Source organism: Hevea brasiliensis, chromosome 16 (assembly GCF_030052815.1).
Source record: "Hevea brasiliensis isolate MT/VB/25A 57/8 chromosome 16, ASM3005281v1, whole genome shotgun sequence".
Classification (NCBI taxonomy): Eukaryota; Viridiplantae; Streptophyta; class Magnoliopsida; order Malpighiales; family Euphorbiaceae; genus Hevea; species Hevea brasiliensis.
The window spans coordinates 13,212,751-13,284,839 of record NC_079508.1 but is presented as its reverse complement, the minus strand read 5'-3'; the positions used below and the strand labels follow the sequence as shown (position 1 = coordinate 13,284,839).

The 72,089-nt window shown below is 34.2% G+C and overlaps 1 protein-coding gene across 3 annotated transcripts; it reads left to right on the top strand.

Annotated features, from left to right (window-relative positions):
- Positions 1 to 51,069: 51,069 nt before the first annotated feature.
- On the top strand, positions 51,070 to 60,839 carry LOC110635017 (sorting nexin 2B). Of its 3 annotated transcripts, none has more exons than XM_021784199.2 (5): positions 51,071 to 52,439; positions 52,564 to 52,773; positions 53,065 to 53,325; positions 56,118 to 56,204; positions 56,425 to 56,712. In XM_021784199.2, exons 1-5 carry the CDS (start codon positions 51,369 to 51,371, stop codon positions 56,479 to 56,481), a joined length of 1,686 nt encoding a protein of 561 aa, XP_021639891.2. In that variant the 5' UTR covers positions 51,071 to 51,368; the 3' UTR covers positions 56,482 to 56,712. The 3 variants fall into 3 exon arrangements, with proteins under 3 accessions (XP_021639892.2, XP_021639891.2, XP_021639890.2); XM_021784198.2 differs by lacking the exon at positions 56,425 to 56,712 and adding an exon at positions 60,580 to 60,839 and having other exon boundaries at positions 51,072 to 52,439; XM_021784200.2 differs by lacking the exons at positions 56,118 to 56,204; positions 56,425 to 56,712 and adding an exon at positions 60,580 to 60,839 and having other exon boundaries at positions 51,070 to 52,439.
- The last annotated feature ends 11,250 nt before the right edge of the window (positions 60,840 to 72,089 follow it).

Sequence of the window (72,089 nt, the reverse complement as noted above, 5' to 3'; positions counted from 1 at the left end):
ATTCTTTCCGCATATCAGATTATAAATCGTAAATTTTTATAACTCTGATCCCATTTTATACCTAATAGAACTCTTGAAATATATATATCCTAATCATCTCTTATATATATATATAACAATAAATGAAAGATAATGAAAATACCTGTTGAGAGGATTTGGTAGAAAAAAAAGGTGATAAACAGGCTTTGATAGCAAAGTTTAGCAGAAAGAGATGATTAGGATATATATATTTCAAGAGTTCTATTAGGTATAAAATGGGATCAGAGTTATTATTGAATTAAATTATTCAAATTATAGATATGTATTTAATTTTAAAAATAATATATATATATATATATATATATATATATATATATATATGTATATGTATGTATGTATATCTATATATAAATAAGTAGGCCATCTAATAAAATATTCTTTTTTTATAAATATATTAAAATATTGTTAGTTAATTAAAATAAATAAATAAAATATTGGGTTTCCATAACATCCTTCCTTTCAATCTTTGGATCTCTTTGATATTCTTTGGAGGTTACATCTCCATAAATGCTCTAATTTTCTCAGGGTTAGCTTCTATTCCTTTTTTTGAAATTAGATATCCCAAAAATTTTCTAGCCTTTACCCCAAAAGTGCACTTTTCCAGGTTGAGTTTCATTCCAACCTTGTCTAAGATGTCAAATGCCTATACAATGTCCATTGCATAGTCTTCTAACCTTTTGCTCTTTATGATCATATCATCCATATACACTTTTACTGTCTTGCCTATCAGATATTTGAAAATTTTGCTTACAAGCCACTAGTAAGTGGCACCTGCATTTTTCAAACTAAACGGTATTACATTGTAACAATAAACTCCAAAATCAATTATAAATACTATTTTTTTTCTCATCTTTTGGGTCCATCTTGATTTGGTGATATCCAAAATAAATGGCATCGACTTAAGAGCAAACTAAGTGTTCCATCGTGGAGTCAACTAACTTGTCAATTGTGGGTAAAGGATAATAATCTTTCAGGTATGCTTTATTGAGATTATTAAAATCAATGCACATTTTCCACTTACGTTAGATTTTTTCACCAAGACCACATTTGCTAACCATGTCGGATACTTAACCTCTCTTTTGAGTCCTGCTTTTTATAACTTTTGGATCTCCTTTGCGATGATCTGCTACCTATGAATGGCAATTTTTCTTTTTCTTTTTCCTATTAAACTGGTTTGATGTTCGAATAATGTTAAGGCTGTGAACCATGAAGGCTGGGTCCATACCTATAACCTCTTCCAAACTCCATGCAGAAGGGTTCAATCTCTCGGTTAGCATTTTAACTAAAATTTCCTTATTCGATCCTTAGAGTGCGGTGCCGATCTTGACTTTCTTTTTAGAGCTGAGCATGATCACTTTTATTTGATCTGCTGGCTCTAGAGAGACACTGCTTTCTAACTTTCATAAGAGATCGATCAACAAAGTAACCTTGCCTATTGCCTTGGTGGATTGGTTGTAACATTCCTGAGCTAATTAATGGCTTCCTCTCATCACAATAATTCCTCTTAGAGCTAGGAGTTTCAAGCATAAACAATCCATGTTAATTAAAATGTTATTACCATTCAAGATCGATCGTCCCAAGATCATGTTGTATCATAATGGGATATCCACTACAATAAACTCAACATAAATGGATCGCTTGAACACTTCATCACCAAGGACCATTGTCAGGTTTGTGGTTCCAGCCACTGGTACAGTTTTATTTTCGAGGTCGACCAGAGGAAACATTACCTTAGTGAGATCAGCTCTCTTTAATTCAAGCTTTTCATTGACCTCCAAGGTGATCAAGTTTACTAACCTCCAAATGCTTTTGCTACTCCTTTACTCTTTTTTTTGTGACAATCGGGGCCTCCCACTATAACATTGATGATGCTAACTGGTTCCTCTAGATTGATTTTTTCTTGATTTATGTTCCTTGAGCTTTCCCCTCTCTTTTTTATTCAATTGTCCTTAGTGAATTTCTTCAGGTTCCCATCGTCAATCAACACCTTGGAGGTAGGATGGCTATTAAGATGAGCTATGATATACAAAGGATGCAGGTGCCTAATCATTCTTTTAGATGGTTTATCAATTACGACCTTCTTTGGTTCCCCTAGCTTGGTACATTGTATTATGATTCCACTACAAACTTCAGGTTCTAAGGGATCTATTGGTTTCTTATAATCTTTTTCAAGTACTTCTACGACCACTTTATGGAAAGTAATAGGTAGCAATAAACAAGTAACGTCACAATCAACATGTAGTTTGTTACCTCTTTTTCCTTGGCCTGCTACCTCTTCTGAACTTTCTACTGATTTTGAGTCCTCTATTGATTTTCTGTTAAATTTTCTTTTTGGCAGAGATTTTTCTTTTCCAATTTCTTCTTGTCTCTTTTCCTTAGCCCTCTACTTATAAAGCCTTCATTTTTGTGTACGGCTTAATGGCTATGGAAATTTAGGATGTTGCACCACTTGTCATTTTCTACTTACTTGTACTAGTGGTGATGCTATGAACCTAAGCTGAATCATTTAGATTTTTATGGCAGGTGTAGCAGGTGCGACAAGCACAGGTTTTTTTTTTTTTTTACTTTTTGAGGAAAGCAGTCTAGTTAGTGACCAGCTTTCCTGTTAACTTCCTTGGTACTCTTGTATTTATTGGAACTTTGGTACCTATCACCTAGGTAGCTATCACACAGGTACCTGCCACATTTACACTTCTTGGATGGTGATTTAAATTGTAGACATTGCCTAACTGAGCTCTTAGCAACCCTTGGAAGAGTTCTATAGGCTGAATATATGTGGGGGAACCTCTAGATTTCCTAATTACCTCAATTTGAATCTGCACTCTTCCTAATTCATTAATAACACCCATAAGGTCTAAAGTGGTTGTATTAACAGAAGCCATAGGAGGAATTAGGTCTTTGTTAATTAGCATTGCTTCTTTCTTCTCAGGGAGCTTTAAGACACCCTTGTTGATGTAATCCTGGATCACTCCCTTAAAAGCCTAGTAGCTATTAGTTTTGTGGTTCCAGGAATCATGGTACTTACAATAATCTCTCCCTTCATCTCTTCCTTGGTTGGAAGCTTGTGATTAACATGGATATTAATGAACTTTACCTTTAACAAAAAGTTAAACATCTCCTTTGTTTTGCTAGTGTCAAAGGCATATTGAAGGGGTATGCTTGAAGTGGACTATGTCTTCCTCGGCGGAGTTATCTTGCTTGGGACACCTAAAGTAGGATATAAACATGTACCAGTAGTTACTACGTCAGATATAGCAAGTTCATGGTTATTTACCTCTTGGTAGTTGTGGGACCCTCAAATCTGGTTTAGCATCATCTTCCCATAGCACTACCACGATGCTTAAATATTAATGCCATAAAGGTGGAGGAAAGGAGTCGTCACCCGAGTAATAACTGAGACAAATTTATAAGAAGGGATATGAGTAACAACATACCCCTTACAGAGGTCCACTACCCTTTTTTTACCATTAGCCCTATGGTATAAGTTTGGGATAGTGGGTACAAGAGAGGGAAGGTGTTAGGCACCCTCTTTACTTGAACTTATCTTAGAACAAGGGCCAGCCTCTACTAATGATTCCTAAAGTCTGTCTTATTGTTTCTTTTATTTAATTTCTTATTCATACATTTATGCAAGTCTAAAGTTACATAGATAATTAATTCAAATAAATCAACCATATACATGCACAAGTAATTCCTAACATGCCAAGTTGCTAATTTAGTAATGTTATCATTTCACCACCTTGCACTATATGCATGTTTAACTAAACTAATTATGAACAAATCCATTTTCACACATACTACAAGTAAAAGGAATTAAATAACCTAAGTCTAACATACATATTATCTTTTATTAAGTTGAGTTACCCTATGTGTGCTGTTAGTAATATGTCTTAGAGTATAACTTGTAATTTGTACTTATAAATATTAATTCCCAGTTAATAGCCAATATCTTTTCTCTTAATTTAAATGGTTTACATTTAATTGAAAATATCCATTAGTAGCTTGTTGGATGTTCCATTTTTAAGATGTTAAGAATATGAGTGATAAAACAATCTGGCACAAGTGTTATAAATTATTATTCATAGCTGAGGATACTCCATTGAGTATGATTTAGTCGTATAGACTATCACATCTATTTGTTTCCATGGATTAGTATGAGATACTAATGAAAATGGAATGGTGAGTCTCATGTCATATAATATTATGATGTTAGGACAAACACAGTGGGCACTTATAAGATAAGTAGGCCAAACTAGTGACACAAAGATGATATATACATGAAGTTTACTCTTATCAATACATTGTCATCTAGATCATAATAGTGTATATAGTCTTTTGACCTGAAACAACATGGTTATCTTGTATATATATAGTTTGAGTTTGATACTACTTATATACTAGTACCAGGTATGGGTATATGGTCATGTGTTGACTCTAACTAATTATATATAGAGATAGATGTTTAGTCAAGATGGAATTTATTGTCCTAAGTAAATAGGGATAAAATCCTATGCCCATTTAAATTATTCTTAATAAATAAAGTTTCTGGACAGGACAGATAAACTAAGTTAAAAAGGAATTTCTGATGGAAAAGTCTTATTAATTAAGAATTAAAATTAAAATGAGGATATATAATTCCAAGCAATTAGGGTTTGACATTAACCGTGACCCTAGCTAGAAGTGGGGTATGCAACGGAGAGATTTCAGTGCATCTTATGTATGATCAAGGTTCAAAGTTAAGGGATGAATTAATTCATCACTAGTTAGGTAGTTATGGTACACTATGCTAGGTTTAACCATGATTTATGAGAACTAAGAGTAAAAAGAAAATTTTACTAAGTATGAAAAGAGTTCCAATAATATTAAAAAGTTAATATTATTCTCATTGCCAGTTAGTAATGAATCTAAGAAGTCACACATATAAGAACAAATAATCAAGGCACAATGGATTTGATTGATTAATTAAATAGTTTAATTGATTAATTAAATTAATGAATTTAGTTTACAATTAGATTATAAAGTTCCTAGCATGGCTCAAAAATAAATTCAACCTATTGGGTTTATTAGAAGAATATAAGCTTATTTAGAGTGTTTAAATATAAGCTTGATTAATTAATTAAAAGAGTTTAATTAATTAATAAGGTAGGAGAATTTATTTGCCTAATATGGCTTAAGAAGCCATGAGAGAAAATGGATAAATGGCTTGTTAGAGATTTTTATACACTTTAGGGATTTGAAAATCCCTAAAGTGGTTTTTATTTGATTAAATCCCTAAAATATTCAAACTTGACATATGACACCATAAGATGTTGAAAACTCATCTAATTAAATGAATTAGATGATAACACTTGTAAAGTTAACAATAATTAGTGAAAGATGATCTCATCTTCATTAAATGTTGGAGATTATATAACACTTTAGGGATATGGGAATCCCTAAAACATATAAAGCCAACATCTTCTTTATTTTAAGATAACTTTTGAAGAACACTTCTTTTCTTCTTCATTTCTTTCAGGCTAAACTATCTCTAACCTTTCTTTTTGTGCTTAACTCAAGAGATATTAGAAGTTTTACTTTTGAATTAAATTTAAAGAAATTATTCCTCTAATCACCCATAATGATTAAAACCATAGAAACCAAGAATCCTTCACTTGTGCAATTGTTAGCGAAACAAAGAGAAAGCACATAAAAGGGTTTTGGTTGAAAGGTTGAAGCTTTGATTCATTTGTTTATGTGAATGGACAAGAGGACAGATATTTAGAGGTCTTAACTTCCGGATTTAGTGTTGGATTTGATTTTATGCATATTCGAGTAAAATCCCTAAAACTTTAGTTTTATAATTATAGTTTTAGTTTCCTAATGGCAAATAGGCTGATAGCAACAGAGTTACAAAAGTTGTAACCAAAATATTTGATATTTTGTAATAGATAAATGAAGTTGCATGTGATGTTATAACCTAGAAAATAAAATTTTAAATTTGTTATTTTTACACCCTTGATGGTATTTTACTTTCATGTACATTATCCAATTCAACTATGCCTGTAGGGAATCTAAACATTCATTATCTCTAGTTAAATATACTTAAGGATATCTATCATCTTAAATCAGATTTTAACTTACCAAGTTAACCTAAATTCAAATAATCTTAATTTCTAAATAATTTACATGCCATGATGATATTCAAAGGTAAAAATTAAATTAAAGAAAAAGAAGAAATAAAAATAAACCTAAATCTAAAAGAAAGGGGAGGAGAATTGAAATTAGTCTTTAAACCAAATTAAAAGGCTCTTTTGATAAAAATAAATTTGTGCTATTACAGGGCTTTTAGCCTTTTACCCCATGTAAAGGCCTTGAACTCTGATGTAGCCCATTTGTTCTAATTTTCGGCTTATACCTTCATGCTCCACTCCATTTTTTTCTTTTGATCATGTTTGATCTCATTTTGCTTGCTTTGGTTCCTTTTAAAATACCTTTAGATCTATGCATACCTTATTTAATACTTATTGCTCAAAAGAATAAAAGATTAAAGTGAAAAGAACAATGCTAAAATTTAAGACTCAAAACTAATGAAATTTATTTGAAATCTTATACGTAAATTTTAGTACTTCGATCATGATTCATCTAATTCGATCTTCTAATGTACTCAAAAGACAAGTATCAAACTCATGCACAATAAAATAAACAAAGATACTATGAAATTAAAATAAAAGAAATTAAATATAACAAAATTTTAGGAACAAAAAAAATAGGAATCACAATATATAGGCTACCACTTTGTGTTCATATCTAAAATTATCCAAAATAGGAAAATAAATCAATAAAAAAATGCATAGGTTAATATACAATGAAACAATAAAAATAGAAGATTATACTACCAAAAAAACTGATTGGGCCAATAAAATAAACCAAATGAAAGTAACATGTCATATATAGTACACATGCGAAACTAACATATCAGTCAAATTAAATTTATATACATAAAAAAAAACTAAGGCTATTTCAAATTTAAAAGACATAGAATTGAGGTTGATATCCTAACCTTAGTTAATTTTTAGATTTAGGTTCATTCTAGGTGCCTAATTGATCAAAATCACATCTCCATTGATCCTGGACATATTTCCATTATTCTAAAATCTGCTGATTGCTTTAAGATTCCTCATTATCCATTGATATTTCATTATAGGGATTCTCACTACTTTTAGAAATCATGTATTCTAAGGGTCAAAAAATAGATGTCTACCATACTAAGTTCCAATAAATGTTCTCTTTAAGAGTGATTCTTGGATAAGTAGCTACTCGTACTCAACCACCTTAGCAGCAAGTTCGTAGAAGTCCTTAAACTCTATCTTGTGGAGCTTCTACCTCAGTTTGATATCCAGCCCCCTTTGAGCCATCTTCAATACTCGGTCTCTGGTAAGAACACCTTGTGCCTATTTCTCATCTTCTTGAACCAAGTAATAAAAGTATCAGCTGATTCTCCACCCCTTTGTGTCATTCTCAACAGTTTAACAACACATATTTCTAGTCAGGTTTGAAGAACTGAGTATGAAATAGCATCTTCAACTCCTGGCAAGAGTACATAAAATTTCTAGGAAGGGTAGAGTACCAATTAAAGGCAGTATTAATGAGAGAGTTTGGAAATAGCCTCAGCTTGTAACTAGCAAAGTTCTCATAGTTCACCAGTTCACTACACTAACTTATGAACCTTGCTATATGTTCCAGAGTCGACTGTCAGTCTTCTTTTGAAAAAACACTGACGTCAGGAATGTGGTAAGCTCTTGGGCATGAGTTCTCCTTGTCAACTATGTCTGGATATTATTTATAGAATTATGGTCAGCCAATTTGTCTAAGGCCATGTCACACCTTACCCCTTCGAAGATGTGACATAATCCCGTAGTATACCTAATAAATTACCAAATTTCGTCTACCGATAATCTATTAAATATATTATAAGGGATTTTGGCAAAACAATTTTACTTTAGAGTTTGGCATGGTGATAAAAATTTAATTTAAGTGTTTTCAATTCAAGTATGTGTCATAAAATTTATTTAGAAATAATTAGACATTTTTAAAATTTTACAAAAAATCCACGTGGTGACGACTAAAATTAGGTATAAGCAGTTCTTCAAACCTGTTGAAAAACAATTTACAAAAATATATCATACCCAATTGGAACTCAATCAACTCAAATTATCTCATTTCATTCTCAGCAAATCTCATCATAAAGAAAATAATTCATTGTTTACAAGACTTAGAAAGAAATTTAAATATTTGCATTCATTGAGGTAACAAAATTAATATTACAAAAATTTACATCTAAATAAAATCTCAAATAATATTACAATAACTATAATCTCAAAATTTTATTACTGAGCTTTTTATACAACTGCTCAATATTTTTACAAACTTACATATAGCTACAAAATACATCAAAAAGAAATTATCAAGGGTATATCTATAATATACCCGCAGCTAATCAAACCACAATCCCTACACGACTTTACTTCACAACTTCAAGAAATCTCACTCAGCTGCTCTATCTTTTCTTTCACCTACGACAGCATTCAAAGCTATCATTGAGCGGTAAACTCAGTGGTGCACAATTAATAATTTAAAACTCAATATAAAATATGCTTTATCAAATCATATCAAGGAATTTGAAATATTCAAATTTTTCTATAATTCATAAAACTAATGCCAACATTTTTAGTCATACAAAATCTTTATTTCAATCCAACATTTTTAGTCATACAAAATCTTTATTTCAATAACATTTTATCGAACATTCATATTCACCATAAACTATAACAACAATACAATATTTCTAAATCAATGTTTAACTCATTTAATTATGTTTTATTTCAAACAATCATAAAACATACGTTTTTAACCACATTTTCAATAAAAGTCACACAGTTCAAAGTATGACACACCACGATAAAGTCTATACGTCCCAATAACCAAAGGATAAAGGGGAATACCAAGGCTAGCTAGCATGTATGAGTACTTATTCAATACATCCTCAACTGGTAACACACTTCTCCAGCCAGAGAGGAAAAACTCAACCCCACGAATGGAGAAGATCATAACCAATACATCTCACTAGGCAAGCTAATGAGGAATACAAATTATGTTGCCATGCTAATTATGGTTTCAAAACAATTTCAAACAATTTTCATTCAAAAAGTTGTATTGTAAATCAAGTAAATACATTTCATAATTCATAATCTTCAAAACAATGCATTAAATTCTTAAGTGCACAAAAGTAATCATATTTAAATCATACAAAGTCAATTCAACAATTTAAAATTCACAATTACAAAGGAAAAAGCATAATTCATTCAAATCAATTCCAAATTTAAAACATAGAAAAAGAATAGTTGTACACAAACTTTTTTTTTTTTTTACTTTTCTTTTCTTGGCTTAATCCTTCCCTTCCTTGGAAGTTTCTTTGGCCACTGAAATCACAAAATTACTAAGCTTCAATACTTATTCTAATTATCTTCAATAGCTAATCAACTAAATACCTAATGCATTCTTAAGTAGATTTTGAAATTCCAATGTATTTTAGGTCCAGGATAGTTTTGGACCCTGACATTGCAACTCTATTTTAACCTAGTTCTAGTCATAATTAAGGAAGTGTTCTCCATGAAAATTGTTTCACTATGTCTTAGTTTTATTTTTCAATTTGAATTACTCAATTTGGAGTTCTGGATCTCAAGTTATGGCTAAATTATTGAACACTATTCTAGGTGCCATATCCTGAGATTCTAAGTTTTCTAGATTTGTATCCTAATTTTGTATCCAATATCCGGGCATCTTAAGCTCATAATTGGCCTTGGTCTCTGAAACAATGTTTTAGGCCTCTATCTTATGTTTCCAAATCATTTTGAATTACTTCAATTGGAGTTATGTAAAGGAAGTTAAGGCCTAATAACCATTCGGAGGTCACAAGGCCAAATAGATAAGGAGTAGGAATTTCATATTTAGGATTCTTAAATTATCCCAACAATTCCCCTATCTTGCCCTAAGAACTGGGTTCTGGTCAAAACATGAAACTTTTAGTTCTTTGTCATATGACAATTTTGGCTTTAGAATTGTCTAATTTGCATTTTTGTAACCCAAGTTATGACAATTTTGCCAAAATTGGTTAGATAGGTAACTGTCCAGAATTTCCACGTTAGTTCAGAATCAGGGCATATTTGCTGGACCAACTTTTTCTAGTAATTTGATTAACTTAGGGTCATACTTTGGCCCTATAGTCTTCGTGATAACTATTCTTCTATGTCTTAGGTTTCCACTGGTTCAAGAATCACCTAATTTGGAGTTTTCTAGAGTGAGTTATGCCTAATTTACTAAGTACTGTTCATTTGGTCATTTTTTGTCAGGTCCAGAATTGCAATTCGGATTCAAGGCTCATTTAGGGTAACTTATGGTTAGTTTCTGGACAGACTTTCTTCATGAAAGTTGGAGCATTATGTGTTAGGTTTCATCCCCAATTGGCCTCACATGTATTGGAGCTATGTAACTCAACTTATACCCATTCAAACCTACTGGACTCAAAGGTCCAGAATTCTAGCAACTCAACACACTATAAGTCCATCAATTCCTTTCATCAATTCAACATAAATTCTCAACTAAAACATACCAAATGACCATAATTAGGCCTTATAAACATCAATTGCATCATATATCACAATAGCTCTAATTTCCCATAAACCCTAATTTTTCCATCTTTCAAACTTATGCAAAGTCATGCAAGCTCAATACCTAACTCATGAATACCACTTCATTTAAGCTCAAATTCATGCTCAATTTATTTAAAACATATCAAAACCCTAAGGTTCCTAAGCTGGCCGAAATTCTTACATTAAGATGCATGCATAATTTTTATGATTTCTAAAGTTAAATTTTCATATCCAAGCTTATTTCCATGCATACATAGCCAAGTTAGCTTAAAAGAAAGCTTACCTCTAATGGAGTGCTTCCAACTCTTCTAATCTTCCACTTTTTCCCAATTTCTTACTTCTCAATCTTCTAATTTAGTGTTGATTCTAAGTTTTCTACTAATTTTGCGTGAGATTTATGGATGAAAGTAGGGTTTCCAAGCTTGAACTTCACTTTAAAATGGAGGAAATGGTGAGAGAGGGAAGATAGGTGAGCCGGCCACTCTTGGTGTAACACCCCTATTTGCATAGCCTGATACATTTTACTGTTCCAGTGACCGGTGTCGGTCCGAACAATTAAGAGGATTAGAGTCATGTCTAAGACACCTAGATAAGCCCTGAACGCAAATAGTTAGTAATTACCAGATAATTAACTATAAATAAGAAAAATAGAACATAAAAAGTTAAATGAGCCGGGAGTCACAGCGATGGGTGATCTTCCCGGGAAGTGACTGCAAGATCAGCCTTAACTCAAATTTTAAACCGAAAAATGTAATGCCATGGTCCTTAGGACTATTACGAACACAGTGGAAAAGAGAAAATCACAGAAAAGAATTGTTAAGCAAGTCAAATAATTAGGTCAGGGATCTAGAAGAAATATTGAATAACTTGCAAATCGGATTGAACCAACGAGGGGCAATTTGGTTAATTTACCCCTAGAGCTGACTCCTGACCTAACTGTTCAATAAAATCAGAGAAAAAAAAATTTCAGAATCAGGAATTAAATTAAAGAAACAAGGAAAAATAATTGAAAAAGAAAAAAAAAACTTTATTTACATCATGCTTACATCATTATTGTGACATCATAAATGTCATTTTGATTTTTCCCTACATAATTGAACAAGTCAAATCTTATTCAAATAAAACATAAATACATAAAACAATTAAAATGAAAATCATTTCCTTTCTTCTCCCATCAAGTTCAGCCGCACTCCCCTTTGCCATCTCCATTGATGAACCACCATGAAAGCTTGAATCCAAGCTTGATTCCAACCACTTAACCCTACTTTAACCCCAAATTAATCCATAAAAACTTGTTGGCTTCACTTGAGGAGACATTCTGTAACACCCTTCCTGTAGCAACTTCGTACATTCTACTGTTCCGGTGACCCATGTCGGTCTGGACAGCTAGAACGTCTGAAAAAATATTTAAACTAAAGTGAGGAACCATAATTAACTCAAATATTAACAAGAAAAATTTAAGAAAAATTTTAGAAATAAAATATAACCAAGTTAAACAAACCGGTGCCCTAGTGATGGGTAACCCAGTAGAAAGTTGCAGTCCTCGCAACTAGGAGCCCTAGACCAGGGGGAAAATTCATAAAATAATTTTTAGGACTCCAGAGAAGAGTCATTGAGGGTTTTATGGCATTAGAATGCCAAGAAAATGCTTAGAAAAATTTTTCAATCGGTATAGACAATTTTAGTCCGTTAAGCCAAACGGAGGGCATTTTGGTCATTTCGCCTTTAGAGGTGATTTTTAGCCGACTTTTCCAATTAATTAAATAATTATTATGACACAAAGTGCGAATAAATATTACTAAAAATTAAATTGAAAATGAGTAAAGAAAAAAATAAGAGAAAATGAGATAAAAAGCTAATTATGACATCACCATGATGTTATTAAACAGTTACCACTAATTATAATTAATCAAGCCCATTTAAAATAAATAAAATGAGATAAGAATAAATAAAAAAGGATCATCAGCTGCTCCAAACCAATCCAGCCATCTCCCTCTTCTTCCATAGCCATTTCCTCCATGAAAGCTCACCTAAGCTCCCAACCTCACCAAATCTCACTTGAAACCCTTATCTAGCTTCACAAAAAATTTACTTAGCAACTTGAACATCCTCTAGGCAGCCAAAAGAGGAAGGAAAGAGCAAGTTTAGTTGGCTTGAAATTCTGCTCCAACAAGGTTAGTGTCCAACTCTTACTCCTTTTGCTTTAATTCATGTTCAATGGCATGAATTGTGTAGGAAATATAAGGAAATAAAGCAAACAAGTGTGTGTATGCAACTTACAATTTTTGGCAGCTAGGGTTAGCTACGTTTTGATGATTTTGCTTAGTAAAAAAATGGTTAAGGGAAGCCTTTGGTAGTGGATGGGGTATTGAACATAATTAAGTAAGTGAAATGCGAGAATTGTGCATGTATGAAATGAAAAAAATTAGACACTTGAACAATTCTAGGGTTTGCTCATGTGATGATTCATTAACTTTGTAATGGTCAATTAGTGACCATTTGAATGTGTATGATGAGGAAATGAAGTGAGTTGAGGCTGGACATTTGTGTATGGGTGAGCTGCCTTGGCTGACTTGCATGACTGAGCATGAGTGCAGCAGGTTTGGGTAGTTATAAATGGAATTGTAGAGGTTCAATTGGTGCAAGGCTAATTGGAAATGAAACTAGACACATAATGGCACAACTTTGGTATAGAAACCTTGCCCAGAAAACTAAACCAAGTTGACCTAAAAATTGCCCTAATCTGGGTGACTTGCATTCTGCCTGGGCAAAATGACTAAATGAACAGTGTTTATTCATTTGGTCATAACTCAATGTAGAAAGGTCCAATTGACCTGAAATTTTACCATAAGAAATCTGAGACATAGACCTACAACTTTTATGAAGAACACAAATCCAAATTCTGATCATAACATAGTCAAATTGCCAACCGAACTTAGGTTACCAAATCTGGCAGAACCAATTTTGCCCAAAATTTTGGATTCTGTCTAATCCGGCCAGTTATGGTGTTTAGGCCATAACTTTAAATACAAAACTCCAAATGGAGTGATTCAAAAAAGGAAATGTAACTAGACAAAATAAGGAACAACTTTCGTGAAGATAATTTTGCCAAATTCCTACTATACAAATGACCAATGGAATAGAAAACACAAGGCTTGAAATTTGAAAATTTTGAATAACTAATACTAAGCTTAGAAATTGTATTGGCAACCAATACCAACAATTTTAGAATGTAAAATTTGGTATGTTAGGAGTATTAGAACCAATGTACCTATTGTCTATGCAAAAGTCAACATTTTAGTTGACTAATGAAATGAATAGTAACACATAAACTTAAATTTCAAGAATTATACAATTTAAAAGTGTAACATACCCTAGTACACCTAGCAAGATTGGTTTGGATAGGTTGGCATGCTAGTAGGGTTCAGTTAGCAGTACTGCACATGACATTATGCCATTCTGTGATTTTATGGCTTTTAGCCATTCTGACATTGTGATGATACTTGGCCTTGTGCCTAATATTTATTACAGCTCATTAGCTATTCTGCTGTACACCGGGAGATACATAAGTGATCGATGGTGTGACGGCCCGAGGTACTTGATACACTGTGTGACATATCTTACTCGGCTATACTATAGACAGGTAAGGAGTGTCACATTTAGTGGTATCAGAGCACAGTTTAGGCATTTCTAGGCCTAGATCGAGTCCATACCATGCATTGCATTTGTAAGAGTCGAGGTGACACTAATGCAGATCTGTTTGTTTTTGTTATGTTGAATAGGATATGGACCCTACATCTCAGAGGGCAGTTGAGGAGGAAGTGGAGAGTCATGCTCCACCTGCAGCAGCTGAGACTGGGGGTAGGGGAGAACCTGCTCCGCCAGCTCAAGCAGAGCCTGCTCAGCCTCCACAGGCCATGTTCCAGCAAATGGCCGAGTTTTTTAGACAAATGGCTAGGGTAATGCCACCACCACCACCACCTCAACAGCATAAATCATATCTGGAAAGACTAAGAAAATTTGGAGTAGTGGATTTCTTTGGCAAGAGAGAAGATGATTCTGTTACAGCTGAAAACTGGTTGAACAGAACAGGAAGGGTTTTAAAACAACTCCACTGCACTCCAGAGCAAAATCTAGAAGCTGTTGTATCTCTGTTGCAAGATGATGCCTACCAATGGTGGGATACAGTGTCTAGTGAAGTGCAGCCAGAATTAATAACTTGGGAATTCTTCCTCTCAGAATTCAAGAAGAAGTATGTGGGTAGTGTATACCTGGAAGAGAGAAGAAGAGAGTTCATTAACCTTAGGCAGAGACAGCTGACAGTGGTAGAGTATGAAAAGGAATTTGTCAGACTGAGCCGTAATGGAAGGGAGATAGTCCCTAATGAGGTTAAAAGGTGTAAAAGATTTGAAGAGGGACTAAATGATAACATAAAGATCATGATTACTGCCTTGGGAATCACAGACTTCACCAAGTTAGTGGAAGCTCCAATAAAAGTTGAAAAGGTTAGAATAAGTGAGCAGACCAAAAGGGAGAGACAGCAGAAGAGGGGCTTGGGTCAGTCTAGTTTATCTCCTGCACCTGGGAAGAAGTTCAAAGGTCCACCTGCACAGAGTTCGGGTCAACCACAAGGTCAGGGTCAGGGTCAGTCCCAGGGGCCCAGGCCATAGTTCCCTAGGAGAGGTCATTCCACACCATCAGTGGGCAACTCTCTAGGGGCGGGGTTCAGGGGACCAGCCCCAGCATCTTCTGCATGTCCACATTGCGTGAAGTGGCGTAAGGGAGAGTGTTGGAGAGTGACAGGTGTCTGTTTAAGGTGTGGGTCAACAGAGCATCAGTTGAGGAACTGTCCACGCAGAACTGCTACAGCTGCTCCAACACAAGCAAATATACCTGCTCCTGCACCATAAAGGGGTAGGAAATCTAGAAAATCTGAGGTCATGGGACCATAACAGAGGCCTGCATCTGAGCCAGTAGAGAGGCCTGAGGGCAAAGCACCTGCCATAGCCTATGCCATAAGAGCTCAAGAGGAGCAAGATACCCCAGACGTCATCAGGGGGTACGTTCTCCCTCTACAATACATCTGTGCATGCATTGGTAGATTCAGGATCCACTCATTCATACATCTGCATCAACCTACCCGTAGAAAGGGAGATATTAGTAGGGGAGAGTGACCAAGACATCCTAATCACTAATCCATTGGGCCACAGTGTAGTGGTGAAAAAAGTGTACAAAGGTTGCCCGTTAAGGATTCAGGGGTATGAATTCTTGGCAGACCTGATTGAGTTGCCTTTCCATGAGTTTGACATGATTTTGGGAATGGACTGGTTGTCACAACATCAGGCAATGGTTGATTGTAAACTAAAGAGGATTTCATTGAAAACTTCTGAGGGTAATGAGATTACAGTTGTGGGGGAAAGGACAGATTTCTTGTCCAATGTTATCTCAGTCACAGTTGTAAGAAAACTGATGAGAAAAGGCTGTGAAGCCTACCTAGCACATGTGGTGGATACTAGGCAGGCTAAGCCAAATTTGTGTGACATACCCACAGTAAGAGACTTCTCAGATGTGTTTTCTGAAGAATTTCCTGGCTTGCCACCAGAAAGGGAAGTCAAATTTGCTATTGAAGTACTGCTGGGTACAGCACAATCTCTATTGCTCCTTATAAGATGGCACCCACAGAATTGAAGGAATTGAAAATCTAGTTACAGGAGTTGCTGGATAAGGGGTTCATACACCCCAGTGTGTCACCATGGGGAGCTCCAGTGCTGTTTGTGAAGAAGAAGGATGGGACTTTGAGGTTATGCATCGATTACTGGTAGTTGAAAAAAGTGACTGTGAAGAACAAATATCCGTTGCCTAGAATTGACGATCTATTTGATCAGTTGAAAGGAGCAGGAGTATTTTCTAAAATTGATCTCAGATCAGGGTATCATTAGTTGAGAGTGAAGGATACATATGTGCCAAAGATTGCATTCAGGACCCGGTATGGGCATTATGAGTTCCTGGTGATGCCCTTTGGCTTAACAAATACGCCAGCGGCATTCATGGACCTTATGAACCGTATCTTCCATCCATACCTAGATCGGTTCGTAGTGGTCTTTATTGATGATATTTTGGTGTATTCCAAGACCAGGGAAGAACATGATGAACATTTGAGGATTGTTCTGCAAACCCTGAGAGAAAAGAAGCTGTATGCTAAGTTGTCAAAGTGTGATTTCTGGTTAGATGAGATTGCATTCCTTGGACACATAGTGTCAGCTGATGGGATTAGAGTGGATCCCAAGAAAATAGAAGCAGAGATGGAATGCAAGCCTCCCAGAAATACAACTGAGGTCGGAAGTTTCTTGGGGCTAGCTGGGTATTACAGAAGATTTGTGAAGGAATTTTCTTTAATAGCTGCTCCAATGACCAAGTTGTTACACAAGAATGTTAGATTTGACTGGAATGACAAGTGTCAGACCAGTTTTGAGAAATTGAAGGCTATGTTGACAGAGGCACCAGTGTTAACACAGCCAATGTCAGGAAAGGACTTTGTGGTCTCCAGTGATGCCTCTCACAATGGGTTAGGGTGTGTATTGATGCAAGAGGGGAAGGTGGTCGCCTATGCTTCCAGGCAGCTAAGGCCGTATGAATAGAATTACCCTACCCATGATCTAGAACTTGCCATGGTGAAAAGTGCTACATTTACACAGACCACAAAAGTCTGAAATACTTGCCAATCCAGAAGGAGCTCAACCTCAGACAGAGGCGATGGATTGAGTTCCTAAAGGACTATGATTGTGTGATTGATTACCATCCTAGGAAGGCAAATGTAGTTACTGATGCTTTGAGTAGAAAATCCATCACTGCTCTGAGGTCATTGAATGCCCACCTATCTTTGGCTCGAGATGGAGCTATTTTGGCTGAGTTGCAAGTGAGGCCAAACCTGCTATAGCAGATTTTAGATGGGCAGAAGGTAGATGAGAAATTAATGACTATTGTGAGTAAAATCTCAGAGGGGAAAGCAATTGACTATGAGGTGAAAGCAGATGGGTGTCTGTACTATAAAGGAAGAGTATGTGTACCAGATGATAGCGAATTGAAAGTCAGTATCCTGAAAGAGGCACACACCAGTGTTTATGCTATGCACCCAGAAAGTACAAAAATGTATCATGACTTGAAGCTTCATTATTGGTGGCCTGGTATGAAGAAGGACATAGCTAACTATATGACTAAATGCTTGACATGTGAGCAAGTCAAGGCAGAACATCAAGTTCCATCGGGTTTGCTACAGCCTATACGTATACCTAAATGGAAATGGGATCGGGTCACCATAGATTTTGTAAGTGGTCTACCTCTCATCCAGAAGAAGCATGATGCAGTATGGGTGATAGTAGATAGATTGACGAAGTCGGCACACTTTCTGCCAGTTAGGACTGACTACTCGCTGGAGAAGTTAGCAGAATTGTATATCAGTGAGATAGTTAGACTGCATGGAATTCCACTTTCCATCATATCTGATTGAGACCTAAGGTTTACATCGAGATTCTGGAAGAAGTTGCATGAATCCTTGGGTACACAACTCCACTTCAGCACAGCTTTCCATCCTCAGACGGATGGGCAATCAGAAAGAGTAATCCAGGTAAACAATTAAAACCAATTGAACTAATACAAATATTGAACTGAAATGATAATAATAACATGAAATATATGTCAGGTCCTTGAGGATATGCTGAGGAGTTGTGTCATTGAATTTGAGGGAAGTTGGGATAGATACCTCCCACTGGCAGAATTTGCATATAACAATAGCTACCAAGCTAGCATCCAAATGGCCCCATATGAAGCACTGTATGGGAGGAAATGTAGAACTCCAGTGTGCTAGACTGAATTGAGCGAAGATAAACTAGTAGGGCCAGACCTGGTGAAACAGACTGAGGAGAAGGTAAAACTTATCAAAGCTAATCTAAAGGTTGCTTTAGACAGACAGAAATCCTATACCGACCAGAAGAGAAAAGAATAGAATATACGGTTGGCGATAAAGTGTTCCTCAAGGTGTCACCGTGGAAGAAGGTACTGAGGTTTGGAAGAAAAGGTAAGTTAAGCCCTAAGTTCATTGGCCCATATGAAGCCATTGAACGTATGGGTCCAGTGACCTACAGGCTAGCTTTATCACTAGAGCTGGACAAGATCCACAATGTGTTCCATGTGTCTATGCTAAGAAGATACTGCTCAGATCCTTCACATGTCATCTCCATGGAAGAAATTGAAGTACAATCGGATTTGACATATGAAGAAGAACCCATACGGATCCTGGCTCGAGAAGTGAAAGAGTTGAGGAATAAGCAGATTCCACTGGTGAATGTGCTTTGGAGGCACCACAACACCAAGGAGGCAACTTAGAAAAGTGAAGAGACGATGAGGCAACAGTTCCCTCAACTGTTTGCATCAGGTAAATTTCGAGAACGAAATTTAAATTAGAGGGGAAGAGTTGTAACACCCTCCCTGTAGCAACTCCGTACATTCTACTATTCCGGTGACCCGTGTCGGTCTGGACAGCTAGAACGTCTGAAAAAAAAATATTTAAACTAAAGTGAGGAACCATAATTAACTCAAATATTAACAAGAAAAATTTAGGAAAAATTTTAGAAATAAAATACAACCAAGTTAAACGAGCTGGTGCCCTAGTGATGGGTAACCTAGTGGAAAGTTGTGGTCCTCGCAACTAGGAGCCCTAGACCCGGGAAAAAATTCATAAAATAATTTTTGGGACTCCAGAGAAGAGTCATTGAGGGCTTTGTGGCATTAGAACACCAAGAAAATGATTAGAAAAATTTTTCAATCGGTATAGACAATTTTGGTCTGTTAAGCCAAACGGAGAGCATTTTGGTCATTTCGCCTTCAGAGGTGATTTTTGGCAAACTTGTCCAGTTAATTAAATAATTATTATGACACAAATTATGAATAAATATAGCCAAAAATTAAATTGAAAATGAGTAGAGAAGAAAATAAGAGAAAATGAGATAAAAAGCTAATTATGACATCACCATGATGTCATTAAACACTTACCACCAATTACAATTAATCAAGCCCATTTAAAATAAATAAAATGAGATAAGAATAAACAAAAAAGGGTCATCAGCTGCTCCAAACCAATCCAACCGTCTCCCTCTTCTTCCATAGCCATTTCCTCCATGAAAGCTCACCCAAGCTCCCAACCTCACCAAATCTCACTTGAAAACCTTACCTAGCTTCACAAAAAATTTACCTAGCAACTTGAACATCCTCTAGGCAGCCAAAAGAGGAAGGAAAGAACAAGTTTAGTTGGCTTGAAATTCTACTCCAACAAGGTTAGTATCCAACTCTTACTCCTTTTGCTTTAATTCTTGTTCAATGGCATGAATTGTGTAGGAAATATAAGGAAATAAAGCAAACAAGTGTGTGTGTGCAACTTACAATTTTTGGCAGGTAGGGTTAGCTAGGGTTTGATGATTTTACTTAGTAGAAAAATAGTTATGAGCAGCCTTTAGTAGTGGATGGGGTATTGAACATAATTAAGTAAGTGAAATGCAAGAATTGTGCATGTATGAAATGAAAAAAATTGGACACTTGAACAATTCTAGGGTCTGCTCATGTGATGGCTCATTAACCTTGTAATGGTCAATTAGTGGCCATTTGAATGTGTATGATGAGGAAATGAAGTGAGTTGAGGCTTGGTATTTGTGTATGGGTGAGCTGCCTTGGCTGACTTGCAGAACTAAGCATGAGTCTAGTAGGTTTAGGGAGTTATAAATGGAATTGTAGAGGTTCAATTAGTTCAAGGCCAATTGGACATGAAACTAGACACATGATAGCACAACTTTGGTATAGAAACCTTGCCTAGAAAACCAAACTAAGTTGACCAAAAAATTTCCCTAATCCTGGTGACTTGCGTTCTACCTGGGCAAAATGACCAAATGAACAGTGTTTATTCATTTGGTCATAACTTAGTGCAGAAAGGCCCAATTGACCTGACATTTTACTAGTAGAAATCTGAGACATAGACCTACAACTTTCATGAAGAACACAAATCCAAATTCTAACCATAACCCAGTCAAATTGCCAATCAAACTTAGGTTACCAAATTTGGCACAACTAGTTTTGCCCAGAATTTTGGATTCTGTCTAATCCGGCTAGTTATGGTGGTTAGGCCATAACTTTAGTTACAAAACTCCAAATGGAGTGATTCAAAAGGGAAATATAACTATACAAAATAAGGAACAACTTTCATGAAGATAATTTTGCCAAATTCTTACTGTACAAATGACCAATGGAACAGAAAACACAAAGTTTGTGTAACACCCCTAAGTTCGGTAGTGTGTTCTGCTGTTCCGGTGACCAGTGCTATCCGGACAGCTAGGATGCCTAGAACTACACTTCAATATGAGTGAGGAGACATAAAATAATGAAATACAAGAAAAGAAAATACAAGAAAAACAAAGGAAAAATAATAGCAAAGAAATGTGATCAAGTTAAGCGAGCCGGGAAACCTAGCGATGGGTGACCGCACCGGGAAGTCACGGCGTGGACCGTTGACTAGCCCTGGACTGCGGGGAACCCTGGAAAACATTTTTAGGACTTAAATAGACCCTTATTGAAGAATAAATATCATTAGAAAGATCAAAGAAAAATTAAATAATTAGTACAAAGAAAAGTGAGAAATCGAAAAACGGACAAAAACCGGTGTTACCAAAAAATCGGGAATGCAACCCGAACAGGGGCATTATGGTCATTTGACTTCCCGAATTGTCTTTTGACCTAAATGTCCATTAAAAATAAATAATATTACACTTAGAAAATAAAATGAAAAATTAATTTGGTGGTACTTAAAGAAAATAGCAAAAACTATGGGTTTAATGTGGAATAAATGAAAATTAAACATATAAAATCAATTTCTTATGTGAGTGGACCACTAAGGGATTATAATATTCACTAATGGGCAGATTTAAACCCACCAAATACTTCATCATCTTCATTTCTTCTCCCATGCCGAAGTGAACTCCATTAAAGACCCCATAGCCAAAATTTGAGAAAGCTCCATTAACTCCTTTATTTCACCTCTAATCACTTAGGTTTCTTCATTAAGTTTTATCCTCACATCACAAGGAAGAGTTTGATACCAATTTTAAGAAGTTTAATCAAGGTTTGTGCACAACTAGTTTTTAACTGATTTTGTTCTGAATATTTTTTATGATTAAATGACATATTTTCTTATGAACTATGTTTAACAGGCATTGGACTTAATTCAATTATTATTGAAATTACTATAGTATGTATGATTTTAGCTTTGTGAAATGGTATTTCCACAAGTATTAAGCATTGTTATGGATTGAACAAAATATGTTTTGGAAAATTGTGATTTTGAATTGTGATGGTAATTTTCATGGAAAAATGCAAATTTATGATTTGAATTGTGATGAGCATAAAAATTATTGGATATTAGAATTGACTTTGAATCGAATTATATTGTGATTTATGCTCACTAAATGGATTGTAATATTGTTTTATATCTCACTATAGATGCTTGACTAGGTTATTACCCGTCTCTCTCATTTGTTGAGAAGACAATGGAGTTAGTTGTGTTTTGATTACCATGGTACGTGCACAGGCTTAGATTTTCCTCTGATGTGAGGTTAGATCTAAGTTTATTTTATCGTTATGGCCCTTGCGGAAGATTCATTATTGTGATGGTACTGTGCACGATGATTCGACCTCCCCGACCACAGGGAGTTAGAATCTGATTCGACCTCCCCGACCATAGGGAGTTAGAATCACATCGAATATGGCCCTTTCGGATTAGTCTTGCATAGTTAGTGAGATAAAGAATGATTTTTGAGATAAAGAATGAGTTTTGAGATACTGTATGATTTTTGAGATACAGTATGATTTTTGAGATACAGTATGATTTTTGAAATACATAATGATTTTTGAGATACAGAATGGCTTTTGAATGGTAAGGAATTTTGATTTCAATTATGGTTTATGTATAATTGATTTCGTTAGAATTATTTAAATGGATAGTCATGATTTGATAAATTGAATCTTGTGATCAAAGTCATTTATACAAATGATTTACATTATTGACAATGAATATTTTGAGTTGTGGAATTTGATGAGTATTCAGATTTCCAAATTATTTACTGTAAATTTTGTCAATGTATATTGTACTATGTTTTAAATTATAGTTGTGCACCACCAGTTCACCACTCGATAGATTTGTATGCTGTCGCAGGTAAGAAGAGCATAGAGCAGTAAGTAAATTTCCTTGAAGATATATTCAGATCAGCTCCAGGTATATCATAGGTATACCCATGTACATAGGTTTTGATGTATGCATGTAATAATATGTATGTAAATTATTTGAGCAGTTGTATAGAAACTCTTGTAAAATATTTTGGTATGTAATTAAATGTAAATTATTGTAAATGTAAATTTGAGATTTCATTTACTTGAATAGTTTTGTATTATATTTCTTGTATCTCAGTCTTTGAAAAATCACTGCGGATTTGAGTTGAGAAAAATGTTGGAGTTGAGATTTGCAAATACATATTGAAGTGCTTTTTAGTTTTTCAAGAACTGCTTTATCCAAAATACAGATTGCACTCTGCCATATTTTTTACTGAAATTCCAAATAAGTCAAATGTGTTAGTTATATCACTTGAATTCACAAAAGGTTTTAACACCTATAAATAGTGCTCACCATCGTAAAAGAAGTAAGAAAAGTTTTGAAAATCCCTTGTAGTGTATTTAATGGGTTATCGATGAAGCGGAGTTGGTAATTCATTAGGTATACTACGGGATCATGTTATGCCTTACAGAGGGTAGGGTGTGACATGTTTAAGTGGTATCGAGCAATGGTTTTAAAGTGAATTTTGAACTGTGAATTTGAAATCTTTTGTCAGTAACTACAATCGCTCAAATGTTTGATACATATAGTACATTTACATCATAAATATGAACTAATGGAGAGGAATCTCCTTATGTTGGTTGTACAGAATAGAAAATTCTGTGAAAAGAATGGAAGAGAAGAATGAGACAATAGAACGATGCAGTGATGGCGTAAGAACAAGTTGAGGCTGCTCCACAAAATGTCGAAGGCCCGATTACCAGTATAAATTATCGCACAAATGGCCCAACAAATGGCCACTTTCTTTCAACAAATGGCTGATAATCTGTCAGCCCAAGCCCAAGTACAGACCCAACCCCCACAAGGGCAGTGTGAAATGGAAAAGAGGGAGAAACCTATGGGTCAGAGTTCGAACAGTAATTTGGGGAAGAGAAAAGAAATTAAGGAACCCCGAACTCAGAAATATGATAGAGGCAGATCATCAGGGCAGAGACCACTAAGATCTAGTCGTCGAACAACTAGAAGTTCCTACCCTTCCCGCCAATGTGAAACTTGTAGAAGATATCATGGAGGTATTTGTCGTAAGGCCTCTGGAGCCTGTTACAATTGTGGAAAACTTGGACACTTTGCTAAAGATTGTGCTAAACCACCTCGATCTGCTCTCCGGAGTTCACAGACCGTCAGTCAGAGTCAAGATAGAAATAGAGTTGGTACTCCTCACCATTATAACACAGTGAATCAACCCGAATATAGTAGCGCACCAGTCGGAGAGTCCACTATGCGCCAAGTAAAAGGAGCAGAAACTTCAGATGTAGCTGCTGTTCTTAATTTTAGTTATTATTTGATCCCAGCACTACTTAGTTGTGTGTTAGTGTCAGAACTATATGTTCTGTTGTCATTCCCTTACATGGGAATGAATTTTGTTGTATTAGTGACTAGTCCTTTAGGATAATGACTATAATAACAAGTATGATTGACATTACTTTTGGAAGAATTGTTAGCTAAAAGTATTTTCTAACATACCATAAATTATAAAGCTAATTGGCGAGCCTACTAATGTATGGCAAGAGGACCTAAAAGCAAGTTACAGTAATAGAATTGCTCTAGATGAGGGCAAAGATGTTACTGTTAGTAATTGTCAAAGGAAATTGTAATCAGAATCGGTTTGGGATATTAGTGGATTCGAGAAAGATAAGATGTTAGAAAACCTAGTCCATGAGGTTATAACGTAGTGACTATATAATGTTCTCGATGTTTCTATTGTAAGCTACAGATTCTGATATCGGATTATTGTGTAGAGCTACGTGTTTCCTCGTGGTACAATAAGTAAGAATATTTGTAAGTTATCTATAAATTGATACAGTTGCACGCGAATAGGGTACTATTACTGGAAATAAATGTGAAAATTTTAGTCGAAATTTAAAACTTGTAACTAGCAAGACTACACTTATAAGTTAGCCGAGTCAAGAACTCTTACAATAATGTGAACTACCGATTACCACGAATTGCTATAAGCTTAGAGATATCAAGACAACGTATCATCCTCGATGGACAATTGAAACAAGTATTTCAGTAAAATTCGGAAACTCATTGAGTTCCTATAAATAATGAAATGAAATGATAAAAATAACCTGTAAAATGTGATAAGCCCTCAAGAATATATCGAGAACTTGTGTCATTGAATCCGAGAGGAGATGGGACAGATACAACCCACTAACAGAATTTGTATACATTAATAAGTGTCAAGCTAGCATACAAGTGGCACCCTATGAAACATTGTAAGGGAACAGATAACTATGGATTTTGTGATGAGATTTCTGAGGACACAGAATAGTCATAATGTATTACAGGTTATAATTGACAGACTAACCAAGTCTGCTCACTTTTTGCCAGTTCGGATGGACTATAGCCTGGAAAGATTGGCCAGATTGTACATATATGAGATTGTAAAATTGCATGAAGTGCCAGTATCAATTGTATCTGACAGGGATCCTAGGTTCACTTCTAGATTTTGGGGTAGTCTTCAGAGAGCCCTAGGAACTAGATTGAACATCAACACAGCATTCCACCCACAGACAGATGGCCAACCTGAAAGGGTTATTCAGATATTGGAGGATATGCTACGGGCTTGTGTGATTGAGTTTGAAGGTAGTTGGGATACACACTTGCCTTTGATTGAGTTTGCTTATAACAACAGCTATCAATCAAGCATTGGGATGCCTCCATATGAAGCTTTATATGGCAAAAAGTGCAGAACTCCCCTATGTTAGGATGAAGTAGGTGAAAGGAAGATGAATGGGCCAGAAATTGTTCAGCAGACAGAGGAAAAGATCAGATTGATCAGAGATAGACTTAAGGCTGCATCAGACCGTTAGAAGTCCTATGTTGATCTGAAGAGAAAAGATATTGAATATGCAGTGGGTGATAAGGTATTCCTCAAAGTTTCTCCTTGGAAGAGAATTATGAGATTTGGCAGAAAGAGGAAACTGAGTCCTCGTTTCATTGGACCATATGAGGTTCTGGAAAGAGTGGGTCCTTTGGCATATCGATTGGCATTACCTCCAGAGCTAGCAAGGATACACAGTGTCTTCCATGTGTCCATGTTAAGGAGGTACAGATCTGACCCATCTCATGTACTATCAGTTGAAGAGATTGAAGTAAATCCAGACCTTTCATATGAGGAAGAAGCCATAAAAATTCTGGCATATGAGGTGAAGCAGCTGAGGAATAAATAGATACACCTGGTTAAAGTGCTGTGGAACCATCATTCAGGCCAGGAAGCTACTTGAGAACGTGAAGAGGATATGAGTAGACAGCACCCACAGCTGTTTAGAGACTAATGCCAGGTAAAATTTCGAGACGAAATTTATTTAAGGGGGGGGAGAATTGTAACACCCCTAAGTTCGGTAGTGCGTTCATTGCGGTGACTGATCTTTGTCGGACAGCTAGGATGCCTAGAACTACACTTCAATATGAGTGAGGAGACATAAAATAATGAAATACAAGAAAAGAAAATACAAGAAAAACAAAGGAAAAATAATAGCAAAGAAATGTGATCAAGTTAAGCGAGCCGGGAAACCTAGCGATGGGTGACCGCATCGGGAAGTCACAGCGTGGACCGTTGACTAGCCCTGGACTGCGGGGAACCCTGGAAAACATTTTTCGGACTTAAATAGACCCTTATTGAAGAATAAATATCATTATAAAGATCAAAGAAAAATTAAATAATTAGTACAAAGAAAAGTGAGAAATCGAAAAACGGACAAAAACCGATGTTACCAAAAAATCGGGAATGCAACCCGAACAGGGGCATTATGGTCATTTGACTTCCCGAATTGTCTTTTGACCTAAATGTCCATTAAAAATAAATAATATTACACTTAGAAAATAAAATGAAAAATTAATTTGGTGGTACTTAAAGAAAATAGCAAAAACTATGGGTTTAATGTGGAATAAATGAAAATTAAACATATAAAGTCAATTTCTTATGTGAGTGGACCACTAAGGGATTATAATATTCACTAATGGGCAGATTTAAACCCACCAAATACTTCATCATCTTCATTTCTTCTCCCATGCCGAAGTGAACTCCATTAAAGACCCCATAGCCAAAATTTGAGAAAGCTCCATTAACTCCTTTATTTCACCTCTAATCACTTAGGTTTCTTCATTAAGTTTTATCCTCACATCACAAGGAAGAGTTTGATACCAATTTTAAGAAGTTTAATCAAGGTTTGTGCACAACTAGTTTTTAACTGATTTTGTTCTGAATATTTTTTATGATTAAATGACATATTTTCTTATGAACTATGTTTAACAGGCATTGGACTTAATTCAATTATTATTGAAATTACTATAGTATGTATGATTTTAGCTTTGTGAAATGGTATTTCCACAAGTATTAAGCATTGTTATGGATTGAACAAAATATGTTTTGGAAAATTGTGATTGAACATGTTTTGAATTGTGATGGTAATTTTCATGGAAAAATGCAAATTTATGATTTGAATTGTGATGAGCATAAAAATTATTGGATATTAGAATTGACTTTGAATCGAATTATATTGTGATTTATGCTCACTAAATGGATTGTAATATTGTTTTATATCTCACTATAGATGCTTGACTAGGTTATTACCCGTCTCTCTCATTTGTTGAGAAGACAATGGAGTTAGTTGTGTTTTGATTACCATGGTACGTGCACAGCTTAGATTTTCCTCGATGTGAGGTTAGATCTAAGTTTATTTTATCGTTATGGCCCTTGCGGAAGATTCATTATTGTGATGGTATCTGCACGATGATTCGACCTCCCACCACGGAGTTAGAATCGATTCGACCTCCCCGACCATAGGGAGTTAGAATCACATCGAATATGGCCCTTTCGGATTAGTCTTGCATAGTTAGTGAGATAAAGAATGATTTTTGAGATAAAGAATGAGTTTTGAGATACAGTATGATTTTTGAGATACAGTATGATTTTTGAGATACAGTATGATTTTTGAAATACATAATGATTTTTGAGATACAGAATGGCTTTTGAATGGTAAGGAATTTTGATTTCAATTATGGTTTATGTATAATTGATTTCGTTAGAATTATTTAAATGGATAGTCATGATTTGATAAATTGAATCTTGTGATCAAAGTCATTTATACAAATGATTTACATTATTGACAATGAATATTTTGAGTTGTGGAATTTGATGAGTATTCAGATTTCCAAATTATTTACTGTAAATTTTGTCAATGTATATTGTACTATGTTTTAAATTATAGTTGTGCACCACTGAGTTCACCACTCAGCGATAGATTTGTATGCTGTCGCAGGTAAGAAGAGCATAGAGCAGTAAGTAAATTTCCTTGAAGATATATTCAGATCAGCTCCAGGTATATCATAGGTATACCCATGTACATAGGTTTTGATGTATGCATGTAATAATATGTATGTAAATTATTTGAGCAGTTGTATAGAAACTCTTGTAAAATATTTTGGTATGTAATTAAATGTAAATTATTGTAAATGTAAATTTGAGATTTCATTTACTTGAATAGTTTTGTATTATATTTCTTGTATCTCAGTCTTTGAAAAATCACTGCGGATTTGAGTTGAGAAAAATGTTGGAGTTGAGATTTGCAAATACATATTGAAGTGCTTTTTTACAGGTTTTCTGAAGAACTGTTTTATCCAAAATACAGATGGCACTCTGCCAAAATTTTTACAGAAATTCCAAATAAGTCAAATGTGTTAGTTCTATCACTTCAGTTCACAAAAAGGTTTTAACACCTGTAAATAGTGCTCACCACTGTAAAAGAAGTAAGAAAAGTTTTGAAAATCCCTTGTAGTGTATTTAATGGGTTATCAGTAGACGGAGTTGGTAATTCATTAGGTATACTACGGGATCATGTTATGCCTTACAGAGGGGTAGGGTGTGACAGTTTGAAATTTGAAAATTTTGAATAACTAATACTAAGCTTAGAAATGGTATTGGCAACCAATACCAACAATTTTAGAATACAAAATGTGGTATGTTAGGAGTATTAGAACCAATGTACCTATTGTCTATGCAAAAGTCAACATTTTAGTTGACTAATGAAATGAATAGTAACACCTAAACTTAAATTTCAAGAATTATACAATTTAAAAGTGTAACATGCCTTAGTACACCTAGCAAGATTGGTTTGGATAGGTTGGCATGCCAATAGGGTTCAGTTAGCAGTACTGCACATGTCATTATGCCATTCTATGATTTTATGGCTTTTAGCCATTCTGACATTGTGATGATACTTGGCCTTGTGCCTAATATTTATTACAGCTCATTAGCTGTTCTGTTGCACACTGGGAGATATATATGTGACCGATGGTGTGATGGTCCAAGGTACTTGATACCCAGTGCTAGTTTACCCATTTATCCATTCCAGTCATCTAATATAGGTTACTTGGGCAACTAAAAATGGAAGTGGATAAATTTAATGAAATTATGAGTATAACAAGTACAAAATAAATAAGATTACAAATAATGATCGAAAAATTGTCTACATAAGACATCAGAATATACACTGCATATTTATTTTCTGTTATTTCTTTTTATTTTATTATTGGCGCCACTAAGCATTATTACTTAGCGCGTTGCTTTTGCCACGCGTAAATTCTAGAGAGACCGACCGAGAGCCTAGTAGACCACAGACTGGATGAGACCTTTTGCAGCTTTACATAGTGTCCGTGTCACCTCACCGACATCAGTGCATTGGTAAGACACTAGGTTTCATTTTGGGTATTTTGTAATTAACTTTTATTTTCTCATGTGTAATTAAGACTTATGTGATGTATTTTGGTATTGATGTAAATAGTGAAAATTGTGCTTCTGAATGAAAAAGTGAATATTTATTGATGACTTTTACATAAATATCATATGAAATGAATGATTGAGAAATGAAAATGTTGTTGAAAAATATTGAGATTTTGTTGATGAAATGGAGTTTGGAATTGATTGATTGAAAATTTTGAAAGTGTTTTCATAGGTTCCGAAGAACTGTTTTCTCCATTTTTAGCCGATACTCTGTCGGATTTTCTATAAAATTTGCGGAACCTCAAACAAATTGATGTTTTCCATAAATGACTTAAATGAATGATATTTCACAAATTATACTTCATAACTAAAAAAGAAATAAATTAGGAAGAATAAAAATGATTGAAATAAAATAGTGTTCCGGTACACTGTGTGACATATCTTACTCGGCTATACTGTAGACGGGTAAGGGATGTCACACATTCAAAGAAGGAAAGAAAAGGAGAAAAGGAAGAAAGTAAAGAATTGAAATTCAAGGTTGAGGTTAGTAGTTTGAATTAGAATTTCTTTATTTAATACTTATGTTTTTAGTTTAAGTAGCTTAGATTTTAACTTAAAATCAAAAGAAAAAACTTGTTGGGGGAGTAACTAGAAATTCGGCCAACCTTAGGTGTGGTTTGAATTGGTGAAATTAAATGGTTGTTTAGGTTGAGTTATGTATGCAGAGTATGGATATATGTTTTGAATGCATTAGATTTGAACTTTATGTAATTAGGGTTCTTGAGTATTTTGATAATTGGGAAAAAATTGGAGAATTGGTCAATTGATGCCATTGACCTTACTTGAGTTGAGAAATGGTCAATTGAGACCATTTGTGGTGTGTGTATATTTCTAGAACCAAGTTTCAATTCAGATTGGTTAGGGTCAGTATGCTGACAGCTTGACCTAGGTCCCTTTCAGGGACCAAAACTGGAAATTTACTAACCCAATTGGTGTGAAGTCAATTGGGAATGAAAAAAGACACATAATGGAGAATTTTTTATTCAGGAATCTTACCCAAAAAATGACCATAACTTAGTGACCAATTAGGTCAAACTCGGGTGTAATGCACTGTCACTATACCAAAATGACCAAATGAATAGTGTTTGTTCATTTGGCCATAACTTGGTCTAGGAAGGTCCAAATGACCTGAATTTTATACCGATGGAAAGCTGAGACAGAGCCTTACAACTTTCATGAAAAAAATAAACCTAAATTTTGATCATAACCTATCTGAAAAGTCACTTGCAGTCAGCACACTAAAACTGCCAGTATCCAGAAAATGCCCAGAATTCTGGGTAATACCAAATCCAGCCAGCTCCATTCAAATAGTCATATCTTGGGCTACAAAACTCCAAATAGAGTGATTCAAAAAGGAAATTAAAGTTAAGACAATAAGGAACAACTTCTATGAAGAAAACTTTACCAAATTCTAATAGCAACATAACTAATGGAACAGTATAAAATAGGACACCAAATCTGAAAATTTTGAAATTGTGCTTAACAATACTAAAACTTTTAATCTCATGGTAAGTCAAACTATAACGTTGTGCTCAAGTTAGGATAACCAAGTCATTGACTCTAGTTATCACCTAAAAGCAACAGCTGATACTCTATCCAATTTTAAACCACAATTAGGAGTTTCCTGACTCCTCTATAAGAACAAAATTTCATTATGGTGCAACTGTACTAAAAAGAAGCTATTTAAAAAACCTTATCATAAAACACCATGGGGATGTACACAGCTCTATACAATAATCTTATGTCCATAATGTAATCTGCAGCTTACAACACAAACAATGAGAGCACTGCATAGGTTATTGTGGTACATCCCAACAAACTATTATCTCTAAACCCTTGCACCTCCATAAAGGCCATATGGAAAACTATTTTGATAGAACACTCAATTAATACCATAAACTTGCCCTAACTAGGCACAAGTCCCATCACATGCTGCACACACTCTATTGGCCTCTTGACGGTCAATGGTAGCTCCACTCCTACTTATTTACAAGAGTCCACAAATCAATATGCATCATCTGTAGTATCATATGTACCAGGCACTAACATCTTGAAATTTATTATTTGCTTATGAGATTCCCCTCTCTGTACTGGGGGCTACTGCTGTTGTGGAGGGCAGACCATATACTGTGCCATCATGTTAATGATCCTCTGTAGACCAGTTAGAGTGGTTGCTATTAGATCCATAAGACCCTAGGCCATAAAGGACTATTTCTGTACTTGTGGCTGCTGCTCTTCCACTTGAGCAATTCTTAGTCTCCTACCCCGCCTCCTCTGGGCAAGTGCCTTAACTTGTGCCAATACTTTTTCTAGCACTTCCCGTTCTGGTGTCGTGACAGCTCTCCTACCTCTATGAATTTTTCTAAAATTTAACACTATTAGCCCACAAAAATATAAAATAATGTACTAAGCATCTCTACAAACTCATAATTACATACAGGTACATAAAGCAGAAACTAGATGTAAGGATGACAGTGTAAGGACGAATATGGATCCTATACTCAGCATGTGAACCTTTAACAAGACTCTTCTTAAGCTTTAGATATGTACTTCCCATGAATCTGGAGCCTAAACTCTGATACCAACTTTGTCATAACTCAAATTATGGGCTAGACCAGTACTAGGACTTGGGTCAGCATAAGACCCCCAAAGCTCGTAATAAGCCTGACTGATTTTAGCTCAATTATAAAGCCCATATCTAGAGCCCATTTTCAAGAAATCAACTAGACAGAGTCTGGCCATAAACTGGACTATCCATGTCACACCCTACTCCCCTATAAGATGTAACATGATCCCGTAGTACACCTAATGAATTACCGTACTTCGCCTACCGATAACCCATTAGATATACTACCAGGGATTTTAAAACAATTTTCATGAAATTTAAATCATCGATTAAAATCTGGTGTTATAAAATTTTTTCAAAATTTCGGCAAAGTGCCGGCTGTATTTTGAGAAAACAATTCTTCAATCCTGCAAAAGAAAATGCTCCCAATATGTTTTCTCAAATACAACTCCAATAAACTTTATTTCAATTCACAATTCAATTCTCAATAAACAATCAATTCATTTTCAAACTACTCTCATCATAAAGAAATATTTCATTGATTACAAGACTCAAAATTTATAATACAAAACTATTCAAGTAAATAAAATCTCAACTTTATATTTACAATGATTTACATTTAATTACATACCAAAATATTTTACAAGAGTTTTTATACAACTGCTCAAACAATTTACATACATATTATTACATGCATACATCAAAACCTATGTACATGGGTATACCTATGATATACCTGGAGCTGATCTGAATATGTCTTCAAAGAAACTTATTCATTGCTCTATACTCTTTTTACCTGCGACAGCATACAAAGCTATCGCTGAGTGGTGAACTCAGTGGTGCACAACTATGATTTAAAACATAGTACAATATACATTGACAAAATTTACAGTAAATAATTTGGAAATCTGAATACTCATCAAATTTCAAAACTCAAAATATTCATTGCCAATAATGTAAATTATTTGTATAAATGACTTTGATCACAAAATTCAATTTATCAAATCATGACTAACCATTTAAGTAATTCCAACAAAATCAATTATACATAAATCATAATTGAAATCACAATTCTTTACCATTCAAAAGCCATTCTGTATCTCAAAAATCATTATGTATCACAAAAACCATGTTGTATCTCAAAAATCAATCTTTATCTCACTAACTATGCAAAACTAATCCGAAAGGGCCATATTCGATGTGATTCTAACTCCCTATGGTCGGGGAGGTGGAATCAGATTCTAACTCCCTATGGTCGGGGAGGTCGAATCATCGTGCACAGTACCATCACAATAATGAATCTTCCGCAAGGGCCATAATGATAAAATAAACTTAGATCTAACCTCAAATCAGAGGAAAATCTAAGCCTGTGCACGTACCATGGAAATCAAAACACAACTAACTCTATTGTCTTCTCAACAAATGAGAGAGACGGGTAATAACCTAGTCAAGCATCTATAGTGAGATATAAAACAATATTACAATCCTTTTAGTGAGCATAAATCACAATATAATTCGATTTAAATTCAATTCCAGTATCCAATAATTTTTATGCTCATCACAATTCAAATCATAAATTTGCATTTTTCCATGAAAATTACCATCACAATTCAAAACATGTTCTATCACAATTTTCTAAAACATAATTTATTCAATCCATAACAATGCTTAATACTTGTGGAAATACCATTTCACAAAGCTAAATTCATACATACTATAACAATTTTCAATTATCATTGAATTAAATCCAATGCTTGTTAAACATAATACATAAGAAAAGTATGTCATTTAATCATATGAAATATTCAAATAAAATCAGTTAAAAACTAGTTGTGCACAAACCTCTGATAACTGTCTCTTGGTCTTGACTCAGTGTTTCCTTCCCTTTTTCTGAGTCTTTGCTAACTGAGAAACACAATTTGAAGTGTTTCAGTACTCATTTAAACTGTCTCTAACGATAATGCTTGATAATTAATTCACTGGATTCTAATATTTGCTTAGTCAACCTAATATGTCGACCCTCGATGCATTCTAGGTAAATTAGGTTTTAATGTTATTAATATGTCACATTCGATAGTATTTTAGGGTTGGTACATGTTACCAAGTTCATTTCCGTGTATACTACATTTTCTCACAATTTGCTGGATTCCGGGATACTAGTTTGACCTAGCCGGACGACCTAGTTTCCTCGGTTTTCGGGTTTCGGTCAAAACTACAAACTTGTAGATCTATGTCTTATAGAACGTGGGGAAAAATTTTAGGTCATTCTGAGTTATGTAGACCAAGTTATGGTCATTTTACTATTTCTGGTCAAAGTGCATCAAAATTGGTCACTTTAGGTCATTTTAGGTCAATTTTGGTTCGGCCAGTTTTTGGACCCGAACTTGTGCAAGCTGTTTGACTTGCTTATGGTCATTTTTGGGCTTTTGTGTCTTAATAAGACTTTTAGATATGGGTCTTAACTATTCATGGTTAAAATTTCAGGTCAATTGGACCTGTTTTGAGTGAGTTATGGCCTAAACACTAACTGCTGCCCAAATGGTCAATTTTCAAGCCTCATTTGCACTTAATCCGGATTTGGTCATTTTTCAAGCTATCTTGCAAGTAGAATTTTGGCAAGATTTCCCCATAAAAGTTGGTACATTTTGTGCCTAGTTTCACCTCCAATTGGTCTCATACCAATTGGAGTCACACACTTAAAGTTATAGGCCTAAAACTCAAACTGCCTTATTGAAATTCTTGCATACACATCAAGCATCACTTTTAACACTCACCAAACTTAACCTTCAAACCAATTCTGGTTGTACCACAACCTAAACATAATTTATAACATATTATAGGTCATTTTGGCAGCTTACAATTACATTCAATGTGCACGAACAAGTGCAAAATTTATCCAACTCAATTTACAACAATTCAATCACCAATTCATGCCCATTTACATGTCCCACTTTACACCACCATACATACACTCAAACTGTCATAACAACCAACACATTTCAACACTATTATTTCATAAACCAAGCATGAATTCCAGCATTCCTCAAGAGTTAACAAACTGCCACAATAGTACATTTACATTCCATTAATTTCTAAGCTTTAAATTTCATTTCACATTTACATATACCAAGTATACATCACCCAAACAATTTCCTACACAATATACATTTAATCAATCATTTAATTCACCATTTACAAGCACAAATAAACTGCCTTCAAGGTGTTTCCATGGCTGCCAAGAGTACACACACCCATTCAACATCAAACCTCAAAAATTTCTCCATAAATCAAACACCCATAACCTCCTCACAAACTTTAATGAAGCACTAATCAAAAATACATACTTACTACTTTGGAAACTCTTCAAAACTTCACCAAAACTTGATCTTCTTGCTGCCTATCTACTGCCTATGGTGTGAGGATTAACTTTAATGAAGGGAAGTGGAGAGAAAGAAGCTTGGATTACCCTTGCATGGAGCTCCAAATCCATGCGGCAATGGAGTTCTTCCCTTCTCCATTTTTGGCTGAATTTTGAGAAATGAGGAAGATGACAATCTGCTGGTCCAAGATGAAGATTAAATGGTCTACTTTAATGAGTTAGTGGAGCACTATTGCAAGTTTAATGTTAATTTAATCAAAAGTTTCAATTTCCCACATTTAACTCCCCATTTTTGCTATTTACATTAGGTACCCATAAATTAATTTTTCATTATATTTTCCAAGTGTAATATTATTTATTTTTGATGGACATTTAGGTCAAAAGACAACTCGGGGTGTCAAATGACCAAAATGCCCCTGTTCGGGTTGCATTCCCGATTTTTCGGTAACACCGGGTTTTGTCCGTTTTTCAATTTCTCACTTTTCTTTGTACTAATTATTTAATATTTCTTTGATATTTCTAATGATATTTATACTTCAATAAATATTTATTTGAGTCCTAAAAATATTTTCCAGGGTTCCCCGCAGTCCAGGGCTAGTCAACGGTCCACGCCGTGACTTCCCAGTGCGGTCACCCATCGCTAGGGTTCTCGGCTCGCTTAACTTGGTTACATTTCTTTGCTATTATTTTTTCTTTGTTTTTCTTGTATTTTCTTTTCTTGTATTTCATTATTTTATGTCTCCTCAATCATAACGAAGTGTAGTTCTAGGCATCCTAGCTGTCCGGACAACACTGGTCACCGGAACAGTAGAACGCACTACCGAACTTAGGGGTGTTACAATCCAACGAGAAGTTTTAGCTCACCTGACCTGTGATCATAAAATATATAAATTTGGAGAGCTCTGCTCACTTTCACAATCTTCAATATAACAATTATATCAGATAGGAGCTCAGCTCCCTCATCCATGATATATATTCATCCCATTCAATCACACATGTATAAATATAGGTTTACAATTTCAAAACAAGTAATCTTTTACAGTCTCATGCCAAATACAATATTCCTAGGGCACGCAGAGTTTAGATTTTTAATCAATACTATGAAATACTAATATTTGCTGCTAGTAGAGCTGCGAGAAAGGAAGCAGATTAATCACAAAGAAAGAGAACCTCCTGTAACCTGAAAAAAATAGGGTTAACAGGAGTGAGAATTTGACTCATAGAGTAAGATATTGAATATAAATACAATTTCTATAACTATCTAGGGCTAATGCATCTCTAAAGATGAAATGTAGCATATATCAACACATTTAACTAAGTTCAAAAAATATTCATACAAAGAATAATTTCAAGTAGTCATACACCCATGTGTTACATCAATCAAATATATATATGAGAGCTGATATCCTACACAACTCTCTTAATTTCAACCTTTGCTAACGAGATCAACTCGAACTGGACTTTCTCTTAATAATTTAAATGCGGGGGGTCAGCGAGATCAATTCAAAATCGTACTCACCCTGACTTATCACAAAAAGGATTGGGCCCCAAACAAGATTAGCTCAAGCTGATCTGTCCGTCCTACTCATATTTAGTACCACACCTCACACACGCCGACATATGCACACAGCTCTAAATTACCTTATGGCGACACTCACATCAATTTTATCAAATAATAATGCAACACAAAGCATGCCTATAATAGCTATATACATATAATTATAAATGAATGCATGAGCATGCCTTGTATGTATAATAAAATTAAAATTATAAATAAAATTAATATTTACTCACATTATACAGGGAATCACTATGGTAGCTGAGTGGAGGAGGATGGCTGACCCTGATCACCTAAACAATTACATTATAAATTTATTTGCACTAACTCAAAAAAAGACTTTAAAGAGTCAAAAATCATCCTAATTTATGCTAGAAATCCGGCACAGTTTCTCTTATACTTAGGATCTACCCAACCTGCAAGGCAACTTAAACGATACTTATAAATCCAATGACCTCAGGCTCACATCACAACAATATCATATTGCCTCTCTTAGGCCTGCCAAACTAGTCAAAAAAATTATATAACTATACATAAAATAATTATTTAAAAATTCGGGGTATTACGTAGGCAGCAATGGGACAACTTTAGGGCAAATTAAGACACACATTTGGAGTATGTAGAGTGTGAAATGATGTATCAAAGGGCAGCCTAGACCTTGGTCCCAAGTATGTAGAGTGTGAAACTGAAATGAACCGCTTTGATTCGGTAATTCGGTTTGATTTTCAAAATAATTTAGTTTGGTTCGGTTTTATATTATAAAAATTTCGATTATTTCGGTTTGATTCAGTTTTGAAGAGAAAAAAAGGTTAAACCGAACAGAACCAAATGGTAATTTTATATATTCAAATCGAACCAAATAAAACCAAATCGATTTTTGAATTGATTTATTTTTATGGGGAATTTATGAATTATATGTAATTATATATATAAATTATTTAATTTCACTGATTAATAGTTATTAGGTTCAAACTAAAGTTAAAATTAGACTAAATAACTTGAAAATCAAGTTTAAATTAAAAAAATCAATAAAAAATTAAAACCAATCAGTTTGAATCGAATCGAACTGAAATAGAACTGTTTGATTCTATTCAGTTTTTTATCCATTTCAGTTCATTTCAGTTTCTAAAATATGTAATTTAGTTTTCATAATTTAATTCGATTTGGTTCGGTTTGAACCGAATACTCACCCCTATCATCAGCACTACCGTAGGGGGGGGGGGTGTACATGGTTGAGATAGCCCCCTGAGCTCATTAGTGCCTTTTGGTGCCATGTCAGATTCCTTTGGCCTAAAGACTTGGCCATCGAATAGTACTGGAATTGGTAATTAAGTTTATTAACTACCTTCTCCATACTTATATCAATTCTTTCCGTTGACTGTGTAACACCCCTATGTTCGGTAGTGCGTTCTACTGTTCCAGTGACCAGTGTTGTCCGGACAACTAGGATGCCTACAACTACACTTCAATATGAGTGAGGAGACATAAAATAATGAAATACAAGAAAAGAAAATACAAGAAAAACAAAGGAAAAATAATAGCAAAGAAATGTAACCAAGTTAAGCGAGCCGAGAACCCTGGCGATGGGTGATCGCACCGGGAAGTCACGGCGTGGACCATTGACTAGCCCTGGACCGCGGGGAACCCTGGAAAATATTTTTAAGACTTATAGAGACATCAATTGAAGTATAAATGCCATTAGAAATATCAAAGAAAAATTAATTAACTAGTACAAAGAAAAGTGAGAAATCGAAAAACGGACAAAACTCGGTATTACCAAAAAATCGGGAATGCAACCCGAACAGGGGCATTGTGGGCATTTGACATCCCGAGTTGTCTTTTGACCTAAATGTCCATTAAAAATACATGATATTATATTTGTAAAATGTCATGAAAAATTAAATTATATTTTCGAAGAACTGTTTTATCCAAAATACAGATGGCACTCTGCCAAAATGTTTACCGAAATTATTAATAATTCAAATGTGTTAGCTCTTTTACTTAAGTTCAAAAAAAATTTTAACACCTGTAAATAGTGCTCACCACTGTAAAAAGAAGTAAGAAAAATTTTAAAATCCCTTGTAGTGTATTTAATGGATTATCAGTAGACGAAGTTGGAAATTCATTAGGTATACTACGGGATCATATTATGCCTTACAGAGGGGTAGGGTGTGACATGTTTTAGTGGTATCAGAGCAAAGTTTTTAAATTCTGTTTTCACATGTTATTTGAATATTCTTTCTTCATAGTACAACTGCTCAATATCATTGTTTGATACATACAGTACTTTACATTATAAAAATGCACTAACAGGAGGAAATCTCCTTGTGTTAATTGTTCGGGAGGTCTAAGATCCTCGAATTGACTATGGAAGAGGGTGATCGTTCAGTCAATCAATCGATAGAGGTTGAGGTACAAGTTGAGGCCCCAGCTCCACAAAGTGTTGAAGGCCTGACTGTACCAATTTTACTGGTACAAATTACTGCACAAATAGCCCAGCAAATGGCCACTTTCTTTTAGCAAATGGCTGATAATCTGTCAGCCCAAGCCCAAGTACAGACCCAACCCCCACAAGGGCAACATGAAATAGAGAAGAGGAAGAATCATGGGGGACATGGCAGAGGTGGCAAGAAGTCGGGTAGGGGAAGATATTCAGGACAGAAACCTCCTCTATCTGGTCAGCAGAATACCAGAGGTTCCTACCCTTCCCGCCAATGTGAAACTTGTGGAAGATATCATGGTGGGATATGCTATAAGGCTATTGGAGCCTGTTATAACTATGGAGGCATAGGACACTTTTCCAAGGACTGCACCAGTAGTCACAAAGTTGGACCACCTCCTACTACTGCAGAAGGGTCAGTTCAGAGCCCTGTCACCAGAAGTTCACAACCACCCAGCAGAGGTAAAGGTAGCCCAGCAGGCAGCCAAGGCACAGTGAAACATTCAGAGCAAGACAGTGCTCCAGTCAGAATCTATGCAATGAGACAGAGAGAAGAGGCCGAGACATTTGATGTTGTGGCTGGTACCTTCTCAACTTTTAATCAAGATGTGTTTGTGTTATTTGATCCGGGTTCTACCCATTCTTATGTGAGTGCTAGCATCATTGATTGCATTGTTGTTCCATGTACAAAAATGGACTTTGAGGTGCTAGTAACAAGTCCGCTAGGACAGGAGGTCAAGGTTAATAAAATGTATAGGGATTGTCCTTTGGTGATCCAAGGACACACTTTTCTGTCTGATTTCATTGAAATGCCCTTCAGAGATTATGATATCATCTTGGGTATGGATTGGTTAGCTAGGCATCATGCCATGATTGACTGTAGGCTGAAGACAGTCATTTTTGGTCTCCCTCAGTACAGTGATGTGGTAATACATGGGGAGAGGCAGTTATTACCATCAAACATCATTTCAACTACACTAGCCAGAAAAATGATCAGAAAGGGGTGTGAAGCATACTTGGCACATGTGGTAGACACCCAAGTGGGGAGTCCAGCATTGAAAGACATCCCTACAGTACATGACTTTCCAGATGTGTTTCCTGATGAATTGCCAGGATTACCTCCGGGAAGAGAAGTGCAGTTTGAAATTAATGTTATGCCTGGTGTGGATCCAATCTCCATAACACCATATAGAATGGCACCAGCAGAGTTGAAGGAGTTGAAAGAGCAATTGCAAGAACTACTTGAAAAGGGCTTCATCTGCCCTAGTGTGTCACCATCGGGAGCGCCAGTATTATTTGTTAAGAAGAAGAATGGCACTCTTCGTTTATGTATTGTTTGACCTGGAGTCTGAATACTTTTATGTTAGTGTTAGAATTATATGTTCTGTTGTTATTCCTTTACAGGGGAATAAATTTCGATGCATTAGTGATTAGTCCTTTAAGATAAGGATTGTGATAATAAGTGAAATTAGTTTTGGAAGAGTTTATCGGTGAAAAGTATTTTCTGACACATCATAAATTATAAAGCTAATTGGCAAGCCTACTTAATGTAAGGCAAAAGGACGTAAAAGTAAGATGCAGTAATGGAATTGCTCTAGATGAGGGCAAGGATGTTGCTGTTAGTAATTACTAATGGATATTGTAATCAGAATAAGTTTTGGATATCAGTGAATTCGAAAAGGATAAAAGATAGGAAAGTTTGATCTATTGGGATGTATCGTAGTAACTATGCAATGTTCTTGATGTTTATACTGTAAGGTGTAGATTATAGTACTGACTTGAGATTATTGTGTAGAGCTACGTACTACCCGATAGTACACCTAGATGAGAATAGTTGCTAACGGTATCTGTTTTGGTATAGTTATGCCAGGACAGAATTTAATTGTTATAAATAACTTTGAAAATCCTACTTAGGGATTTGAAACTCAAAAGTTAGAATATCGAAAGGTTATAGTTCAGCACAAAAGGAAGTAAGTTATAGAATATTGACAGATAAAAAGAGTTATGGAAGTAAAAATTCAAACAGTTGGTTCAGATATAACAAAGAAATGCTACGAATGTGAGGAAGACTATGGACTAGAATGGTCAGAGGATCAATGACTAGATAAATGATTCTAACATGACCTCAAGGTCATTCAAGAAGGAACATGAACCGAAATATTAGACAGCACAATAGTAAGAGGAGATTGGTGTTATCCAAACAAATTAAACATTGTATTAGATTGTTAAAAGTCTTATACAAATTTGAGGAAAAGAAGATTATACGATCGTATAGAAAGGAGAAAATAAACGTATGACTATTGTAAGATGGCTATTGGGTAAAATTTCATGGACGAAATTTATTTAAGGGGGGGAGAATTGTAACATACCTATGTTCGGTAGTGCGTTCTACTGTTCCAGTGACCAGTGTTATCCGGACAGCTAGGATGCCTAGAACTACACTTCAATATGAATGAGGAGACATAAAATAATAAAATACAAGAAAAGAAAATACAAGAAAAACAAAGGAAAAATAATAGCAAAGAAATGTAACCAAGTTAAGCGAGCCGAGAACCCTGCGATGGGTGACCTCACTGGGAAGTCACGGCGTGGACCGATGACTAGCCCTGGACCGCGAGGAACCCTGAAAAATATTTTTAAGACTTATAGAGACATCAATTGAAGTATAAATGCCATTAGAAATATAAAAGAAAAATTAATTAATTAGTACAAAGAAAAGTGAGAAATCGAAAAACGGACAAAACCCGGTATTACCGAAAAATCGGAAATGCAACCCGAACAGGGGCATTGTGGGCATTTGGTGTAACACCCCTATTTGTATAGCCTGATATATTTCACTGTTCCGGTGACCGGTGTCGGTCCGGACAATTAATGGGATTAGGGCCACACTTAAGACAACTTGAGAAGCCATAAACACAAATAATTAGTAATGTTTAATTAGTTAACTATAAATAAAAAAAAAAACATAACATAAGAGGTTAAATGAGCCGAGAGTCACAGCGATGAGTGACCTTCTCGGGAACGACTGCGAAGTCGTTTTAAACTCAAATTTCGAACCGTAAAAAGTGACGCCGCAGTCCTTAGGACCCTTATGAACACAGTGGAAAAGAGAAAATCACGAAAAAGAACTGTTAAGCCAGTCAAATAATTAGGTCAGGGAGCCGGAAGAAATATGGAATTATTTACAAATCGGGTTGAACCGACGAGGGGCAATTTGGTCAATTGACCCCGAGAGCTGACTCTTAACCTAACTGTCAAATAAAATCGGAGAAAAGAAAATTTCGGAATCGAGAATTAAATTAAAGAACTAATAGAAAAAAATAAATAGAAAAAAAAAAGATGGAAAAGTCAAAGGTGATGACATCATGCATGATGTCATAAAGGATTAATTAATTTATTTTATTATATTGGGATTTTTGGTCTTCTAAAAGGGGATAATTACTAACAATTAAAAAGAAAAAAATCACTTTCTTCCTCCCCGTGTCCAACCGTCCCTCTCTCTCACCATTTCTCTCAAAAATCCTCTATTGATGAATATTTGAAGCTCATAAAACCCTAAATTTTCTTCATAATTCCCATAATTCCCAACACCAAATCTTGATATTAGACCTTGATTAAGAACTTAGAAGTAAAGAAAGAAAGAAAAAGTGAAGAGATTGAAGTTGGGAAAAGCTTCATCAAAGGTAAGTCTCCCTCTCCTAACTTAAATTAATTTATACTTATGAAAATGATGTTGAGCAAGTGAAAATTTAATGAAAAAGGAAAGAAATATTGTGTTGAGGGAAAAAGGGAAATTCAGCCAACTTGATGGGGGTTAGGGTTTGATGGAATTGATAGAATTGAACATGTAATTGAGGTTTGATGCATTAGAATGAGTTTAAAAGCTTTAATTAGTTGAATGGTTAAGTTGAAATTCTTAAATGTGATTAATTGCAACAAAGTAGTGAGATTAGGGTTTTGAGGCAAATTTTGGAGAAATGCATAAATGATGACTTTGGTCTATTGTGAGATGAAAAATAGTCAATAATGACCAAAAGAGATGTGTGGAAATTGTGAGAATGGAAGTTAAATTCGTAGGTCAAATGCAGCATGACCAAACTAATTTTGAAGGACCAAAATAGAAATTTTACAAGTCCAATTGATATGCCACCAATTGGAGATGAAAATAGACATAAAATAACACAATTTTCATTAAGGAACCATGGCCAAAAACTGACTAAAACTTGGTGAACCAATTGACCAAAGTGAAATGAGAGTAGGCTCCATCGCATTAATTGACCAAATGAACAGTAACTGTTCATTTGGTCATAATTCGAGCTAGACAGGTCAAATTGACCTAAAATTTTACCAGCAATTAGATAAGATATAGATCTAAAACTTTCATGCAGAACACCAACCCAAATTATGCCATTAACCCATTCAGATTATTGAGCAAAGTTGAGTTATCAGACTGCAAAACTGCAGGATTGCCATTTGAGCAGTAATGTTTGAATGGCTATAACTCTCTCTAGAAAACTCTGATTTAGGTGATTCTTAAACCGATGGAAACCTAAGACATAGTAGAACATTTCATATGAAGAAAGTTAGACCAAATTATGAACTTAACTTAATCAAATTACTGAACAAAGTTGGATCAAAAACCTGCCAGAACCATAGTTGCAGTATGAACAGTGCACGTGAATATTAATTGTATTTTGGCTATAACTTGAGCTACAAAACTCCGATTGGGGTGATCCAAAAATGAGAATACACTTAAGACAATAAGGAACATTTTCTATGAAGGAAGTTTTACCAAATTCCAACAGTAGATTGACCAATGGAACAGTGCAACTTCGGAGCACCAAAACCGAAAATTGGCAATTTTGCCAAAATGACCTAAGCTTTGAGAAAATGACCAAAACCAACAAGTTTAATGACCAAAATGTGGTATGTGGGTGAAGTTGGAGTTTGCATACCTATTAAGCCTTAAAAAGTCAACAATTTGACTTGAATAGTGTAGTGAATAGTAACCCGAAACACAAAAACTTCGAGAACGTCGAATTTATCACAATAGAGTTAGTTAAAATAAAGTGAAATTTATTTTTAGATTTATGCTAAGTTATGGTACTGAGACACTATGAAATTATGTGTTTCAGCTGAAAAAGACTTGGAAGCTCGAAGATCGAGTCAAGGCCTAGAGGCGACTCCAGTCAGGTTTGTGCACAATAAATTTATGTAATTGTTTTCCAATTGAAAATTTGAATTACTATACTTTATGAAATCGCTGTGTTATTTATGAATTGTGTTGCCACTTTGTGACTACAAAAATGACTTTGAAAATTGTTGGGATCTCTTATAAATTATTGAAAATAATTATTTTAAATTGATTTTGGATTCACACTTAGCATGACAGTACCACATTTCCTCCTCCATTTATGGGGTTGAGATCGTTTATTTTCCTCCCTCTCTGGCTTGCCAGTTGAGGTTGTAGATCGGATGAGTACTCATTAGCTAGCTAGCCACCTCTCTCATTGACTTTGATTAATGGGGTTGAGATTGCTTTGTCGTGGTGTACAACGCGGCATTGATCGGAAATTTTGTGTCATAGCTTAAGTTGTGTATGACTTTGGCAACACTGCGTTTATGAAATTGTTTGACTAAACTGTATTTAATAGATTATTTGACAAAATGGTGTTATTATGAACTTTGATCATTATTGAAATGTGATTGAGAAACATTTGAATTGTGTTTGGCAATGAATGATTTATTTATTGCATTTTAAATTTTTATTGTGCACCACTGAGTATTTTTATACTCAACGATGGCTTATTTTGCTGTTGCAGATAAGAGCAAGGAAAAAGCAGCAGAGTGAGTTGCGATTAAATCGAGGATTACGTTGATCTTTTGTACGGGTATTATTTTATGCCCTTGTAGATAAATTTTGATGTAAATATGGAAATGTTGTATGTATCAATATAAAGTCGAGCAGTTGTAAATAAATTATAATAATATTATTTTGGATTTTCTACGGTAATTTAATATTTGTACATATGAATTTCCTGCTTTATGTTTTGTGAATGGAATTATTAAATATTCTGAGTTGACAAGTTTGATTTGGATTGTGGAACTGTTTTGGAATGAATTGATTTGAGTTGAATTGTGAATTATTGAAGGTTGGGAGTTGTGAAATATTTTTGGAAGTGCTTTTTATAGGTCTTTGAAGAACTAGTTTCTCAAAATACAGAGGGAACTCTGTCAAAATTTTTATAAAATTTGCGGCAAAATTAAAATGGACAAAAATTTTTTTATTAGTATTTAAACTTGAATAAATGATTTTTAATTCTCACTAAAATGCTCACCACTTCCAAAATGAAAGAAAATCGTTTTAAAATCCCTTGTAGGGTACTTAATGGGTTATCGGTAAGCGAAGTTCGGTAGTTCATTAAGTATTCTACGGGATCATGTTATGCCTTACGGAGGGGTAAGGTGTGACATTTGGCATCCCGAGTTGTCTTTTGACCTAAATTTCCATTAAAAATACATGATATTATATTTGTAAAATGTCATGAAAAATTAAATTAGTGGTACCTAATTCAATTAGCAAAAATTAGTGACTTAATATGGGAATATGAAAAGTTTAACATTATTTATTATTAACCTATGTTAGTGGAGCACTAAGTAAATTATTATATACCATATAATACCCTAAGTGGGCAGAAATGTCCACTAACATTCTGCAATTCATCTTCTCCATTTGAAAAATTCATTTGGAAGAATGAAAGCTCTCAAACCTCTCCCATGGCCCCACCATGCATGGAGCTCAAGTTCTCCATGATCAAGCCTTGATTTCTTGCAAGAGTCTTCATGAAAAATGATCCTCACACCATGGGCAGTAGATAGGCAGCAAGAAATGAAAGTTTTTGTGGATTTTTGAAGAATTTCCAAAGTGGTAAGTTTAAGTTTTTGATTATTGTTTTATTAAAGTTTGTAAGGATGTTATGGGTACTTGGTTTATGGAGAAATTTTTGAGGTTTGATGTTTAAAGGGGATGTGTACTTTTGGCAGCCATGGAAACACTTTAAGGATAGCTTATTCTTGCTTCTAAATGGTAGATTAAAGGATTGATTAAATGTATATGTGTGTAGGAAATTGTTTGGGTGATGTATACTTAGTATATGTAAATGTAAATTGAAATTTGAAGCTTGGAAATTTATGGAATGTAAAGGTATCATTGCGGTAGTTTGTTAATTTTTGAAGAATGCTGGAATTCATGCTTGGTTTATGGAATAATAATTTGGAATTGTAATAGTGGTTATGGCAGTTTGAGTGTATGTATGATGGTGTGAAGTTGGGCATGTAAAAGTATTATGGTTAGATGCTTAAATTATTGTAAATGAGTTGATAAATTCTGCACTTTATGGTGCACATTGAATGTAATTGTAAACTGCCAAAATGACCTATAATGTGTTGTGAATTATGTTTAGGTCATGGTACAACCAGAATTGGCTTGAATGTTAAGTTTGGTAAGTGTTAAAAGTGATACTTGATGTGTATGAAAGAAATGCAATAAGGCAGTTTGTCTTTTAGGCCTATAACTTTAAGTGTGTGGCTCTAATTGGTATGAGACCAATTGGAGGTGAAACTAGGCACAAAATGTGCCAAATTTCATGAAGGAAGCTTGCCAAAATTCTTCTTGCAAGATAGCTTGAAAAATGACCAAATCCGGATTAAGTGCAATTGAGGCCTGAAAATTGACCATTTGGGCAGCAGTTAGTGTTTAGGCCATAACTCACTCAAAACAGGTTCAATTGACCTGAAATTTTGCCCATGAATAGTTTATACCCATATCTACAAGTCTTATGAAGACACCAAAATCCAGAAATGACCATAAGCAAATCAAACAGCTTGCACAAGTTTGGGTCCAAAAACTGGTCGAACCTAAAATGACCTAAAGTGACCAATTTTGATGCATTTTAACCAGCAATAGTAAAATGACCATAACTTGGTCTACATAACTCAGAATGACCTGAAATTTTGCCCCGCATTCCATAAGACATAGATCTACAAGTTTGTAGTTTTGACCAAAACCCGAAAACTGAGGAAACTAGGTCGTCCGGCTAGGTCAAACTAGTGTCCCGGAATCCAGCAAATTGCAAGAAAATGCAGTATACACGGAAATGAACTTGGTAACATGTACCAACTCTAAAATACTATCGAATGTGACATATTAATAACATTAAAACCTAATTTACCTAGAATGCATCGAGGGTCGACATATTAGGTTGACTAAGCAAATATTAAAATTCAGTGAATTAATTATCAAGCATTATCGTTAGAGACAGTTTAAATGAGTATTGAAACACTTCAAATTGTGTTTCTTAGTTAGCAAAGACTCAGGGAAAGGGAAGGGAACACTGAGTCAAGACCAGGAGACAGTTATCAGAGGTTTGTGCACAACAATTATTTCTTTTATATTTTTCAATTGAAATAAATTATGACTATTTGTATATTATTGTTTTCAATTATGGAAATGTGTTTGAATGGATACTTATTGCTTGAAAAGTATTGTAAACGGTTTGAAACTATGAAAAAATTAATTTAGTGTGATTTGTGAAAATTGAAGTTAATTGTGAATTGTGTTGCCATTTTGTGAATGAAATTATAACTTTGGAAATTTATTGGATTCTCACGAATCATTTGAATAAAATGTTTGGAATTGATTTTGTGTTCACACTTAGCATGACAGTATCATATCATTCCTTCTCCATTTATGGGGTTGTGATCATTTATTTTCCTTCTTCATTTATGGAGTCGTGATCGTTTATTTTTGTCCCTCTCTGGTTTACCAGTTGAGGTGATCGGATGAGTACTCATTATATAGCTAGCTCCCTTCCTCATTGATTTCGTTTAGTGGGGTTGTGATTGCTTTGTCGTGGTGTACAATGCGGCATTGATCAGAAATTTTGTGTTATGGCTTAAGTTGTGTAAGAATTGGCAACACTGTGTTCGTAAATTATTTGACTAAATTGTGTTATTATGAGCTTTGATAATTTGTGAAATGGAGTTTAAATTCTTATTAACATTCACTGTCTTTTGAATTTAACTATGTTTTGATTACTGAGATTTAATGTGATATTGTGTTAAATTCCTTATGACATTCATTGTTTTGAATTTAACTATGGTTTACGTATCCATCATTTATATGATTTATGAATTGTGATTTAAAGTTGTATTTGGTTAATGTTGTGCACCACTGAGACATTGTCTCAGCGATAGCTTTTCATTCTTTGTCGACAGTAATGTGAGCAGACTAGGCTGCTAGTACATTCAACGAGAGACCATCGGGTATATTGAGTATACCACATTTTGCATTTTGTACTGTAATGCATGTTCACTGTATGTATATATTGTTCTTGGTTTTGAGCAGTTATAAATTAAAATTGTACATTGAAGTTGTAAAGTAAATTATGAGTTATTTTGACTTGTAAAATTTATACTATATTTCTTTTATCTCAGTCTTTGAAAAGTTATTGTGGATTTGAGTTGAAAAACATATTGTGTTGAATTATGTTGGAGATTGAGATTGAGAAAAATATTGAAGTGCTTTTTACAGGTTTTCTGAAGAACTATTTTATCCAAAATATAAATGGCACTCTGCCAAAATATTTACAGAAATTATTAATAATTCAAATGTGTTAGCTCTTTCACTTAAGTTCAAAAAAAATTTTTAACACCTGTAAATAGTGCTCACCACTGTAAAAAGAAGTAAGAAAAGTTTTAAAATCCCTTGTAGTGTATTTAATGGGTTATCAGTAGACGAAGTTGGTAATTCATTAGGTATACTACGAGATCATGTTATGCTTTATAGAGGGGTAGGGTGTGACAGACTGGTTAAGGCTTCCCAACCACTTTTTCATGTCTTTTTATCAAGACACTAGTGTTGGTCGATGCGAGGTTTTCCAATGATCTAAGAGTTCATTTACAAACTGCATTATCTCACCCTTGAATTGGATCAGTAGACAAGGTTTGTATTGTTTCTGCAGTAACTTGATTTTTAATTTCTTCTCTTAGAGGGCTTGATCTCCTTTCAAGACATTGAGCAATGAGAGGAATTTGAATATTCAGACCTTCTACAGTAGGAATTCCCTTCGTGTCCTGAGATCTGGTGGTTTTTTTGCCATGCACACTTTTGATTTTTGAAGGCATGGTGTTGCTTGCAAAAAAGAAAATTAGTAATGTTGAATGATGAAATGAGACTTGGATCCCACTAAGTGTGCCAAAAATTATTTGTAATTTTTGATGAAGAATAATGGAAATAGTGTAGAGCTAAGATCTTTTGTCCCATTGGACATATGCCAAAAATTGTTTCCTTAAAAAAAAACTCAGCTGTTTCACAACTTATGATTTTGCGGGTGTATTAGAAACATAGTATATCACCTTATTTGCACTCTGACTTCTAAAATCAAACGATCATGAGAACTGACTTTATTGTAAGTAGTTTTGTCAGTCTCACAAGTAATTAAATGAAAAAGGACTGATTTAATTACTTGAACAGTCAATATAAAAGCTTTAAAAAAATAAATGCAAGGGTTTGGAAATTAGAAAATTAAAAGCAGATATAGTAAAGATAAAAAACTGTTAAATCTTAATTTGTGTTATTGAATTAAGTTGTTTGGAATACTTTTGGAGTAGTCTGGAGACTACTTTAATACTCTGATAACTCATGGATATTTATTTAATAAGTACCTTAAGTCATTAATTAATTAAATTAATTTTATAAAAAATTAATTTAATTAATTTTTAAATCTAAAAATAATTAATAAATAAAATTAATTATTTTAGTGCAAATACATATATATAATTATAATTAATAATAAATATATTTATTAAAATTATATAATATATATCAAAAAAATATAAAATATATATATTTAAAATTAATTCTTCAACTTAATTTGAATTTGATTTAATTTTATATTTATTTTTTTTATAAATAATTATAATTAAAATAAAGCAATGAAATAAATTTAATATGGTTCCATTAAGTTTCATTTGATTTGATTTATATAATAACGAATTTTTTTTATTCTCATTAAATTCAGTTTGATTTTTTGATTTGGTTTGGAGACAGGAATCATGCAAACCCTACCCCACACCTCCAATACTCAGCGTAGAAGGCCCTCTAAGCTGGTAAAGGAGTATCTCCAGCTTCTATCCAACCAAAATAAAAAAAAAAAAATCCAAGCCCCACACGTCCCACCCACCAAAAAGCTTCGTAACCCCAAGAAAACCCCGGAGTGACGTACACGTGCACCTCATGCTCGATCGTCTTCTTCCTCCTAGCCCCCCGGCGTACGTTAGTCCCAGCCCTGACCTTAACCCGTCCCTAGTTCACTCTCTTCCTTGAAAACCTAATGTCCAGCTTCAACCCTTGATCATAGTTTAGCAGCTGTACTATAATTTGATTTATTTATGTTTTTTTAAATTTTTTTATCAATCGTAATAAACATGATGGGATCGGAAAACCTGGACTCTGAAGAAGCCCATATGTACGCATCCAGAGAAGAAATGGAGAACCTCGTCCTCGACGAACCTTCCAATAATAACAACGGCACTAAATCTTTTTCCGATTACCGTAGTGCCATGTCATCACTCGCCGACACTCACCACCCTCTGTCGTCGCCGATGGCGGCGCCCGCTGACTCTGATCCCCTGCTCACTCCTCCGCCCTTTCGTGATTTCCGAAACCCTAACGTCGCAACCGATAACTCGTCTTACATCGAACCGCCGTCCTATTCCGATGTCATTTTCAGTCCGTTCGATGAAAACGCCGTCAATGAAATCAACGGCGTTGATAGCCCCGGCCGGTCCTCCGATTCTTCGGGTTTTCTCTCGAAGTCAACGTCCTCCAGCTCCGATTATGTCAAAATAACTGTCTCGAATCCACAGAAGGAGCAAGAAACTTCTAATTCTCTCGTTCCAGGAGGTAACACTTATGTTACGTATCTAATCACGACGAGAACGAACATACCGGGACATAACGGATCTGAATTTAGCGTAAGGAGACGATTTAAAGACGTGGTTACTTTATCAGATCGATTGGCAGAGTCATATCGAGGGTTCTTTATTCCGCCGAGGCCGGACAAGAATGTGGTGGAGAGCCAAGTAATGCAGAAGCAGGAGTTTGTGGAGCAAAGGAGAGTGGCATTAGAGAAATACTTAAGGAGACTCGCCGGGCATCCAGTGATAAGAAAAAGCGATGAATTGAAGGTATTTTTGCAGGTTCAAGGGAAGCTGCCTTTGCCAACGAGTACTGATGTAGCTTCAAGGATGCTCGATGGTGCAGTGAAGTTGCCGAAGCAGTTGTTTGGAGAGAGTGTGGCAGTGGCGCCACACGAAGTGGTGCAGCCGGCAAAAGGAGCTAGGGATTTGTTGAGGATATTTAAGGAGTTGAAGCAGTCAATGGCTAATGATTGGGGAGGATCAAAGCCACCAGTTGTTGAGGAAGATAAAGAGTTTTTGAAGAAGAAAGAGAGGATGCATGATCTTGAGCAACAACTCAGCAATGCTTCTCAGCAGGTACATTTGTAATTTTACATATTTGGTTCATTGATTTAAAAAATGTAGGTTGCATGTATCTTAATTGTTTGATTGTGCATTTTAGACTTTAGAATGATTTTTGTGTGGTGGAATTTGGTATTAGGCTGAATCGCTGGTTAAAGGCCAACAAGATATGGGGGAAACAATGGGAGAATTGGGATTAGCGTTTATAAAATTGACTAAATTTGAGAACGAGGAGGCTATCTTTAACTCACAGAGAGCGAGGGCTGCTGACATGAAAAATGTGGCGACAGCTGCAGTTAAAGCAAGCCGATTCTACCGGGAGTTAAATGCACAGACTGTAAAGCATTTGGTAAACTGCAGAAATTTTTGCTATGGATTGCATTTCGGTATTTTCTAATGAGTTCAATTATGTGCATGAGTATTTTTGTGCATTAATTTTTTTTAACACTTAGTGCATTCTGCATGAAATAGATAAAAGACATTTTTATTTCACGAGCATTGGGTATTTTCTTATGCTTAAATTAGTCTAAGTATCTTTCCCAATATTTAAATTTATGAATTACCAAATGTAAATCTTTTGGTATGAGAATTGAATATTTTAATGTTCTCAAAGAAAACATTGCTTGTTTGAATTTGGCAGGATACGCTCCATGAGTATCTTGGGCTGATGTTATCTGTCCATGGTGCATTCTCAGACCGTTCTAGTGCTTTGTTGACTGTACAAACTCTTATATCGGAATTGTCTTCATTACATTTGAGGGCTGAAAAACTTGAAGCTGCATCTTCAAAGATATTTGGTGGTGACAGATCAAGGATTCGCAAAATAGAGGAGTTGAAGGAAACCATAAGAGTCACTGAGGATGCGAAACATGTTGCAACTGGAGAGTATGAACGGATCAAGGTATTTTGTTTTACATTTTTTTTTCATATCAAAATTGAATCTTGATTATAGTCTTCCAATAACAACAACTTTAGCTTGTTTGCAATTGCAAAGGATCAGCTTAGGGCTAGATTAATAAGAACTGTTTGTTCCTTGTTTTTCTTTATTGGCTTGTACCAGATGAATATTAAGTTTCCCTTAGTGGCAATTACTATATGTGAGTACATGGTCTTAACTGATAAAATTCATTTGTTTTTGGGCGTAGTGTGCGCTGAGAGCAAAACAAGGTTTGGGAAATCCTGCATTTTGTGGATAATCCATATCCTTTCCTTTTAGTTGATTGGGTTTTGATTGGGATTTGAACTTCTAACTTCACAGCCTTGAAGATAACTTTAGTATCACTGAGCCAAAGTTCATTGGTAATCCTATATCCATTTGAGATGAGAAATAGTTTTATAAGTGCTTTGGTTTTGCAATAGATTTTTGAGTCTCAGGCTTGATAATTAATGTCTCAGAGTGGTTTGGTAGATATTAATTTGCTGTTGTTGGTGTTGTCTGGTTTGGCATATTTAGCGGGTTATGTGGTCCAAGATTGGGCAATAGTTGCTAAGGGGTTCATTGGCACTTGGAGTAATCTTAGCTATTTGGCTTTTTGGACCATGGCGGCTCAAAATCTCTAAATAGATTAGATAATGGAAAAATGATTTGTTCCCTTTTGGTGGATTTAACCCTTATACAAGCTTGTTTGCCTAGCATTCTTCGGAATCATTTTCCCTTTTCTAAGATTCCTGTGTGTGTTGCAGTGAAAATTGAGTAGTTGCTTGTTGGAGAGAACCCTCCAATCTCATAGATACTTTTTGGATAAAATGTTACTTATTTTATTACTCTTAATTGATGCCTTATATAGAAAGGCTACAGCAGAATAAAAGAACAAGACTTCTAAAAAAGATTGCATCATAACTAATTATTTTTGAAACTTGAAATAAAAATCTAAAATCAAAGTTGCAGATGAAGATTCTGGTCTGGTGCCATGATTTTCGAAACAACCTCCAACTGAAATGGATTTACTGCAATTTTAAATTTCAAACAAGTCAACTTGTCCACAAATTCATCCACAACAGTAACTCTTATGCAAACTTTTTTACCTAGCATTCCTTTGAGTGATTTGTCCTTTTTTAAGATTCCTGTGTATGTTACATTGAAAAATGAATAGTTGCTGAGGGATTTTCTTTGGAGTGATGTGAGAGATAGTCAGAGTGATCATCTTGTTAGCTGGGAGGTGGCATGTAAGCCTATGTCTCAAGGGGATCAGTTAATTCAGTGTATAAAATCATTTCAATAATTGGAAAGTATTTATGGCATTTTCCTTTAAAACCTTATTCTCTGTGACATAAGGGAATTCAGAGTGAATATAGCCTGCAATAAAATTAGTGGGATGCTAGGATGAGAACAAATTTTACTTTTGAAAGTTGCTGGAAGTTCATATGACAGGCATCTTGCTGATTTTTCCCATGGATCACTATAAAGTTGGGGATGGATATCATATTTGCTTTAGTGAAGAGATATGGATAGGAGATGAAATAGTTATTCTGGTCTTTTATGGGTTCCTTTCAAAAGACATTCTTGGGGAATTTGCTTTATTTAATTTATTAGATGTTATAATGTGATATCGTCCTCTCTCCCACTCCATTTAGTTTGTTAATGCAAATAAGATAGTAAGATAGTGCTTTCCAGGGTAAGCACTGCCATGAACAGTAAATGCTTCTTTTCCAGTTCATTAAGTTGAGTATATCAGCATAGAGCTCTAGAAGCAATTCTAGCACTTGAAAGAGGACAGTTACCCTGTTTACTGGTCAACTAGAGCCCATTTCCTCCTTTTTTTTTCCTAATAAATACCAAAAAGTCTAGAACCTGTTATGCTTATAAATTTAGGAAGTAAATCAAATGAATTCGAGAACGTTTTGGTGAAAGTCATCTTCTTTGTTGATAAATGATGAATAAGCCTCTCCACTTTCTAGAGGGGCAGGGCTGTACTTTGTTATAAATTCGTAAGAGGTCTGTCAACTTTTGGTTCGGTTTAAGCATTTGAAATAGGAAGCTAGTAGCATGGCCAAAATAAACTTGTTTGAAAAGGAAGCTGCTGATATTAATCTTCATGAACGTGAACGTGATGTTCTTGCTTTTCAATGAATATGCATATGGACGAAATTGGTGTTTTCCTAATGGAGTATTGTAAAAATTTGTTTTGCTAGTAGATGGATGAGGACTTCATATTGCTGTTATGTTTTGAGGGATTGAGACTGAGTCCTTAGCTTCCTAAATGCTGTCATCTTGAGTTCATGGATATCAATGTTTATTCCTTGGTGTAGATTCTGGTGGTAATATAACATTTGACAATCAAAAGTTGGTAGCCAGGTTATTTACGTGTATGTGGTTGTGGTTCCCAATGTTGTGTACAAAAGCCCTATGTGAAACACTTTGTCATCTGTCACTTCCGATGCAGAGATGTACTGTGCAGATGTGAGACATAGTCCTACCTAGGAGTGATGAGGGCTGTTCTTTGTAGAAGGGCTTTATATGTATGTATGTATGTAATATTTGTCTTGCATAGTTTCAAATATTTGATGAATTGTAGTTTTGACACATGAGTGGATATTTACTGAACCTGCCTGTTCAAGCAGACTTTATTACACTGTCCAGCTAGTCTCATTTGGTTCTTAGATATGCAATTTAATGTTTGGTTATAATTCCAGTAGTGTGAGTTTTAAAAAAATGTCAATGTTGCAAAAGGTTTAATGAGAATCGGATTTCAGGAGAATAACAGAAGTGAACTTGAAAGGCTCGGCAGAGAAAGGCGTGCTGACTTCTTGAACATGTTGAAGGGTTTTGTTCTTAATCAGGTACCAATTATGTTGTGGAATTCTTCTTTAGAGGATAATATAATTTTTCTGGAGAACACAGAACTGTCTTTTTGAGAGTGACTTGTGATTAGCTTTCCTTTAAAGTTTAAACTTATGTTTTGGATAAATTTTGATCTTATGTGTTCAAATGGATTGGACTTGCTAAATCTGATAGAACCTACTAGAAAACTCAATTATTTCCTGTTGCATTATATTGCAGTGTCCTCAAAGCTATGCTTCTGTGAAAAGGTGGACCATCTTTTTCTTACACCTATAGATGGATCATTTGATCAATTTGCAAATGCGGCAGGTAGAATGTGTTTGGATAGATATTAGGCCAAGTCTAGTGGTTGTGAGTGCCTATAGAGGTTTAAGGGTTGGGTTTTTTCCCTTTTTTTTTTTTTTTTCTCATGTCCATTTATGACTATGAACACATCCCACAGAATTGAGCTATGTAAATTTGATATATGTAATGACAAGATTAATGGCTGATTACCTGATTATGCTTTGCAATGGTGTTGAAATGGGATTGTCGGAGCTGTCAAGTGGTTGGCAGTGGTTTTTTTTTTCTTTTCTTTTTTGGAGTTTCATTTAAGCGTTGCGTGTGGATAAATGATTGAATCAAGGAAATCTAGATTTGGGGATTATTTTGTTTGAATTCTTAATTACAAAATTTAGTTTTTTGTTGTAAATTTTCTATTTAGGAATGCTAGGGTACTTGAGAGTTTTCACTAGAAAAATCCTGAAACTGATTTTGATGTAGAGCAGGCTCTGATACCAAATTAATGTAGAACTAGTAGATTTATGGGGAATTAGGGGGGTGAGAAATGCATTCTCAAAGGGTAGAGAAATACATTCTCTAGAGAAACAAATTCTCAAATAAAAAGGGAAAACAATTTCTCATATCTTATTAATTGTTAATAAAAATATGATCATAGTAAATTCTCTTAATAAAATACCTAGACACAGGTATAAGGTATTCATAATTTATCAACTAATCCTAATTGTAACTAATTAGGAATGCTAAATCAGAACAAACTAGGTATATAAAACCAATCATAGCTAGGAAATTTTAAAATAAGAGAATTCTTAAATAATAAATTCTAAACCTAATAGAATTTTAAACCTAAATATATAAACTTCTTAATTTTACAATGAATAATTAAATTAAAGTAATTCATAAATCTCATCTCCTTATATGCATCATTCTCTTCCTATATTGGATTCAGAGAACAAGCAACTCTATCTTCTTGGATGGTGGGAATGAGGTTGAAACAAAGAACATTATGCTTTCTTTGCGTTCATAGAAACATATGAACATAGAAAATCAATCACAACTTTAATTGAAAGGCTCTTCCATTTAATAAGAACAAGAGATTTTGAAAAATCTTCAATTTTTGTTGTTTTCCTTGTAATTTTCTTTGTTCCTTTGATAGATTCCTCCAATATGTTGTGCTCATTCCATAAGCTTCATGTTCTTTCTCCAGAATGGGCTCTACCAAAGTTTCCAACTCAGTCTTATCATCTTGGATTTCCACATGAGAAGGCTTAACAATTAAAGCTTTGGATTCAAACTTTTTTTTTTTTGTTCTTCAAGTTCATCTTCAAGTTGCTTTTCTAATTTAAGCTGCTCATTTTGTTCTTGATTTATATCTTTAACAATTTCGATAACTAATCATCAAACTCTGCTTTCAGCTTAAAGACGCTTTTTCCTTCATTGTTTCAAGTTCTCTTTCCATGACTCATAGTTGAAACATACATTCTTGTTACAGTTGGTAATAGCATAAAGGGAGGGAGATACTTGTAACTGGGGCATTCCAGAATCAATAACAATGCAGATTTCTTCTTTTCTCTCTTCTATTTTCTCTCTCTAATTTCTCTCTATCTCTACTATTTTTCTGTGATTGAAAAACTGTTACATAACAAGTTGGTATCAGAGCTTGATTCCGAGTGGGGCTGGAGCTGTAAAATAATTCTTCTTAGTTGCATCCATGTCCGGATTCAGGTTTCTTTCTGTTTTTCCTGTCTTTCTTCTTCCTTCTAATTATTCTCTCTCTTCCTTCTTTTCCTCTAATTTTCTTTCTTTTCCCTTCTTTTTCTTCTGTTTCTTTTCTTCTCTGTATTTAAGCTCTATTTCTTCTTCCTGCTTGGCAAAACCATAGTTCTTCTTCCTCTTTTCTTCTTGGAATCCATAATTCTCTTTCTGCCCTTCTTTCTATTATTCTTCCTATTTATACTTGAAATCATCCTTTCTAATTCCTTTTTTTCTTTTTTTTTTTTTCAAATTACTTTTCCTGTCGTATTGTTTTCTTGAGAAAGAAACGCTATTCTTAGGGTTTCCAGTGGGCAAATTTCAGAAGCTTTATTGTTTTTGGGTGAGTATACCTGCAGTTGGGATCTCTTGGGTTACGATCAAGGCAAGAACAGCTGTGGTGATTGAGAGTCAGGAGGCAGTTAGATTTGCGTAAGTGGAAGAACAGCTGATACCTTTTCAGCTGGAATCTCACTACACAAGGAAGGAGGCGGAGATGCTTGAGGCTGACTTCAAGAATCTGCAAATTGGAGTAAGGCATGATGTGGAAGGGGTTGAAAAAGAGGTTCAGGAGATCATGAATTCTATGGAAAATGCCATAGGAGAGTTAAGTATGTGATATTAGGGTTGAAAGGGATATTGAATGGAAATTTCCTTCGGATCACAGCAAGGTAATGGGGCAAATGACCAGAGGATTCTTCCTACTCCAAGAGAGTTCTTAGTTCCTCAACAAAGGGATTCACAAAACTCTTGTACTGTGATGGAGACAGAAGCAAGAATCATGGATTTTGACGATCTATCCCAAGAATTGGAGCAGAAATTCCAAATTCAGCAAAAGATAGAGGGAGGAACAGAGGAATTTCTTAAGAATGATCGTGGCATGTTTTCTCAAGTCCAAGAAACAATTAACATTGATTCAGGGATTAAAGATTTTGATGAGCAGAATTTTGAAAAAAAAAAAAAAATTCATTGTCTCTTGAGCATTTCAGTGTTGTGAGGAAAAACCAAAATTTCTGTCATGGTCTTCAGCATATGTTAACCAAGCAGGATGAGGTTCTTGTTGCTGGAGTTCGAGGAATGAGGTGGGATGCTGTTGAATTGCCTTTCCAGTTCAGGGAAAATCTTGATGGACATTGCAATGCATTATGTAACTGGGAAGGCTCTTCCAGAAGACGTGTTTGAAACTTTTGGCTGCAAGATTCTTTTGTCGTTTTACCCAAATTTTTTCAGGGAGATATGCAGCTAGATATTACATTTATGAAGGAGACATGCCATTTTATGAGGAAGATAGATAGGAAAAAAGAGTATTGGAATTTTGGGGATAGTGTAACTGAGCTGAGATCATGTAGTCATGATACTCAAAGAAAATGATTTTGAAATTTGGAGAAGAGAGAGGAAGAAAATGAAATTTTGGTTGTCCATGGAGGGTTTCTGCATTGAAAATGATGTGAAAATGCCAACAATGATGGCAATGATGCCTCAGTACTGCACTTTATTTCCAATTTTCTTTCAAATGGTTGATGAAGATGGATACAGAATCAGCAAGCATATTGAGGGTCAGTTTCCTTTATTCATTCTTGAGGATAAGAATGAATTGAAGAAGTGGGGAAATTTTATGATTAATAAGGGGATGCGATGAGATTGTATGGAAGAGGGTCGAATAATAGGAGTTTGAGGGAAAAGGGGGGCAGTTATTCTGTTAACAGGGTGATCATCTTGTTACATTTCGTAATAATACAATGGGAGGGTGAGATGCTTGTAATTAGGGCATTCTCGAATTTATAAACAATGCAGATTTCTTTCTTTCTTTCTTTCTTTCTTTCTCTCTCTATTTTCTCCTCAACTTCTACTTTTATCTGTAATTGAAAACATGGCTACATAACACAACCTTGCATTGATAACTTAGATTAGATTAAATATTTAAATACATCACATTCCTAGTTTGCTTATTTGTTCTTTTCTAAATTCTAAAGATTACTACGGAGCTGACAGTGTAAAGCTGAAGGAGATTGGGATTGCATGTATACAAAGGAAAGTTCATGGATTTTATGAAAGAAATACTTCTCGTATTGTTGTTTGGTACTTCCCTAGTATATACATTTTTTGAGTTTTTGGGGATAATCAAGTAGTATCATGTAGCTTCAGGTGGTATAAAAATCTTGTGCCATTAAATTATAGAACTTTTTAAGCCATCTTGCATCCTATGCTAGCAATTATAGTTCCACAATTACTTTGTGCACAGCCAGTCATTGTTCTGTTCATTGAAGCCCAAGTGATGGCTACAACTAATAATGATTGTAGTTGTGTATACTGTTTCTTATGATGCTGGTTTACAACTTGCAGGTGGGATATGCTGAGAAGATTGCAAATGTATGGGCAAAGGTTGCGGAAGAGACAAGTGCATATACAAGAGAGAGCACTTGAATGTGTGTAAATTCGGATCTGCTTTTTGTTTTTCTGTATATTTGTTTGCACACTGATAGGAAATAGTTTTACATTGAAACAATAAAGAAAAAGAGAAGTTTGTAGCTCATCAAATTTTACTTTCCAGATATCTGTTAGTGAGGTTGTTATTTGTTTAATACATCCTGAAATTTTAATTTGGTGTTATAATTTGCTTTACTACCTATTTGAAGTATGGAGGGCTTTGAGGTCACAGTGGTAGAGAGAAATATTTTATATTCTTGGCCATTTTAAAGGTTATTTGTCTACTTATTTTCACTTTTTGGAGTAAAAAGAGGTTAATTATGGCGAATGATAACAAACCTTTGTTTTAGAGGAATATATTTAGTCAGCGCCTTTGATGCAAATGATTTCTATCTCACATGTATGTTAGGAGTCCTGGCCACCGCTTCCAGCCGATTTCGTGTTAGAATTGGCGGTTCAGGGGCATTATGGATCTAATAATGGTTTTGTTCGTGTGGCATTTTTTAAAGCTGTCAATTTTTTTTGGTTATTTATTTATTTATTTAAATCTGGTTTGAACTGAGCTAAAATGGGTGATTTGAACTGCTGCTTTTGGTCTAAACCCTAGTGTAGGCCCTCGCGATGGGGTAACTAACCTGCTTGCCTATCTAGGACTAGTTTAGTTTAAACTGTTGAATGTAGTTAATGGTAATTATTGTTAGATAATAGTTAATTTTTATTAAGTGATTAATAAAATTATATTTAATTATTATTATTGGTATGTGAAATGACTAATAAGGGTATATATTATGTAATTTATTTTATTATTGAAATAAATATAAAATTATAAATTTATTATATTATATTATATTATTTTATTATTAAATTAAATATATAATTATTAAATTAATATATTATATTATATTATTTATTTTATTATTAAACTAAAAAAATAATTAATTTTTTTAAAAATAATTAAATAATTAAATAATTTTAAAAATAAAAATAAAAATAAAAAAATAAAATAATTATTATTGTTGATAAAAAAATTTATAATTAATTTTACGTTTTTAGATATAAATAGATATTTTACATTTTATTTTATTAATAAAAAATATTTTAACTAAGTTAAAATATGTTAATTAAAAATTAAAATTATAAATGAAAAATATAAAATTATTAATAATATTAATTTTTAAATTAAATAAAAAAAGGATAATATGATTTAAATAAAAAATTATATTAGTTTTTTAGTTGATGAGAAACAGCTTTAAAAATAAAGTTGATACAAACTACAGTTGATTGGTATCATATCAGCTACTAGTCGGCTATCAGCTTTATTTTTTTAAATTCATCAAATATTTTAATTCATCTATTTAGATGTCTATCAATTATTAATTGTACGAAATAAATACTCTCTTATAATCAATTTGGATCACTAAATCATTGATTTGGATCGGTCTCAGGTTTCATCCGAGCTAATTTTAGTCCAATTAAGATGCTAAATCGGCCTTGGCTAGGCCTGGCAAGGAATATCTATCTTATGAATATTTGGTGCATTTTTTTTATTGTTTTAGAATTTATTTTCTTGAAAGGGCTGAGAAAGGTGAGTTTATTATTAAAATAAAGAAAAATCGTGAAAAAAAAAAAACTGCTTTTGTCATATTTATAATTTAATTTTTTTTTTAATAATTGCACTGGCCGAATTAATTGCATCTGGCCATTTACTTTCCTGTTAACGATAGAATACAATTAAATCATTCCTAAAAGGTTAGGGTGCAATCATTTAAAAAAAAAAAAAGATAGAATTATAAAAACAAAAAATGTCAGAGTGCAATTAAAAAAAAAGGGTAAAATTGTAAAAAAATTTTAATAAAAATTTATTTAAAAATTTCCCATTATATAATTTAATGCCGGTTAAGGCTAGAATTAAGTGAAATTTAAAAGATTTTTTTTTATTTTTTACTTAATACAAAATATAATGATAATTAAATATTATAAATATTATGGGACATCTAAATGAAATATTTGTAAACTAATGCATATAATAAAAATTGATGTTTTATTCTAACGATGAATGTGACGCTTATTAATGATAAATAAATAATATGAAATATAATTTCTTTTAATTAGAAATTATGAAATAAAATTTGTCAAAAATTAAATTAAAATTGATAAAAATTATTGTATTCACTAATAAGAAATCTTTTGAAAATGTTAATAATGTAAAAACTTATTTTTCATAAGTGAAAAATTATATTAGAATTAAAATAAAAAAGTTTTAATTATTTTAGAGCCATTGACCATTCGATACAAGCATATGCTTTTTTTGCATGATTTAGATTTCATCAATCCTATATTGAATTAAAAAATCAAGGGGAAAATAACTTGTAAAAAATAAAAAGAGATATGCATTTTTTTTCTTATTTAGAAAAAAAAAAAGAAAAATAAATAGAGAAATGAAAATAAATGTTATTTTTGATCTAATTTAGAGAGGAAATAAGAAAAGTTGTAAAAAGAGTTTTCTCAAAAATTTCATTTCCAAAAAAATGAAACCCAACATTTCACAATTTTTACAATTGTAGCCCATCTTTTTTTTTTTTTAACAATTATACCCTTACCTTTTGACTTTGAATTAATTACACCCTGCCGCTAATGGCCCCTTTAATGGCAGGGTGCAATTAAATTGTTCCTAAAAGGTTAGGCTGTAGTTGTTAAAAGAAAATGGGATAAAATTATAAAAATTAATAAAAGTTGAGATTTTTTCAGTGATTTTCCCTTAAAGTAATGTAAAAAAAAAAAAAAGTTGCTAAAGTAATTCCAAATTAAAATAATTGCTCAAGAAAACATCAATTTGAATGACAATTTTCTTAAGCAAGTTATTCGCATTGAAAATGCTAATAAGAATAGCGTTTTTTGATTAATTATTTAATGCACCATGAAGCTAAAACCAAACATGCACACACATAAAGGTGAAAAATAAAGTGAAAAAATAGAGCATTTTCCGCAGAATTTATATTAACTGAAATTTAAAATGAAACATGTAGATTTTAGGGTTATTAGAGTTTTTAGGCTTTTAAACCCAATAGGAATATAAAACTAATAATTAGAAAGTTTAGATAAACCTAAGTACATAAAGAGAAATCTAGATCAAATAGGAATTTAGCCAATCTTAGTCAAGTTGGGAAAACATATTAGCCAATCTTAGTCAAGTTGGGAAAACATATTAAATCCTATATAGAGTTGGAAACTTCCTAATTTGATTCTAAATTAATTTTTGCTATTGCTAGTTGATAAAATATAACTAGCAATATAGGAAGTTCAAGTTGAATAGGCACTGCTTTAACAGAAATTGTAAAAAAAAAAAAAAAAACTTCACCTTGATAAAATGCTCAGGTGTGTACTTCATTGTGGAAACCTGCTGCCCTTTTGGAGTACCCTATTTGGCTTCCTTTTGCTTCCTTTTAGTCTACATCAATATTAGCCTCACATCAATATTAGCCTTTTCATTCAACACGGGCAGAGTAAGAGGGCATAGAAAACGCCAGTCAAAGTGGTGTTTTCTTTAGTTATTAGGTTTACAACAGCGAGAGAAAACCGAAAACGCTATTAGAGAGAGTTTTTCTAGGGAAAAAAGTGTCTTTGCATAGCTCTTGTAAATGAAAGAATGACATGTTTTCCAAAAATAATCTCTATTGCCCTTGGTTTCAATATATACTGTAGGGATAGCAATGAGTTGGATAATTGCAAATACCTGATCCGATGGAACCATAATAAGACGAGTTTGATTATTATATAATTGGATTTAGGATTAGTCTAGATTTGGAAAATAAATGGGTTTAGGCTCAGGTTTTGTATGTTGAAAATTCGTTACCTGAACCCGTTTATATAAATAATCAATTAAATATAAAATATATATTTTTTATAATAATATTTATAAATTTGTATATATAATTTAAATATTTTATAAAATTATCAAAATTTTAAAATATATATAAATTATTAATAAAAAATATAAAATTAAATGAGTACGAATATTTTTTGGGTAATAATTGTCACACCTTACCCCTCTGTAAGGCATAACATGATTCCATAGTATACCTAATGAATTATCGAATTTTACCTACCAATAACCCATTAAATATACTAGAAGAGATTTTAAATCAATTCATGTCACACCTTACCCCTCTGTAAGGCATAACATGATCCCGTAGAATACCTAATGAACTACCGAACTCAATCTACCGATAACTCATTAAGTACCCTACAAGGGATTTTAAACAATTTTCTTACTTTTGACAAGTGGTGAGCATTTTCTAATAGATATTTAAAACATATGATTAAAAGTAAATCTAGTTAATATTTTTGGTCCATTTTGTTTTTCCGCAAATTTTATAAAAATTTTGACAGAGTTCCCTCTGTATTTTGAGAAAACAGTTCTTCAAATACCTGTAAAAAGCACTTCTAAAAATTTTTCTCAACAACTGCTTCAATTTCATACTCAATCTCAATCAATTTCTCAACACATTTATCAACTTTCAAATTTCAAATCCACTATCCAATGATCATCAAAATACTAACAATCCATTTCATTCAATTTAAATAAAATAGTTCCATTCATATTTCATTAGAGACAAAACAATTTAGATACATCATTACAAAATTTACATTAAGAGAATTTCAAACTACTATATATATTACAACTTTATACAAATTTTATACAAACTGCTCAAGACCCATTTTTACATGTCCATACATTTATGTGCAATATATACATCAAAAGAAATATTTACAGTTAGGGTATAAATTATACCCGAAGACTTCAAGCTGAATGAACTTCAAGCTGAATGAACTTCAAGCTGAATGATCCTCAATCTTCAGCAGCTCAGTCTGCTGCTCCTCTAGTCTCTAAATCTGCAACAGCAATAAAAGCTATCGTTGAGTACTAGGACTCAGTAGTGCACAACATACTAAAATAATCTCTATGCAGAATATAAATCACATTTATTCAAAAATTTAACTAAACATAAGCATTAAACACAAAACACGAATTATGAAATTTTAATGCAAACTAAGTTCATTTCGAAGAATCAAAACACATTTCATAAAACTCACAGTTAGATCATGCCATTCGAAACAAATAGAATCTCAATAGCCGGAGGCTAAAGAGAAATCACATCACAAGGCTAGCTAGCTCAAATATTTTGTTTTTCCGCAAATTTTATAAAAATTTTGACAGAGTTCCCTCTGTATTTTGAGAAAACAGTTCTTCAAATACCTGTAAAAAGAACTTCTAAAAATTTTTCTCAACAACTGCTTCAATTTCATACTCAATCTCAATCAATTTCTCAACACATTTATCAACTTTCAAATTTCAAATCCACTATCCAATGATCATCAAAATACTAACAATCCATTTCATTCAATTTAAATAAAATAGTTCCATTCATATTTCATTAGAGATAAAACAATTTAGATACATCATTACAAAATTTACATTAAGAGAATTTCAAGCTACTATATATATTACAACTTTATACAAATTTTATACAAACTGCTCAAGACCCATTTTTACATGTCCATACATTTATGTGCAATATATATACATCAAAAGAAATATTTACAGTTAGGGTATAAATTATACCCGAAGACTTCAAGCTGAATGATCCTCAATCTTCAATTTGACTCGATCTTTGCTCCTCTAGTCTCTAAATCTACAACAGCAATAAAAGCTATCGTTGAGTACTAGGACTCAGTAGTGCACAACATACTAAAATAATCTCTATGCAGAATATAAATCACATTTATTCAAAAATTTAACTAAACATAAGCATTAAACACAAAACACGAATTATGAAATTTTAATGCAAACTAAGTTCATTTCGAAGAATCAAAACACATTTCATAAAACTCACAGTTAGATCATGCCATTCGAAACAAATAGAATCTCAATAGCCGGAGGCTAAAGAGAAATCACATCACAAGGCTAACTAGCTCAAATATATGGATATCCATTCACATCCTCTTCTACTGGCACTGTAACACCCCTAAGTTCGGTAGTGCGTTCTGCTGTTCCGGTGACCAGTGCTGTCCGGACAGCTAGGATGCCTAGAACCACACCTTGATATGAGAGAGGAGACATAAATAATGAAATACAAGAAAAGAAAATACAAGAAAAACAAAGGAAAAAATCATAGCAAAGAAATGTAACCGAATAAGTGAGCCGGGAAACCTAGCGATGGGTGGCGACAGGAAGTCACGGCGTGGACCGTTGGTACTGCCTGGATCATGGAACCCTGAAAACATTTTAGGACATAAATAGACCCTTATAGAAGTATAAAACTCATTAGAAAGATTAAAGAAAAATTAAATAAATAGAACAAAGAAAAGTGATAAATCGAAAAAGCAGACAAAACCAGTGTATCTGAAAAATCGGAATGCCACACGAGCAGGGCATTATGTTCATTTGACATCCCGAAGTGTATTTTGACCTAAATGTCCATTAAAAATAAATAATATTACACTTAGAAAATGAAATGAAAAATTAATTTGGTGGTACCTAAAGTAAATAGCTAAAATCATGGGTTAATGTGGGATTAAGTGAAAGTTTAACTTATAATATGATTTAATTTTTTGTGGACCACTAAGGAATTAATTAAACACATAGTGGGATATGTGTACACTTAATATGCAGCTGAAACTCCATCTTCTCCACATGAATTCAACATTGCGTGAATGAAGGTGAGAGGAAACTCCATAGCCATTTTTCATGCAAGCTTTCTTAACTCTCCATTTTCAACTCCAACCTCTTAGGTTTCTTCATTAAACTTTGTCTACACATCACAAGGAAAATATTGATACCAATTTTGATAAGTTTGGTGAAGGTTTAGCAAGTTACAATCAAAGGTAAGTTTACATTTTTTGAGAATTCCTTTGTTAAGTTTTGTGTGCATGTTATGGGTGTTGGTTTGGTGAAAGAAAATTTTGAGTTTGAAGAGTTATTGTTGTTTTCATTTTGGACAGCCATGAGTCACGTTTTTGATGAGATATTTGTGCATATAATTGATGAGAAATAATGTTGATCATGGTGATATAGTAACCTAGTGAATTATTTCATGTTTATATGGTGATTTATGCACTTGGATGGGAATTGGTAACGTGGACGGCACTTTGATGTTGAAGAAGATTTGCGGCAGCTTGGGAACACTTGAGTAAATGTATATATTGAAGGAAGTGTAGGCAGAATATTGACCTAGAAGGATTGATGATATGTATGTAGATTGATATTGTAAAGTGTATGTAAAATTGGTAATGCTTAGGTGTGTATATAATGGTACTTAGAAATTGTAAATGTGAATTACATTTGGTGTGTTGAGGGTAATGGTAATCTGCCCAAAGTAATGTTAATGTAATGTAGAAAATGCTTTTGGTAATGTACCAAAACAGATTGGTAGGTAAGTAAACAAATTGCAAAGGTAAATGTGTGTTTGAAGTGGGGTGTGAAAGGCATATTGAGGGCAGTGTACATTTTAGCCTATAACCTTAAATGTGTAACCTCAATTGGTATGAGACCAATTTGAGGTGAAACTAGGCACAAAATGTGCCAACTTTCATTGAGAAAACATACCAAAATTCTGCTTGCAAGGTGACCTAAGAAAATGACCAATTCGGATTAGGTACAATTAGGACCTGAAAAATGACCAATTGGGCAGCAGTGAGTGTTTAGGCCATAACTCACTCAAAACAGGTCCAATTGACCTTAAATTTTAACCATGAATAGTTAAGACCCATACCTACAAGTCTTATGAAGACACCAAAGCCCAGAAATGACCATAAGCAAGTCAAAAAGCTTGCACAAGTTCGGGTCCAAAAACTGGCCGAACCAGAGTTGACCAAATTGACCTAAAATTGACCTAAAATGGTACCATTTGACCAGCAATAGTATAATGACCATAACTTGGTCTACTTAACTCGGATTTACCTGAAATTTTGCCCCGCGTGCAATAAGACCTAGATCTACAAGTTTGTAGTTTTGACCGAGACCCGAAAACCGAGGGAACTAGATCGTCGGTTAGGTCAAACCGGTGTCGGAATCGGAATTTGCATTAAAATGCACTAAACAAGAAAATGACTTTGGTAAAGCACCAAACCTAAAACCCTATCGAATGTGACATATTAACGACACTAAAACCTAATTTACCTAAAACGCAATGAGGGTCGGTATATTAGGTGATTAAGTGAATAATTGAGTTCGATGCATTATTTACCAAACACCATCGATAGAGACGATTTAATTTAATCTTGAAACACTTCAAATTGTATTTCTCGATTAACAAGGACTCGGCAAAAGGGAAGGAAACACCGAGTCCGGACTGAGGGACGATCATCGAGGTTTGTTCACAACGGCTATTTCTTTTGAATTTTTCAATTGAAATAAATTATGACTATTTGTATATTATTGTTTTAAATTGTGGAAATGTGTTTGGTGGACACTTATTGATTGAAAAACATTGTGAATGGTTTGAAACTATGAAAAATTGTTTGAATGATATTGATGGATACTTATTGATTGAAAAGCAACGTAAATGGTTTTGTGGAAATTGAAGTGAATTACGAATTGTGTTGCTATTTTGTGAATGAAATTATAACTTTGGAAATTTATTGGATTCTTACGGATCATTTGAATAAAATGTTTGGAATTGTTTTGACTCACAATTGGCATGACACGGATATTATGTTCCTCTTCCATTAATGGGGTGAGTGTGATTATTCCTCCCTCTTTGACTTATCGATGCAGGGTGAGTATGATTATGTTCCTCCCTCTTTGACTTCCCGATCGAGGTGAGTATGGATGAGTACTCATTAGATAGCTAGCTTCCTCCCACATTGATTTCGATTATTGGGGTGAGTATGTCTTGTCGTGGTGTACAACACGGCATATATGGAAAAATTTGTGTCATGACCTAAATTGTGTTATTGATTGGCAACATTGTATTATTCGGTTATTTGATCGAATTGTGTTATCGATTTGCAAAAGCGATATTATTCGATTATTTGATCGAATTGTGTTATTGATTTGCAAAGCGATATTATTCGATTATTTGAGCGAATTGTGTTATTGATTTGCAAAAGGTATTATTTAGTTATTTGATCAAATTGTGTCATTGATTGGAAAAAGCGTGTTATTCAAGAATTTGATCAAATTGTGTATGAATTGGCAATACGGTATTCTTAAGCTATTTGACTAAATTGTGTTATTATGAATTTTGATAATTTGTGTATTGGAGTTTAAATTCCTTATGACATTCATTGTCTTGAATTTAACTATGGTTTTAAGTATCCACTATTGATATGATTTATGAAGTGTGATTTAAAATTGTATTTGATTAATGTTGTGCACCATCGAGACATTGTCTCAAATGATAGCTTTATTCTTTGTCGCAGTAGAGAGATAGGCAGAGGCGTGGACTAAGTGCTAGTACATCCAATGAGGATTACAGTATAACGAGTATACCAATATTTTGCATTTTGTACTGTAATGTATCTTCACTGTATGTATATTTTGTTGTTGGTTTTGAGCAGTTGTAAATCCAAATTGTACATTTGATTTGTAAAATAATTAAGAGTGGTTTTGGCTTGTACAAATTGTATTATATTTCTCGTATCTCAATCTTTGAAAAACCACTGTGGATTTGACTTGATAAATTGTTGTGTTGAGAAATGTATTGGAGTTGAGATTTGGAAAATTATTGAAGTGTTTTTTATAGGTTTTACAAGAAGCTGTTTTGTCCAAAATACAGATGGCACTTTGCCAAAATTTTCTGAAACTCCAAATAAACCAAATGAGTTAGTTGTTTCACTTGATTCAAAAAGGTTTTAACACCTATAAATAGTGCTCACCACTGTAAATGAACTAAGAAAAGTTTTAAAATCCCTTGTAGTGTATTTAATGGGTTATCGATGAAGCGGAGTAGGTAATTAATTGGGTATACTACGGGATCATGTCATGCCTTACAGAGGGGTAGGGTGTGACATGTTTTAGTGGTATCAGAGCAAAGTTTTTAAATTCTATTTTCACTTGTTACTTGAATATTCTTTCTTCACAGTACAACTGCTCAATATCATTGTTTGATACATACAGTACATTACATTATAAATATGCACTAACGGGAGGAAATCTCCTTGTATTATTGTACAGGAGGTCTAAAATCCTCGAATTGACTATGGAAGAGGGTGATCGTTCAGTCGATCAATCGATAGAGGCTGAGGTGCAAGGGGATGCCCCATGCTTACATAATGTCAATGGTTGATACCAGCACGATTCCACTGATTCCTCGATTCGCTCGTGACGGCTACAATGTTCCAACAAATGGATGGTAATGTGCCTACTCAAGCCCCAATACTGAGACTCGATGGTACAACCACGGTCTTACGCTAGACAATATGACAAATTGATGAAGTATGGGGCTCTGAGTTTAAGGGACGATAGATCCTCTAGAAGTGAACAATGGTTAGAGAGGATGGATAGGGTATTCAAGAAGCTGCATTATGCGAAGAGCTCGGTTGAGTACTCGGTATCCTTACTACGGGAGATGCTTATGGTGGTGGAAAACCATTCCCCACGATGCAGTAGAACTGCAGTGCTAACATGGAATGACTTCCTCGAGAATTCAGCGAAATATGTCACGATGCTTATGTAGACCGGAAGGCGCAAGAGTTCCTAAGTCCAAAACAGGGTCCGATCGGTGGTGAGTATGAAAGTGAATTTTTCCGCCTAAGCCATTATGCAAGAAGTCTACTTTCTACCGATGGGAGAGATGTAAGAGGTTTGAAACCGCTTGAAGCCTAGTATCGATTACAAGTGGTCATTCAAACATAACAACTTCTCTGAACTTATTTCTCAAGCACTAGAATTAGAAAGAATTGAATCAAGCGACTCTTGAGAAAAGAAATCGGAGAGAAGCGAGAAAAAGAAGGAAAGTCAGTGAACAAAGTTCTAGTGGTCCCTCTTGGAAGAGGAAAAACTTTGGGGATCTGACGGAGAAAGTAAGAAGTCGGTGAGATAGATCTTTTGGACGTGAAACCACCTCGATCCGATTAGCAAACTCAACAGAAACCTAGAAATGCGCTGTCGGATCGACTTTGTGAAACTTGTGGTAAACCACATAGTGGGATATGCTATAGAGCGTAGGAGCATGTTTTAAGCTGTGGAGAGATGGCCATTTTGCTAGGGATTGTGTAAATCCAGTCGTTACGGATCGTTTACTACACCAAAGGGATCAACCCAAGTTTCTACCCCAAAGAGTTCACCATCGGTTAGTAGAGGCAAAGGTAGAGGTAGGGTAGTACACCTAGAAGTCGGACTACTCTGAATCAGCCAAAGCAGGTGATGCTTCAACTAGAGTATACGCTATCTGACGAGAAAAGAGACGAGACTTTTGACATCA

What these genes read in the sequence shown, in the direction of transcription:
- LOC110635017 (XM_021784198.2), top strand. Translation starts at nt 51,369, where the DNA reads ATGATGGGATCGGAAAACCTGGACTCTGAAGAAGCCCATATGTACGCA. An exon ending in TCAGCAATGCTTCTCAGCAG is followed by an intron (nt 52,440 to 52,563) that starts GTACATTTGTAA and finishes ATTTGGTATTAG; the next exon opens with GCTGAATCGCTGGTTAAAGG. An exon ending in GAGAGTATGAACGGATCAAG is followed by an intron (nt 53,326 to 56,117) that starts GTATTTTGTTTT and finishes ATCGGATTTCAG; the next exon opens with GAGAATAACAGAAGTGAACT.